The 70,606-nt window shown below is 55.8% G+C and overlaps 1 protein-coding gene across 1 annotated transcript; it reads left to right on the top strand.

The window, feature by feature from the left end:
• Nucleotides 1-11,327: 11,327 nt before the first annotated feature.
• Nucleotides 11,328-62,710, top strand: LOC142488413 (uncharacterized). Its single transcript, XM_075588918.1, has 4 exons — nt 11,328-11,618; nt 54,099-54,576; nt 54,865-54,978; nt 60,589-62,710. The coding sequence occupies exons 2-4, from the start codon at nt 54,558-54,560 to the stop codon at nt 61,848-61,850; spliced, it is 1,395 nt and encodes a 464-aa protein (XP_075445033.1). The 5' UTR covers nt 11,328-11,618; nt 54,099-54,557; the 3' UTR covers nt 61,851-62,710.
• The last annotated feature ends 7,896 nt before the right edge of the window (nt 62,711-70,606 follow it).

Raw genomic sequence — 70,606 nt, 5'->3', positions numbered from 1 at the left:
TTCCACTCCCTCAAACTGTTGTGACAACACTGCCCCTAGCCCTATCTCTGATGCATTGGTTTGCACTACAAAAGGCCTGTTGAAGTGTGGGCTTCTACGGACGGGACCCTCTGATAGACACCTTTTTATGTCCTCAAAGGCTCTCTGACACTCCCCTTGACCATACCACTTGTGTAGGGGCACACATTTTTGTGAGGTCCATTAATGGGGCTGCAACTTCCGAGTAGGTGGGGATGAACCGCCGATAGTACCCTGCTAAACCCAGCAGAGAGCGTACCTGCGTTTTTGTTTGGGGGGTCGGAACTTCTTTCAGGGCAACTACCTTGTCGGCTAGTGGCCTTACTTTTCCACCTCCCACTGCATACCCTAAATATTTGGTTTCTGCCTTACCTAAGGCACATTTCTTAGGGTTGGCTGTGAGCCTTGCCTCTCAGAGATTTGAGGACCGCTTTCAGCCTATTTAGATGGGCCCGCCAGTGTTTACTATAAATTACAATGTCATCTAGGTAGGCTGCGGCATAAGCCCTATGGGGTCTCAGCACTTTATCCATTAGTCTCTGAAATGTGGCTGGGGCTCCATCCAGTCCAAATGGCATTGTCACAAACTGGTATAAACCCATGGGAGTGGCAAAGGCTGTTTTGCACTTGGACTTTTCCTCTAAGGGTATTTGCCAGTATCCTTTTGTTAAGTCCAGCGTGGATATATATTCCGCGTTACCAAGGGTGTCAATTACTTCGTCCACCCTTGGCATCGGATATGCGTCAAACTTGAATACCGCATTGACCTTTCGGAGGTTCACACAAAGTCTTACCTTCCCATCGGGTTTAGGGACCATAACTAGTGGACTACACCACTCACTGCATGATTCCTCAATCACTCCTAAATGTAAAATGTCTTGTACCTCCTTCTCTACCAGGGCCCTACGACTTTCAGGCAACCTATAAGGACGGGAACGTACTTTTACCCCAGGTGCTGTCTCGATCACATGTGAAATTAAATTAGTTTGCCCTGGCAAATCAGAAAAAACATCATTGAATTGTGTAATTATTTCTAACAAGTCCCCTTTTTGTTCAGAGGACAACTGTCTACCCATTGGGATTTTATCATCACCCACGATGTTCTCCTGTGGGGGCTGAGGACCCAAGTCTGTTTCCTCCTCCACCGGGTGGATGAATAGAGACCGCTGCATCTTCCAGGGTTTCAGCAAGTTCACATGGTAAATTTGTTTACCCTTCCTGGACCCTGGTTGAGCGATCTCGTAATCCACATCACCATTTGGCTAGGAGTTTGCTCTCACAACTGGGTAAAAACAACATCACCTGATCTCCTGGGTGAAACACTCTCATACGAGCATTTTGATTATAATGTCTCTCCTGGCTGTCCTGGGCTGATCTTAGATTCTCCCTAGCAAAATGCCCGACCACATCTAGGTGCTTCCTAAGGTCCAATTCATATTGCAGGGTAGTCTTAGAAGGGGACAGCTGTTCCTCCCAGGACTCCTTTAGGAGGTCTAGGATACCCCGGGGTTGGCGTCTATACAGCAGTTCAAATGGAGTGAATCCCGTGGAGGCCTGGGGAACTTCCCGCACTGCAAACAGCAGAAAAGGGAGAAGTTCATCCCAGGCTCTCTTCTCTGAATCTACAAATTTCCTCAGCATCCCTTTTAGAGTTCGGTTAAATCTTTCCACCAATCCGTCAGTCTGTGGATGGTAGACCGATGTCCGAACAGACTTGACCTCTAGTCATTTTAAGACATCCTGCATCAGTTTAGCCATAAAATTTGTACCTTGGTCTGGCAACATAACCTGGGGAAGTCCAACCCGTGAGAACAGCTCCAACAACTTGTTGGCTACTTGGTTCGCTGTTGCTGTTCTCAGGGGGAACGCCTCAGGATATCTTGTTGCATAGTCAACTATTACAAGAATAAACCTTTCGCAGAAGGTTCTAGAGGTCCTACCAAGTCTACCCCAATCCTCTGAAAGGGAACTGACACCAAGGGTAGAGGAACCAAAGGGGCTGTTTTTTGTCCCTTCGGACTAGTGAGCTGGCACTCCGGACCACCTGCTGTCAGGTCCAAACCGTCAAGGAGAGTATCCCCTACCTACCGGACCGAGGACAACTTCCGTTGAGTCACCTGCTTCTACTGTGGCCAGAAGGTTTACATATCGCGGAATTGTCTGAAGAAAATGGAAAGTCAAACTAAGAATTTCCACCCTAACGTGATGATTTGCGGGGTTCACACCGCCGAATCCCCTGTCCTATCGGACGAACCCACTTCCACAGCCTCCGACAACCCTGCTGAGCAAAGCTTCAACGATGGAACCCCACCATTGGACGCTTACAGTCGGGTAGGACCTGCCGCTATCATAGGCGTCGTTATGGAGGGTATATAGTCATCGGCCTTGCTGGATACTGGATCTCAAGTGACCATTGTGTATCAGGCATTTTATGATCAACATCTTAAGCATCTGCCGTTGCAGTCAGCAAACGAGATGAAGCTGCGGGAACTGAGCCACGAGGACTACCCCATTGAAGGCGTGGTGAAGGTTCGGCTAGACATACCCCAGCTGAATACAGGCAAGCATCACCCCATGGAGGTGGAGGCTCTAATGTGTCCTGAGCTTCAAGAACATCCCAACTCCCCTATCATCTTGGGGACCAACACTGACATAGTGCGGACAATAATTTGCATATACTTACAAGAGGCTGGCGAACTACCCCTGTCTGCTCTAGAAATCCACCCTGTGTTACATAAAGAATGTTGCAAGATATCATCCCAAGAGAGGCACGGGATCCTCTACAACATGGAAGCGGGGTTAACCGAGATCCCACCAGGGGCAGTGAAGTGCATGACCGCAACGTGCTGCTATCCGGACTGGGATGAGGCTGATCATCTCTTTTCTCTAGAAAGTGCGCCTGAGTTCGACGCCCACAGAGGCTACAAGCTCGTGGCTGTAGTGCGGGAAAGGACCTCCGAGGTGCCGAGGAGGGTCAAGGTGTTCATCCAGCACATCTCCCCTTACCCCATGACCTTCGATCATGGACAAACATTGGGGCGAATATATCCCATTACTCCTGTTGAGACGACAGCCGTGCAAGCAAATACTGCTACGGTACCAGAACCGCCGGTCGGGCTATGTAACAGGGGAGTAATCCCTGTTCAAGTAATGTGCCTTTAATTTGGCAGTGTGGTGGTTAACTGCTGGTAGTCAATTAATAAACACCACCTGCCTGATTGCTTACAAAAGCCTGTCTGTTGAGACAGGAAGTGACTCCTTAGCTCTGAATGAGAGCTGACCTTTGGAGAGACAGAGGAGTGTTCTTGAGACTCCCAGGAGAGACTGACCAAGAGAACACACATCTCTGGAGCTGACCGGTCTTGAGCTCTGCCCAGCATAGCTGATTGCAAGACACCAAATAAGACTTCTAAACCTGGATGCTGATATTTTCTGTGCACGCACGGGTGCGGTTCCAGGAGAGCAGAGAAGCTTACTCTACAGCAAGAAACAGATAAGACTTTCATAATTAAGAGACTGCTTATATCTGCTTATTTCATGCTATATGTTTTGGGGCTGCGAGACATGCTTGATTAAGGCGGAAAAAGAAAAGCAGTTCTTCACTTACCGTGGAAGGAACAGACACGTCCGCAGATCCTGTGGAGGAAAAGGGTGACCGAGTTGCCCTGCAGCCTAGAGAAAATGGAGAATTCGTCCCGCGGGTAACCGAATATCCAGAGGGCCCAAGGCAGAAGTGGCGTACCCCAAAGAAGTGTCTGTCCGGTGCCAACAGTGAGGAACCCTCAACCAAACATCCCAGGGAAGTGGAGCCGGAACCAGTGAGTGACGATCCCTTGACCAACCCTGAAGATGCCCTGAAAAATGCCAGGCATGACTGTGATCTGCTCTGTGAAGAATTGGAAAGGGAGAGAAAAAATAATGCTGAGCTACAGAAGACTGTGCTCGCAATTTACTCTGCGGCCAAGACCGAATTGGAGGATCTCAAGACTGAGCTAGATACTGCAAAGGCTACTATTTCCGCCATGGATGAAAAGCAGAGCCAATCGGATAAAATGGTGGCTACGCTAAAGCGGAAGTATGAGGAGGCACTGAAGCAGATGACAGTCTTCCAGCAAGAGGTTCACACTCTTTGTATAGAGCTTGATGCCTCACATCATGAGACCAACAGCTGCCGCACAGACCTGGAAGTTTCCAGAAAGGAACTACACAGTCTCACTGAGGCGCTGGACATTGCCAAAGAAACTATTGGTAATCTTGATACAGATCTCAAAGTCTCTCAGAAGGAGCTTCAGGCCCTCAACCTAGAGAAGGAAGTCTCACGCCAGGAGAGTGTCATTCTCAAGCAGCAGAGATGTAGAGGAGCACAGCAGCGTTTCTTGGCAGCATACCAGCTAGTGGATCGCCAAAATGAGGGTAACTCCAAGCAGGGATGAGTATTAAAAGAGTACTTTAATGGTCAGTGCAAAACAAAACAATGGTAGGAGCGCACCTACGCGTTTCGTCCGTAAAGGACTTTCTTGAGAAAGTCCTTTACGGACGAAATGCGTAGGTGCGCTCCTACCATTGTTTTGTTTTGCACTGACCATTAAAGTACTCTTTTAATACTCATCCCTGCTTGGAGTTACCCTCATTTTGGCGATCCACTAGCTGGTATGCTGCCAAGAAACGCTGCTGTGCTCCTCTACATCTCTGCTGCTTGTGTTTACCCTGAGAGGACTGCACGCTGGAACGGATCCACCCATCAAGGACACCACTAAGGGAGGTAAAGGGCCTTGGCCCGTTATTATTTTACCCTCCAGTAATGGACTGATTGAGTTATTTCCCCAGGGTGTAGTACACCATCATTAGGAGACCTATTTTGGGGTACCCGCGTGGGGACCACCAGGCCTCTGGTTTCTCACCCTGGGATGTTATGGATTATACTCTATGTCCCTGAACCTGGATCCATTATGGTATATGGAATTATCAGTACAATTATGAGCTATCTATGGTGATGCACCATAAACACCACTTACCTATCTACGAGTGTCATTCTCAAAGCAGATGTGCGTAAATGGAAGGAGGACTGCAAAGAAGCCCTGAAGAATACAGAGACTGAAAAAAGAGAAAATTCAAGATCAAAAAGAGAAAACTTAAAACTGAAAGAAGAAAATTTTTAGTTGACAGAAGAAGTCAAGGAAAAGTTTGAAGCAGAGCACCGACTGCAGAATCAACTGCAAGGTCTGCGTACACACCTCCAGTATGTTGAGGAGAAGCAGCAAACGCTGCAGGAAGAAAAGCTGCAGGCTGCTAAAGAAATTCAAGTGCTGCAGGAACGTCTGATGACCCAGTATGTCCCCGCAACCCCGGGGTTGGCGGCTATACAGCAGTTCAAATGGAGTGAATCCCGTGGAGGCCTGGGGAACTTCCCGCACTGCAAACAGCAGAAAAGGGAGAAGTTCATCCCAGGCTCTCTTCTCTGAATCTACAAATTTCCTCAGCATCCCTTTTAGAGTTTGGTTAAATCTTTCCACCAATCCGTCAGTCTGTGGATGGTAGACCGATGTCCGAACAGACTTGACCTCTAGTCATTTTAAGACATCCTGCATCAGTTTAGCCATAAAATTTGTACCTTGGTCTGGCAACATAACCTGGGGAAGTCCAACCCGTGAGAACAGCTCCAACAACTTGTTGGCTACTTGGTTCGTGGTGCTGTTCTCAGGGGGAACGCCTCAGGATATCTTGTTGCATAGTCAACTATTACAAGAATAAACCTTTCGCAGAAGGTTCTAGAGGTCCTACCAAGTCTACCCCAATCCTCTGAAAGGGAACTGACACCAAGGGTAGAGGAACCAAAGGGGCTGTTTTTTGTCCCTTCGGACTAGTGAGCTGGCACTCCGGACCACCTGCTGTCAGGTCCAAACCGTCAAGGAGAGTATCCCCTACCTACCGGACCGAGGACAACTTCCGTGGAGTCACCTGCTTCTACTGTGGCCAGAAGGTTTACATATCGCGGAATTGTCTGAAGAAAATGGAAAGTCAAACTAAGAATTTCCACCCTAACGTGATGATTTGCGGGGTTCACACCGCCGAATCCCCTGTCCTATCGGACGAAACCACTTCCACAGCCTCCGACAACCCTGCTGAGCAAAGCTTCAACGATGGAACCCCACCATTGGACGCTTACAGTCGGGTAGGACCTGCCGCTATCATAGGCGTCGTTATGGAGGGTATATAGTCATCGGCCTTGCTGGATACTGGATCTCAAGTGACCATTGTGTATCAGACATTTTATGATCAACATCTTAAGCATCTGCCGTTGCAGTCAGCAAACGAGATGAAGCTGCGGGAACTGAGCCACGAGGACTACCCCATTGAAGGCGTGGTGAAGGTTCGGCTAGACATACCCCAGCTGAATACAGGCAAGCATCACCCCATGGAGGTGGAGGCTCTAATGTGTCCTGAGCTTCAAGAACATCCCAACTCCCCTATCATCTTGGGGACCAACACTAACATAGTGCGGACAATAATTTGCATGTACTTACAAGAGGCTGGCGAACTACCCCTGTCTGCTCTAGAAATCCACCCTGTGTTACATAAAGAATGTTGCAAGATATCATCCCAAGAGAGGCACGGGATCCTCTACAACATCGAAGCGGGGTTAACCGAGATCCCACCAGGGGCAGTGAAGTGCATGACCGCAATGTGCTGCTATCCGGACTGGGATGAGGCTGATCATCTCTTTTCTCTAGAAAGTGCGCCTGAGTTCGACGCCCACAGAGGCTACAAGCTCGTGGCTGAAGTGCGGGAAAGGACCTCCGAGGTGCCGAGGAGGGTCAAGGTGTTCATCCAGCACATCTCCCCTTACCCCATGCCCTTCGATCATGGGCAAACATTGGGGCGAATATATCCCATTACTCCTGTTGAGACGACAGCCGTGCAAGCAAATACTGCTACGGTACCAGAACCGCCGGTCGGGCTATGTAACAGGGGAGTAATCCCTGTTCAAGTAATGTGCCTTTAATTTGGCAGTGTGGCGGTTAACTGCTGGTAGTCAATTAATAAACACCCCCTGCCTGATTGCTGACAAAAGTCTGTCTGTTGAGACAGGAAGTGACTCCTTAGCTCTGAATGAGAGCTGACCTTTGGAGAGACAGAGGAGTGTTCTTGAGACTCCCAGGAGAGACTGACCAAGAGAACACACATCTCTGGAGCTGACCGGTCTTGAGCTCTGCCCAGCATAGCTGATTGCAAGACACCAAATAAGACTTCTAAACCTGGATGCTGATATTTTCTGTGCACGCACGGGTGCGGTTCCAGGAGAGCAGAGAAGCTTACTCTACAGCAAGAAACAGATAAGACTTTCATAATTAAGAGACTGCTTATATCTGCTTATTTCATGCTATATGTTTTGGGGCTGCGAGACATGCTTGATTAAGGCGGAAAAAGAAAAGCAGTTCTTCACTTACCGTGGAAGGAACAGACACGTCCGCAGATCCCGTGGAGGAAAAGGGGGACCGAGTTGCCCTGCAGCCTAGAGAAAATGGAGAATTCGTCCCGCGGGTAACCGAATATCCAGAGGGCCCAAGGCAGAAGTGGCGTACCCCAAAGAAGTGTCTGTCCGGTGCCAACAGTGAGGAACCCTCAACCAAACATCCCAGGGAAGTGGAGCCGGAACCAGTGAGTGACGATCCCTTGACCAACCCTGAAGATGCCCTGAAAAATGCCAGGCATGACTGTGATCTGCTCTGTGAAGAATTGGAAAGGGAGAGAAAAAATAATGCTGAGCTACAGAAGACTGTGCTCGCAATTTACTCTGCGGCCAAGACCGAATTGGAGGATCTCAAGACTGAGCTAGATACTGCAAAGGCTACTATTTCCGCCATGGATGAAAAGCAGAGCCAATCGGATAAAATGGTGGCTACGCTAAAGCGGAAGTATGAGGAGGCACTGAAGCAGATGACAGTCTTCCAGCAAGAGGTTCACACTCTTTGTATAGAGCTTGATGCCTCACATCATGAGACCAACAGCTGCCGCACAGACCTGGAAGTTTCCAGAAAGGAACTACACAGTCTCACTGAGGAGCTGGACATTGCCAAAGAAACTATTGGTAATCTTGATACAGATCTCAAAGTCTCTCAGAAGGAGCTTCAGACCCTCAACCTAGAGAAGGAAGTCTCACGCCAGGAGAGTGTCATTCTCAAAGCAGATGTGCGTAAATGGAAGGAGGACTGCAAAGAAGCCCTGAAGAATACAGAGACTGAAAAAAGCTGCAGGAGGACTGCAAAGAAGCCCTGAAGAATACAGAGACTGAAAAAAGAGAAAATTCAAGATTAAAAAGAGAAAACTTAAAACTGAAAGAAGAAAATTTTCAGTTGACAGAAGAAGTCAAGGAAAAGTTTGAAGCAGAGCACCGACTGCAGAATCAACTGCAAGGTCTGCGTACACACGTCCAGTATGTTGAGAAGCAGCAAACGCTGCAGGAAGAAAAGCTGCAGGCTGCTAAAGAAATTCAAGTGCTGCAGGAACGTCTGATGACCCAGTATGTCCCCGCAAAGCAGCATGAGAAACTGAAGGCTACCCTGAGCATCCCCAAAGCAACGCTAAAAGCCAAGCTTAGAACCCAGGTGACGCGGCACAAAAGGGAGCATAAGAAGGTCCAGAAACTGAAACAAGTAACTGTGGCCCAAGCAAAAAAGTTCATAGTGCTCCACAATGCAATAAAAATGTGGAGGCAGGCTCAGAGAAAGCAAAGCATGCAGATAAATTCCCTGAGAAGAGACTTGCAAGACGCACTCAAAAAACAGGGATCTCTCGCGGATGAGATTACAGTCCTACAAGGACAAGTATTGACCCTGACTAAGCGTCAGTATCCCACAGCCTCAACAACCCATGAAGACAAGGGTACAGTGAGAGCTGGGAATACCGCTCATCTGAAAAACAAGGCTGCAAAATTTGAACCACCTAAACAAGCACTAGCAAAACCTTCAGCCACCCAGCAGGCAACAAAAGAAGGCACACGTGCTGAATTAAAACCAGAAGAATCCTTAGCTGATGAAGCTGAAAAGATGGGACATTCTCTGGAAGTGGGTGTGGAATTGCAACTTAATCTAAAAGGGGCGGTTTTTAAACGCTCTGCAACTGCTGCCATACAGTATGCCTACAATAAGACGAGCACCCGACGCGAGGGAAATCTCATGACCGCGCACATAGAAAAAAGACTATACTTGGAGAAAGTCCTCCTCGAGCGACTGAGGGGTGCTGATCTCAAACACCTTCAGGAGGAGACACGAATAAACTGGAGAAAGGGCTCCAATCCCAAAAGGACTGAGGGTTCTCTGCCTCCATCCACTCTCATTCAAGTCACTGAGATATCTAGAATGAGAGTGGAAGGATAGGCTTTGGCCGTGGCAAGCCCGAGCTTCCCACAAACAGGGGAGGTATGTAACAGGGGAGTAATCCCTGTTCAAGTAATGTGCCTTTAATCTGGCAATGTGGTGGTTAACTGCTGGTAGTCAATTAATAAACACCACCTGCCTGATTACTTACAAAAGCCTGTCTGTTGAAACAGGAAGTGACTCCTTAGCTCTGAATGAGAGCTGACCTTTGGAGAGACAGAGGAGTGTTCTTGAGACTCCCAGGAGAGACTGACCAAGAGAACACACATCTCTGGAGCTGACCGGTCTTGAGCTCTGCCCAGCATAGCTGATTGCAAGACACCAAATAAGACTTCTAAACCTGGATGCCGATATTTTCTGTGCACGCACGGGTGCGGTTCCAGGAGAGCAGAGAAGTTTACTCTACAACAAGAAACAGATAAGACTTTCATAATTAAGAGACTGCTTATATCTGCTTATTTCATGCTATATGTTTTGGGGCTGCGAGACATGCTTGATTTAGGGAGTTGTGAATTAATTGCATGGTATTTTCACTAGAAATACTCCAAAGTGAATAGAAGCTTTGTCCCCCCCACTGTGTTTGGAGATTTCCTGATGAAAAGGAAAAGGCACAATAAAGCCTATTATAATTTCACCTTATAAAGTCTCCGATTGTGTACCTCTGTGAACATCCGTCTACAGGCTAACATTCGACTTTGGGGGCTCTACCCTGACAGCCGAGTGGAGGGAACAATTGATGGTCCAAGTGAAGTATTCGCCCCTAGCGAAATGGATGTGGGCTGCAGCAGAAATGCCAACACACCATCTGGCTAAGTGATACCACTCCTTTCCGGGAACAGTCCCATCGCATAGCACCCCAGGACGTGGAAGACGTGAGATACGTTCTACAAGAGATGCCGAAGGCAGAAGGTACTCCCCACAGGAACATCCGTTTGAAGTAATGACACAGAGAAGAGGAACTGTTCACCTTTTATTTGGCGGGGTAGGACCCGATTCCATCTCTTGCAAGAGAGATACTTCTTAAATGACCGTCATATAATATCTTCCTTCGTATCTTGCATCACCGTCATTCCCTGACTAGGCCCCTAAAGGGCTTGAGGCCCTTGAGGCTAGTCGCCAACCCCTTCCCCCTGATGGGGTAAAGCAGAACACCGCCTCACTCACTGGGGAGCAGGGGTGGGGTGGGGTGGGGTGATCTCCCATGGTAGAACTTATTACCTCTCCCCCCAGTAAGGTCACGCACCAGGCAGGAGGTATATAATAACAGGAACGGTTTATTATCTCTTCTGTACAGTACAGTCACAAGGCAGGCTTCTGCCTGATGCAGTCTTACCGCCATCACTGAAGGATGTCCCTGGACAACCACTACGGGTAAAGAGCCCCTGCAGATGTCCTAGCTCTTCCCTGCCTCCCTGGCAGAGGTATGGTTCACACTCACCTCTCCCCTGGAGGGAAGAGGACTAGGGAATGCCCAATAATCAGCCTCTCTAATGTGTGACCTGCCTTCCTCAAGTGGGGGAAGGCACTCCTGAATTTAGGGTGGTCCTGCCCTTAAGTACAGCCAGGAGGAGGGAACCAGGTCTGGCTCATGATTGGTCATTCCGAGGGCTGATGTCACCGCCACCCGCTGTCACTCAAGTGCAGCTCCTCGGAGGGGGAAACCCCCATATCAACTACTAGCAGCCTGATTCTACCAGGGTTTACTGCCAGCCCAAAGGCAGAATAGTAGCCATCAGGTGACCTGGCTACAAGTGTAACACCTTAGGAAGCAGCAGCAGCATGTGGGGATAACTTATTGTATCACACAGACCCACAAAGTGTTAAACACATGATATGTGTGAGGATACAGCGATCTATACGTGCCGCCCCCTGGCTGTGATCCTCTCTGGTGTGTGCTGCTGCTGGGGAAGGAGCTAATGACCGAGCAGCAGCAGCAGGTGGACTACAACTCCCAGAAGCCCCTGCTGCTGACACAGGGAGACATGACAGGACAGCCAATGAGGGGACAGGAGAGGAAAGCTTGAGGTGAGTGAGGCAGGGAGGGGAAGAGAGAGAGGAGCATGAGGAGAGAGCAGCCCTGTGTGTGAGAGCTGCTGCTGCTGCTCCCTGATCCCCAGGTCCTGCTGCTGAGGGGTATAACTCAGGGGGTGTGACTAGGTAACAGGCTCCCCCCCGAGTGGCAGCACTGGGAGCGGAGCAGCAGTCTGCCAGACTAAAGGAGATGTGAGTAACCAGAGAGGGATCTTCATTACAGGCCCGGGGGGGACCCAAGTGTGTGTGCCACAGAGACAGGCTGCTGCAGTATAACGCTGAGTATAAGGGCTGCAGCGTGTGTGCCACAGAGACGGGCTGCTGCAGTATAACGCTGAGTATAAGGGCTGCAGCGTGTGTGCCACAGAGACAGGCTGCTGCAGTATAACGCTGAGTATAAGAGCTGCAGCGTGTGTGCCACAGAGACAGGCTGCTGCAGTATAACGCTGAGTATAAGGGCTGCAGCGCGTGTGCCACAGAGACAGGCTGCTGCAGTATAACGCTGAGTATAAGGGCTGCAGCGTGTGTGCCACAGAGACGGGCTGCTGCAGTATAACGCTGAGTATAAGGGCTGCAGCGTGTGTGTCACAGAGACAGGCTGCTGCAGTATAACGCTGTGTATAAGGGCTGCAGCGTGTGTGCCACATAGACAGGCTGCTGCAGTATAACGCTGAGTATTAGAGCTGCAGCGTGTGTGCCACAGAGACAGGCTGCTGCAGTATAACGCTGTGTATAAGGGCTGCAGCGTGAGTGCCACAGAGACAGGCTGCTGCAGTATAACGCTGAGTATAAGAGCTGCAGCGTGTGTGCCACAGAGACAGGCTGCTGCAGTATAACGCTGAGTATAAGGGCTGCAGCGTGTGCCACAGAGACAGGCTGCTGCAGTATAACGCTGAGTATAAGAGCTGCAGCGTGTGTGCCACAGAGACAGGCTGCTGCAGTATAACGCTGAGTATAAGGGCTGCAGCGTGTGTGCCACAGAGACAGGCTGCTGCAGTATAACGCTGAGTATAAGAGCTGCAGCGTGTGTGCCACAGAGACAGGCTGCTGCAGTATAACGCTGAGTATAAGGGCTGCAGCGTGTGTGCCACAGAGACGGGCTGCTGCAGTATAACGCTGAGTATAAGGGCTGCAGCGTGTGTGCCACAGAGACAGGCTGCTGCAGTATAACGCTGAGTATAAGGGCTGCAGCGTGTGTGCCACAGAGACGGGCTGCTGCAGTATAACGCTGAGTATAAGAGCTGCAGCGTGTGTGCCACAGAGACAGGCTGCTGCAGTATAACGCTGAGTATAAGAGCTGCAGCGTGTGTGCCACAGAGACAGGCTGCTGCAGTATAACGCTGAGTATAAGGGCTGCAGCGCGTGTGCCACAGAGACAGGCTGCTGCAGTATAACGCTGAGTATAAGGGCTGCAGCGTGTGTGCCACAGAGACGGGCTGCTGCAGTATAACGCTGAGTATAAGAGCTGCAGCGTGTGTGCCACAGAGACAGGCTGCTGCAGTATAACGCTGAGTATAAGGGCTGCAGCGTGTGTGCCACAGAGACAGGCTGCTGCAGTATAACGCTGAGTATAAGGGCTGCAGCGTGTGTGCCACAGAGACAGGCTGCTGCAGTATAACGCTGAGTATAAGGGCTGCAGCGTGTGTGCCACAGAGACAGGCTGCTGCAGTATAACGCTGAGTATAAGAGCTGCAGCGTGTGTGCCACAGAGACAGGCTGCTGCAGTATAACGCTGAGTATAAGGGCTGCAGCGTGTGTGCCACAGAGACAGGCTGCTGCAGTATAACGCTGAGTATAAGGGCTGCAGCGTGTGTGCCACAGAGACAGGCTGCTGCAGTATAACGCTGAGTATAAGGGCTGCAGCGTGTGTGCCACAGAGACAGGCTGCTGCAGTATAACGCCGTGTATAAGAGCTGCAGCGTGTGTGCCACAGAGACAGGCTGCTGCAGTATAACGCCGAGTATAAGGGCTGCAGCGTGTGTGCCACAGAGACAGGCTGCTGCAGTATAACGCCGAGTATAAGGGCTGCAGCGTGTGTGCCACAGAGACAGGCTGCTGCAGTATAACTCTGAGTATAAGAGCTGCAGCGTATGTGCCACAGAGACAGGCTGCTGCAGTATAACTCTGAGTATAAGAGCTGCAGCGTGTGTGCCACAGAGACAGGCTGCTGCAGTATAACGCTGAGTATAAGGGCTGCAGCGTGTGCGCCACAGAGACAGGCTGCTGCAGTATAACGCTGAGTATAAGGGCTGCAGCGTGTGCGCCACAGAGACAGGCTGCTGCAGTATAACGCTGAGTATAAGGGCTGCAGCGTGTGCGCCACAGAGACAGGCTGCTGCAGTATAACGCTGAGTATAAGGGCTGCAGCGTGTGCGCCACAGAGACAGGCTGCTGCAGTATAACGCTGAGTATAAGGGCTGCAGCGTGTGCGCCACAGAGACAGGCTGCTGCAGTATAACGCTGAGTATAAGAGCTGCAGCGTGTGTGCCACAGAGACAGGCTGCTGCAGTATAACGCTGAGTATAAGGGCTGCAGCGTGTGTGCCACAGAGACAGGCTGCTGCAGTATAACGCTGAGTATAAGAGCTGCAGCGTGTGTGCCACAGAGACAGGCTGCTGCAGTATAACGCTGAGTATAAGGGCTGCAGCGTGTGCGCCACAGAGACAGGCTGCTGCAGTATAACGCTGAGTATAAGGGCTGCAGCGTGTGCGCCACAGAGACAGGCTGCTGCAGTATAACGCTGAGTATAAGGGCTGCAGCGTGTGCGCCACAGAGACAGGCTGCTGCAGTATAACGCTGAGTATAAGGGCTGCAGCGTGTGCGCCACAGAGACAGGCTGCTGCAGTATAACGCTGAGTATAAGAGCTGCAGCGTGTGTGCCACAGAGACAGGCTGCTGCAGTATAACGCTGCGTATAAGGGCTGCAGCGTGTGTGCCACAGAGACAGGCTGCTGCAGTATAACGCTGAGTATAAGGGCTGCAGCGTGTGTGCCACAGAGACAGGCTGCTGCAGTATAACGCTGAGTATAAGAGCTGCAGCGTGTGTGCCACAGAGACGGGCTGCTGCAGTATAACGCTGAGTATAAGGGCTGCAGCGTGTGTGCCGCAGAGACAGGCTGCTGCAGTATAACGCTGAGTATAAGGGCTGCAGCGTGTGTGCCACAGAGACAGGCTGCTGCAGTATAACGCTGAGTATAAGAGCTGCAGCGCGTGTGCCACAGAGACAGGCTGCTGCAGTATAACGCTGAGTATAAGAGCTGCAGCGTGTGTGCCACAGAGACAGGCTGCTGCAGTATTACGCTGAGTATAAGGGCTGCAGCGTGTGTGCCACAGAGACAGGCTGCTGCAGTATAACGCTGAGTATAAGAGCTGCAGCATGTATGCGGGCCCCTCCTGTACACACGGGCCCCTTATGACACGTGGGGACTATGAGACGCATTGGCACACGGCTGTGCAGCGCATTACCAGTATTGTGACTGTATGTATATTGGCATCGCACAGAGGGGCACAGGGTGTATATATAGCTGGGGGTATAGGGGTTATTACCAGTATTGTGATTGCATGTATATGGGCCTCGCACAGAGGGGCACAGGGTGTGTATATATAGCTGGGGGTATAGGGGTTATTACCAGTATTGTGACTGAATGTATATGGGCCTCGCACAGAGGGGCACAGGGTGTATATATAGCTGGGGGGGGGGAATCCAGGTCACTCCCACAGGGAAGGACTGAGCGATCACAGGGGCTCCCCCCACCCTCCATAGGAAGTACACACACAGTGAGGGGGGGATAAAGTGCACATCTCAGGCACTGAGGGGGGGACACACTGAGGAATAGGCTCTGCAGCCTCTAAGTCCCTTTTCCTGTGCCCCCCTCACATTGCCCACCCCCTGCTGCACAGAGATCTTCAGCCTGTGTTATTGGGTAAGTGCTTTCCTCCTCCTCCCTTCCCCTCCCTTGTGTGACCTGTGCACATTATCCCAGTGCTGTTCTGAGCTTCCTTACACACAGGAGCCTGAGAGGCTGAGCCTCTGATAGTGAGGGGGAGCCTCTGGCACTGGGGGGGTTACTCCTCCTGTATCACAGGGACTGGGAGATAATGGGGGTTATTTTACATTGGGAATTAACATTAGGAATCAGTGAGGATAAGATTGGGAAAGTTATTAAATAGAGTTAGAAAGTAATTAGTAATGGGTAATAGTAACAAATAGAGGAAAAGTGACAGAGCACTACAGCAAGTATCCCAAAGTGAATAAACAGGAGAGTGCGTATCCCATAAAAAATTATTGTTTAATCGTCATGGAGACAAAAAAGGCCCAAAAAGCCCCACCAACGTTTCACGCTTCACAGAGCGCTTTATCAAGGTATACATATCCAACTTTATTAACACATTTATAGGAACACACTGAGGTAATTAACCAATACACATAGCACAAATGCAGTCCGCCCTAGGTGATTAATAGATTGGTTTTTTTTTTCTGATTAGCTCACTTTGTTATCATATATTTTTATTCAATATACATTTTTTTATTGTTTTGTGTATGTTTTTTACAACGTTTCACAGCAGCTGGCCGGGCGCGGTGACACCCCACATAGCAGTGACCCGGGGACACAGCAGCTGGCCGGGCGCGGTGACACCCCACATAGCAGTGACCCGGGGACACAGCAGCTGGCCCAGGCGCGGTGACACCCCACATAGCAGTGACCCGGGGACACAGCAGCTGGCGCGGTGACACCCCACATAGCAGTGACCCGGGGACACAGCAGCTGGCGCGGTGACACCCCACATAGCAGTGACCCGGGGACACAGCAGCTGGCGCGGTGACACCCCACATAGCAGTGACCCGGGGACACAGCAGCTGGCGCGGTGACACCCCACATAGCAGTGACCCGGGGACACAGCAGCTGGCGCGGTGACACCCCACATAGCAGTGACCCGGGGACACAGCAGCTGGCCCGGGCGCGGTGACACCCCACATAGCAGTGACCCGGGGACACAGCAGCTGGCCCGGGCGCGGTGACACCCCACATAGCAGTGACCCGGGGACACAGCAGCTGGCCCGGGCGCGGTGACACCCCACATAGCAGTGACCCGGGGACACAGCAGCTGGCCCGGGCGCGGTGGCACCCCACATAGCAGTGACCCGGGGACACAGCAGCTGGCCGGGCGCGGTGACACCCCACATAGCAGTGACCCGGGGACACAGCAGCTGGCCCGGGCGCGGTGACACCCCACATAGCAGTGACCCGGGGACACAGCAGCTGGCCCGGGCGCGGTGACACCCCACATAGCAGTGACCCGGGGACACAGCAGCTGGCCCGGGCGCGGTGACACCCCACATAGCAGTGACCCGGGGGCACAGCAGCTGGCGCGGGCGCGGTGACACCCCACATAGCAGTGACCCGGGGACGCAGGAGCTGGCCGGGCGCGGTGACACCCCACATAGCAGTGACCCGGGGACACAGCAGCTGGCCGGGCGCGGTGGCACCCACATAGCAGTGACCCGGGGACACAGCAGCTGGCGCGGGCGCGGTGACACCCCACATAGCAGTGACCCGGGGACACAGCAGCTGGCGCGGGCGCGGTGACACCCCACATAGCAGTGACCCGGGGACACAGCAGCTGGCCGGGCGCGGTGACACCCCACATAGCAGTGACCCGGGGACACAGGCGCTGGCCGGGCGCGGTGACACCCCACATAGCAGTGACCCGGGGACACAGCAGCTGGCCCGGGCGCGGTGACACCCCACATAGCAGTGACCCGGGGACACAGCAGCTGGCCCGGGCGCGGTGACACCCCACATAGCAGTGACCCGGGGACACAGCAGCTGGCGCAGGCGTGGTGACACCCCACATAGCAGTGACCCGGGGACACAGCAGCTGGCCGGGCGCGGTGACACCCCACATAGCAGTGACCCGGGGACACAGCAGCTGGCCGGGCGCGGTGACACCCCACATAGCAGTGACCCGGGGACACAGCAGCTGGCCCGGGCGCGGTGACACCCCACATAGTGACCCGGGGACACAGCAGCTGGCCCGGGCGCGGTGACACCCCACATAGCAGTGACCCGGGGACACAGCAGCTGGCCGGGCGCGGTGACACCCCACATAGCAGTGACCCGGGGACACAGCAGCTGGCCGGGCGCGGTGACACCCCACATAGCAGTGACCCGGGGACACAGCAGCTGGCCGGGCGCGGCGACACCCCACATAGCAGTGACCCGGGGACACAGCAGCTGGCGCGGTGACACCCCACATAGCAGTGACCCGGGGACACAGCAGCTGGCCGGGCGCGGTGACACCCCACATAGCAGTGACCCGGGGACACAGCAGCTGGCCCGGGCGCGGTGACACCCCACATAGCAGTGACCCGGGGACACAGCAGCTGGCCCGGGCGCGGTGACACCCCACATAGCAGTGACCCGGGGGCACAGCAGCTGGCCCGGGCGCGGTGACACCCCACATAGCAGTGACCCGGGGACACAGCAGCTGGCCGGGCGCGGTGACACCCCACATAGCAGTGACCCGGGGACACAGCAGCTGGCCGGGCGCGGTGGCACCCCACATAGCAGTGACCCGGGGACGCAGCAGCGGGCCGGGCGCGGTGACACCCCACATAGCAGTGACCCGGGGGCACAGCAGCTGGCCCGGGCGCGGTGACACCCCACATAGCAGTGACCCGGGGACACAGGCGCTGGCCGGGCGCGGTGACACCCCACATAGCAGTGACCCGGGGACACAGCAGCTGGCCGGGCGCGGTGACACCCCACATAGCAGTGACCCGGGGACACAGCAGCTGGCCGGGCGCGGTGACACCCCACATAGCAGTGACCCGGGGACACAGCAGCTGGCCGGGCGCGGTGACACCCCACATAGTGACCCGGGGACACAGCAGCTGGCCGGGTGCGGTGACACCCCACATAGCAGTGACCCGGGGACACAGCAGCAGGCCCGGGCGCGGTGACACCCCACATAGCAGTGACCCGGGGACACAGCAGCTGGCCCGGGCGCGGTGACACCCCACATAGCAGTGACCCGGGGACACAGCAGCTGGCCGGGCGCGGTGACACCCCACATAGCAGTGACCCGGGGACACAGCAGCTGGCCGGGCGCGGCCGCACCCCACATAGCAGTGACCCGGGGACACAGCAGCTGGCGCGGTGACACCCCACATAGCAGTGACCCGGGGGCACAGCAGCTGGCCGGGCGCGGTGACACCCCACATAGCAGTGACCCGGGGACGCAGGAGCTGGCCCGGGCGCGGTGACACCCCACATAGCAGTGACCCGGGGGCACAGCAGCTGGCCGGGCGCGGTGACACCCCACATAGCAGTGACCCGGGGACACAGCAGCTGGCCCGGGCGCGGTGACACCCCACATAGCAGTGACCCGGGGACACAGCAGCTGGCCCGGGCGCGGTGACACCCACATAGCAGTGACCCGGGGGCACAGCAGCTGGCCCGGGCGCGGTGACACCCCACATAGCAGTGACCCGGGGACACAGCAGCTGGCCCGGGCGCGGTGACACCCCACATAGCAGTGACCCGGGGACACAGCAGCTGGCGCAGGCGCGGTGACACCCCACATAGCAGTGACCCGGGGACACAGGCGCTGGCCCGGGCGCGGTGACACCCACATAGCAGTGACCCGGGGACACAGCAGCTGGCCGGGCGCGGTGGCACCCCACATAGCAGTGACCCGGGGACACAGCAGCTGGCCGGGCGCGGTGACACCCCACATAGCAGTGACCCGGGGACGCAGCAGCTGGCCCGGGCGCGGTGACACCCCACATAGCAGTGACCCGGGGACGCAGCAGCTGGCCGGGCGCGGTGACACCCCGCATAGCAGTGACCCGGGGACACAGCAGCTGGCCCGGGCGCGGTGACACCCCACATAGCAGTGACCCGGGGACACAGCAGCTGGCCCGGGCGCGGTGACACCCCACATAGCAGTGACCCAGGGACACAGCAGCTGGCCCGGGCGCGGTGACACCCCACATAGCAGTGACCCGGGGACACAGGAGCTGGCCGGGCGCGGTGACACCCCACATAGCAGTGACCCGGGGACACAGCAGCTGGCCGGGCGCGGTGACACCCCACATAGCAGTGACCCGGGGACACAGCAGCTGGCCGGGCGCGGTGACACCCCACATAGCAGTGACCCGGGGACACAGCAGCTGGCCGGGCGCGGTGACACCCCACATAGTGACCCGGGGACACAGCAGCTGGCCGGGTGCGGTGACACCCCACATAGCAGTGACCCGGGGACACAGCAGCAGGCCCGGGCGCGGTGACACCCCACATAGCAGTGACCCGGGGGCACAGCAGCTGGCCGGGCGCGGTGACACCCCACATAGCAGTGACCCGGGGACACAGCAGCTGGCCCGGGCGCGGTGACACCCCACATAGCAGTGACCCGGGGACACAGCAGCTGGCCCGGGCGCGGTGACACCCCACATAGCAGTGACCCGGGGACACAGCAGCTGGCCCGGGCGCGGTGACACCCACATAGCAGTGACCCGGGGGCACAGCAGCTGGCCCGGGCGCGGTGACACCCCACATAGCAGTGACCCGGGGACACAGCAGCTGGCCCGGGCGCGGTGACACCCCACATAGCAGTGACCCGGGGACACAGCAGCTGGCGCAGGCGCGGTGACACCCCACATAGCAGTGACCCGGGGACACAGGCGCTGGCCCGGGCGCGGTGACACCCACATAGCAGTGACCCGGGGACACAGCAGCTGGCCGGGCGCGGTGGCACCCCACATAGCAGTGACCCGGGGACACAGCAGCTGGCCGGGCGCGGTGACACCCCACATAGCAGTGACCCGGGGACGCAGCAGCTGGCCCGGGCGCGGTGACACCCCACATAGCAGTGACCCGGGGACACAGCAGCTGGCCGGGCGCGGTGACACCCCACATAGCAGTGACCCGGGGACGCAGCAGCTGGCCGGGCGCGGTGGCACCCCGCATAGCAGTGACCCGGGGACACAGCAGCTGGCCCGGGCGCGGTGACACCCCACATAGCAGTGACCCGGGGACACAGCAGCTGGCCCGGGCGCGGTGACACCCCACATAGCAGTGACCCAGGGACACAGCAGCTGGCCCGGGCGCGGTGACACCCCACATAGCAGTGACCCGGGGACACAGGAGCTGGCCGGGCGCGGTGACACCCCACATAGCAGTGACCCGGGGACACAGCAGCTGGCCGGGCGCGGTGACACCCCACATAGCAGTGACCCGGGGACACAGCAGCTGGCCGGGCGCGGTGACACCCCACATAGCAGTGACCCGGGGACACAGCAGCTGGCCGGGCGCGGTGACACCCCACATAGTGACCCGGGGACACAGCAGCTGGCCGGGTGCGGTGACACCCCACATAGCAGTGACCCGGGGACACAGCAGCAGGCCCGGGCGCGGTGACACCCCACATAGCAGTGACCCGGGGGCACAGCAGCTGGCCGGGCGCGGTGACACCCCACATAGCAGTGACCCGGGGACACAGCAGCTGGCCCGGGCGCGGTGACACCCCACATAGCAGTGACCCGGGGACACAGCAGCTGGCCCGGGCGCGGTGACACCCCACATAGCAGTGACCCGGGGACACAGCAGCTGGCCCGGGCGCGGTGACACCCACATAGCAGTGACCCGGGGACACAGCAGCTGGCGCGGGCGCGGTGACACCCCACATAGCAGTGACCCGGGGACACAGCAGCTGGCCGGGCGCGGTGACACCCCACATAGCAGTGACCCGGGGACACAGGCGCTGGCCGGGCGCGGTGACACCCCACATAGCAGTGACCCGGGGACACAGCAGCTGGCCCGGGCGCGGTGACACCCCACATAGCAGTGACCCGGGGACACAGCAGCTGGCCCGGGCGCGGTGACACCCCACATAGCAGTGACCCGGGGACACAGCAGCTGGCGCAGGCGTGGTGACACCCCACATAGCAGTGACCCGGGGACACAGCAGCTGGCCGGGCGCGGTGACACCCCACATAGCAGTGACCCGGGGACACAGCAGCTGGCCGGGCGCGGTGACACCCCACATAGCAGTGACCCGGGGACACAGCAGCTGGCCCGGGCGCGGTGACACCCCACATAGTGACCCGGGGACACAGCAGCTGGCCCGGGCGCGGTGACACCCCACATAGCAGTGACCCGGGGACACAGCAGCTGGCCGGGCGCGGTGACACCCCACATAGCAGTGACCCGGGGACACAGCAGCTGGCCGGGCGCGGTGACACCCCACATAGCAGTGACCCGGGGACACAGCAGCTGGCCGGGCGCGGCGACACCCCACATAGCAGTGACCCGGGGACACAGCAGCTGGCGCGGTGACACCCCACATAGCAGTGACCCGGGGACACAGCAGCTGGCCGGGCGCGGTGACACCCCACATAGCAGTGACCCGGGGACACAGCAGCTGGCCCGGGCGCGGTGACACCCCACATAGCAGTGACCCGGGGACACAGCAGCTGGCCCGGGCGCGGTGACACCCCACATAGCAGTGACCCGGGGGCACAGCAGCTGGCCCGGGCGCGGTGACACCCCACATAGCAGTGACCCGGGGACACAGCAGCTGGCCGGGCGCGGTGACACCCCACATAGCAGTGACCCGGGGACACAGCAGCTGGCCGGGCGCGGTGGCACCCCACATAGCAGTGACCCGGGGACGCAGCAGCGGGCCGGGCGCGGTGACACCCCACATAGCAGTGACCCGGGGGCACAGCAGCTGGCCCGGGCGCGGTGACACCCCACATAGCAGTGACCCGGGGACACAGGCGCTGGCCGGGCGCGGTGACACCCCACATAGCAGTGACCCGGGGACACAGCAGCTGGCCGGGCGCGGTGACACCCCACATAGCAGTGACCCGGGGACACAGCAGCTGGCCGGGCGCGGTGACACCCCACATAGCAGTGACCCGGGGACACAGCAGCTGGCCGGGCGCGGTGACACCCCACATAGTGACCCGGGGACACAGCAGCTGGCCGGGTGCGGTGACACCCCACATAGCAGTGACCCGGGGACACAGCAGCAGGCCCGGGCGCGGTGACACCCCACATAGCAGTGACCCGGGGACACAGCAGCTGGCCCGGGCGCGGTGACACCCCACATAGCAGTGACCCGGGGACACAGCAGCTGGCCGGGCGCGGTGACACCCCACATAGCAGTGACCCGGGGACACAGCAGCTGGCCGGGCGCGGCCGCACCCCACATAGCAGTGACCCGGGGACACAGCAGCTGGCGCGGGTGACACCCCACATAGCAGTGACCCGGGGGCACAGCAGCTGGCCGGGCGCGGTGACACCCCACATAGCAGTGACCCGGGGACGCAGGAGCTGGCCCGGGCGCGGTGACACCCCACATAGCAGTGACCCGGGGGCACAGCAGCTGGCCGGGCGCGGTGACACCCCACATAGCAGTGACCCGGGGACACAGCAGCTGGCCCGGGCGCGGTGACACCCCACATAGCAGTGACCCGGGGACACAGCAGCTGGCCCGGGCGCGGTGACACCCACATAGCAGTGACCCGGGGGCACAGCAGCTGGCCCGGGCGCGGTGACACCCCACATAGCAGTGACCCGGGGACACAGCAGCTGGCCCGGGCGCGGTGACACCCCACATAGCAGTGACCCGGGGACACAGCAGCTGGCGCAGGCGCGGTGACACCCCACATAGCAGTGACCCGGGGACACAGGCGCTGGCCCGGGCGCGGTGACACCCACATAGCAGTGACCCGGGGACACAGCAGCTGGCCGGGCGCGGTGGCACCCCACATAGCAGTGACCCGGGGACACAGCAGCTGGCCGGGCGCGGTGACACCCCACATAGCAGTGACCCGGGGACGCAGCAGCTGGCCCGGGCGCGGTGACACCCCACATAGCAGTGACCCGGGGACGCAGCAGCTGGCCGGGCGCGGTGACACCCCGCATAGCAGTGACCCGGGGACACAGCAGCTGGCCCGGGCGCGGTGACACCCCACATAGCAGTGACCCGGGGACACAGCAGCTGGCCCGGGCGCGGTGACACCCCACATAGCAGTGACCCAGGGACACAGCAGCTGGCCCGGGCGCGGTGACACCCCACATAGCAGTGACCCGGGGACACAGGAGCTGGCCGGGCGCGGTGACACCCCACATAGCAGTGACCCGGGGACACAGCAGCTGGCCGGGCGCGGTGACACCCCACATAGCAGTGACCCGGGGACACAGCAGCTGGCCGGGCGCGGTGACACCCCACATAGCAGTGACCCGGGGACACAGCAGCTGGCCGGGCGCGGTGACACCCCACATAGTGACCCGGGGACACAGCAGCTGGCCGGGTGCGGTGACACCCCACATAGCAGTGACCCGGGGACACAGCAGCAGGCCCGGGCGCGGTGACACCCCACATAGCAGTGACCCGGGGGCACAGCAGCTGGCCGGGCGCGGTGACACCCCACATAGCAGTGACCCGGGGACACAGCAGCTGGCCCGGGCGCGGTGACACCCCACATAGCAGTGACCCGGGGACACAGCAGCTGGCCCGGGCGCGGTGACACCCCACATAGCAGTGACCCGGGGACACAGCAGCTGGCCCGGGCGCGGTGACACCCACATAGCAGTGACCCGGGGGCACAGCAGCTGGCCCGGGCGCGGTGACACCCCACATAGCAGTGACCCGGGGACACAGCAGCTGGCCCGGGCGCGGTGACACCCCACATAGCAGTGACCCGGGGACACAGCAGCTGGCGCAGGCGCGGTGACACCCCACATAGCAGTGACCCGGGGACACAGGCGCTGGCCCGGGCGCGGTGACACCCACATAGCAGTGACCCGGGGACACAGCAGCTGGCCGGGCGCGGTGGCACCCCACATAGCAGTGACCCGGGGACACAGCAGCTGGCCGGGCGCGGTGACACCCCACATAGCAGTGACCCGGGGACGCAGCAGCTGGCCCGGGCGCGGTGACACCCCACATAGCAGTGACCCGGGGACACAGCAGCTGGCCGGGCGCGGTGACACCCCACATAGCAGTGACCCGGGGACGCAGCAGCTGGCCGGGCGCGGTGGCACCCCGCATAGCAGTGACCCGGGGACACAGCAGCTGGCCCGGGCGCGGTGACACCCCACATAGCAGTGACCCGGGGACACAGCAGCTGGCCCGGGCGCGGTGACACCCCACATAGCAGTGACCCAGGGACACAGCAGCTGGCCCGGGCGCGGTGACACCCCACATAGCAGTGACCCGGGGACACAGGAGCTGGCCGGGCGCGGTGACACCCCACATAGCAGTGACCCGGGGACACAGCAGCTGGCCGGGCGCGGTGACACCCCACATAGCAGTGACCCGGGGACACAGCAGCTGGCCGGGCGCGGTGACACCCCACATAGCAGTGACCCGGGGACACAGCAGCTGGCCGGGCGCGGTGACACCCCACATAGTGACCCGGGGACACAGCAGCTGGCCGGGTGCGGTGACACCCCACATAGCAGTGACCCGGGGACACAGCAGCAGGCCCGGGCGCGGTGACACCCCACATAGCAGTGACCCGGGGACACAGCAGCTGGCCCGGGCGCGGTGACACCCCACATAGCAGTGACCCGGGGACACAGCAGCTGGCCGGGCGCGGTGACACCCCACATAGCAGTGACCCGGGGACACAGCAGCTGGCCGGGCGCGGCCGCACCCCACATAGCAGTGACCCGGGGACACAGCAGCTGGCGCGGTGACACCCCACATAGCAGTGACCCGGGGGCACAGCAGCTGGCCGGGCGCGGTGACACCCCACATAGCAGTGACTCGGGGACGCAGGAGCTGGCCGGGCGCGGTGACACCCCACATAGCAGTGACCCGGGGACACAGCAGCTGGCCCGGGCGCGGTGACACCCCACATAGCAGTGACCCGGGGACACAGCAGCTGGCCCGGGCGCGGTGACACCCACATAGCAGTGACCCGGGGGCACAGCAGCTGGCCCGGGCGCGGTGACACCCCACATAGCAGTGACCCGGGGACACAGCAGCTGGCCCGGGCGCGGTGACACCCCACATAGCAGTGACCCGGGGACACAGCAGCTGGCCCGGGCGCGGTGACACCCCACATAGCAGTGACCCGGGGACACAGCAGCTGGCGCAGGCGCGGTGACACCCCACATAGCAGTGACCCGGGGACACAGGCGCTGGCCCGGGCGCGGTGACACCCACATAGCAGTGACCCGGGGACACAGCAGCTGGCCGGGCGCGGTGGCACCCCACATAGCAGTGACCCGGGGACACAGCAGCTGGCCGGGCGCGGTGACACCCCACATAGCAGTGACCCGGGGACGCAGCAGCTGGCCCGGGCGCGGTGACACCCCACATAGCAGTGACCCGGGGACACAGCAGCTGGCCGGGCGCGGTGACACCCCGCATAGCAGTGACCCGGGGACACAGCAGCTGGCCCGGGCGCGGTGACACCCCACATAGCAGTGACCCGGGGACACAGCAGCTGGCCCGGGCGCGGTGACACCCCACATAGCAGTGACCCAGGGACACAGCAGCTGGCCCGGGCGCGGTGACACCCCACATAGCAGTGACCCAGGGACACAGCAGCTGGCCGGGCGCGGTGACACCCCACATAGCAGTGACCCGGGGACACAGGAGCTGGCCCGGGCGCGGTGACACCCCACATAGCAGTGACCCGGGGACACAGCAGCTGGCCCGGGCGCGGTGACACCCCACATAGCAGTGACCCGGGGACGCAGCAGCTGGCCGGGCGCGGTGACACCCCACATAGTGACCCGGGGACACAGCAGCTGGCCGGGCGCGGTGACACCCCACATAGTGACCCGGGGACACAGCAGCTGGCCGGGCGCGGTGACACCCCACATAGTGACCCGGGGACACAGCAGCTGGCCCGGGCGCGGTGACACCCCACATAGCAGTGACCCGGGGACACAGCAGCTGGCCGGGCGCGGTGACACCCCACATAGCAGTGACCCGGGGACACAGCAGCTGGCCCGGGCGCGGCCGCACCCCACATAGCAGTGACCCGGGGACACAGCAGCTGGCCCGGGCGCGGTGACACCCCACATAGCAGTGACCCGGGGACACAGCAGCTGGCCCGGGCGCGGCCGCACCCCACATAGCAGTGACCCGGGGACACAGCAGCTGGCCCGGGCGCGGTGACACCCCACATAGCAGTGACCCGGGGACACAGCAGCTGGCCCGGGCGCGGTGACACCCCACATAGCAGTGACCCGGGGACACAGCAGCTGGCCCGGGCGCGGTGACACCCCACATAGCAGTGACCCGGGGACACAGCAGCTGGCCCGGGCGCGGTGACACCCCACATAGCAGTGACCCGGGGACACAGCAGCTGGCGCAGGCGCGGTGACACCCCACATAGCAGTGACCCGGGGACACAGCAGCTGGCCCGGGCGCGGTGACACCCCGCATAGCAGTGACCCGGGGACACAGCAGCTGGCCGGGCGCGGTGACACCCCACATAGCAGTGACCCGGGGACACAGCAGCAGGCCGGGCGCGGTGACACCCCACATAGCAGTGACCCGGGGACACAGCAGCAGGCCCGGGCGCGGTGACACCCCACATAGCAGTGACCCGGGGACACAGCAGCTGGCCGGGCGCGGTGACACCCCACATAGCAGTGACCCGGGGACACAGCAGCTGGCCGGGCGCGGTGACACCCCACATAGCAGTGACCCGGGGACACAGCAGCTGGCCGGGCGCGGTGACACCCCACATAGCAGTGACCCGGGGACACAGCAGCGGGCCCGGGCGCGGTGACACCCCATATAGCAGTGACCCAGGGGCACAGCAGCTGGCCGGGCGCGGTGACACCCCACATAGCAGTGACCCGGGGACACAGCAGCTGGCCCGGGCGCGGTGACACCCCACATAGCAGTGACCCGGGGACACAGCAGCTGGCCCGGGCGCGGTGACACCCCACATAGCAGTGACCCGGGGACACAGCAGCTGGCCCGGGCGCGGTGACACCCCACATAGCAGTGACCCGGGGACACAGCAGCTGGCCGGGCGCGGTGACACCCCACATAGCAGTGACCCGGGGACACAGCAGCAGGCCCGGGCGCGGTGACACCCCACATAGCAGTGACCCGGGGGCACAGCAGCTGGCCCGGGCGCGGTGACACCCCACATAGCAGTGACCCGGGGACACAGCAGCTGGCCCGGGCGCGGTGACACCCCACATAGCAGTGACCCGGGGACACAGCAGCTGGCCGGGCGCGGTGACACCCCGCATAGCAGTGACCCGGGGACACAGCAGCTGGCCCGGGCGCGGTGACACCCCACATAGCAGTGACCCGGGGACACAGCAGCTGGCCGGGCGCGGTGACACCCCACATAGCAGTGACCCGGACACAGCAGCTGGCCGGGCGCGGTGACACCCCACATAGCAGTGACCCGGGGACACAGCAGCTGGCCGGGCGCGGTGACACCCCACATAGCAGTGACCCGGGGACACAGCAGCTGGCCGGGCGCGGTGACACCCCACATAGCAGTGACCCGGGGACACAGCAGCTGGCCGGGCGCGGTGACACCCCACATAGCAGTGACCCGGGGGCACAGCAGCTGGCCGGGCGCGGTGACACCCCACATAGTGACCCGGGGACACAGCAGCGGGCCGGGCGCGGTGACACCCCACATAGCAGTGACCCGGGGGCACAGCAGCTGGCCCGGGCGCGGTGACACCCCACATAGCAGTGACCCGGGGACACAGCAGCTGGCCGGGCGCGGTGACACCCCACATAGCAGTGACCCGGGGGCACAGCAGCTGGCCGGGCGCGGTGACACCCCACATAGTGACCCGGGGACACAGCAGCTGGCCGGGCGCGGTGACACCCCACATAGCAGTGACCCGGGGACACAGCAGCTGGCCGGGCGCGGTGACACCCCACATAGCAGTGACCCGGGGGCACAGCAGCTGGCCCGGGCGCGGTGACACCCCACATAGCAGTGACCCGGGGGCACAGCAGCTGGCCCGGGCGCGGTGACACCCCACATAGCAGTGACCCGGGGACACAGCAGCTGGCCGGGCGCGGTGACACCCCACATAGCAGTGACCCGGGGACACAGCAGCTGGCCCGGGCGCGGCCACACCCCACATAGCAGTGACCCGGGGACGCAGCAGCTGGCCCGGGCGCGGTGACACCCCACATAGCAGTGACCCGGGGACACAACAGCTGGCCGGGCGCGGTGACATCCCACATAGCAGTGACCCGGGGACGCAGGAGCTGGCCGGGCGCGGTGACACCCCACATAGCAGTGACCCGGGGACACAGCAGCTGGCCCGGGCGCGGTGACACCCCACATAGCAGTGACCCGGGGACACAGCAGCTGGCCGGGCGCGGTGACACCCCAGATAGCAGTGACCCGGGGACGCAGGAGCTGGCCGGGCGCGGTGACACCCCACATAGCAGTGACCCGGGGACGCAGGAGCTGACCGGGCGCGGTGACACCCCACATAGTGACCCGGGGACACAGCAGCTGGCCGGGCGCGGTGACACCCCACATAGCAGTGACCCGGGGACACAGCAGCTGGCCCGGGCGCGGTGACACCCCAGATAGCAGTGACCCGGGGACGCAGGAGCTGGCCGGGCGCGGTGACACCCCACATAGTGACCCGGGGACACAGCAGCTGGCCGGGCGCGGTGACACCCCACATAGCAGTGACCCGGGGACGCAGGAGCTGGCCCGGGCGCGGTGACACCCCACATAGCAGTGACCCGGGGGCACAGCATCTGGCCGGGCGCGGTGACACCCCACATAGCAGTGACCCGGGGACACAGCAGCTGGCCCGGGCGCGGTGACACCCCACATAGTGACCCGGGGACACAGCAGCTGGCCCGGGCGCGGTGGCACCCCACATAGCAGTGACCCGGGGACACAGCAGCTGGCCGGGCGCGGTGACACCCCACATAGCAGTGACCCGGGGACACAGCAGCTGGCCCGGGCGCGGTGACACCCCACATAGTGACCCGGGGACACAGCAGCTGGCCGGGCGCGGTGACACCCCACATAGCAGTGACCCGGGGACACAGCAGCTGGCGCAGTGACACCCCACATAGCAGTGACCCGGGGACACAGCAGCTGGCCCGGGCGCGGTGATACCCCACATAGCAGTGACCCGGGGACACAGGAGCTGGCCCGGGCGTGGTGGCACCCCACATAGCAGTGACCCGGGGACAAAGCAGCTGGCCGGGCGCGGTGACACCCCACATAGCAGTGACCCGGGGACACAGCAGCTGGCCCGGGCGCGGTGACACCCCACATAGCAGTGACCCGGGGACACAGCAGCTGGCCGGGCGCGGTGACACCCCACAAAGCAGTGACCCGGGGACGCAGCAGCTGGCCCGGGCGCGGTGACACCCCACATAGCAGTGACCCGGGGACACAGCAGCTGGCCCGGGCGCGGTGACACCCCACATAGCAGTGACCCGGGGACGCAGGAGCTGGCCGGGCGCGGTGACACCCCACATAGCAGTGACTCGGGGACGCAGGAGCTGACCGGGCGCGGTGACACCCCACATAGTGACCCGGGGACACAGCAGCTGGCCGGGCGCGGTGACACCCCACATAGCAGTGACCCGGGGACACAGCAGCTGGCCCGGGCGCGGTGACACCCCAGATAGCAGTGACCCGGGGACGCAGGAGCTGGCCGGGCGCGGTGACACCCCACATAGTGACCCGGGGACACAGCAGCTGGCCGGGCGCGGTGACACCCCACATAGCAGTGACCCGGGGACGCAGGAGCTGGCCCGGGCGCGGTGACACCCCACATAGCAGTGACCCGGGGGCACAGCATCTGGCCGGGCGCGGTGACACCCCACATAGCAGTGACCCGGGGACACAGCAGCTGGCCCGGGCGCGGTGACACCCCACATAGTGACCCGGGGACACAGCAGCTGGCCCGGGCGCGGTGGCACCCCACATAGCAGTGACCCGGGGACACAGCAGCTGGCCGGGCGCGGTGACACCCCACATAGCAGTGACCCGGGGACACAGCAGCTGGCCCGGGCGCGGTGACACCCCACATAGCAGTGACCCGGGGACACAGCAGCTGGCGCAGTGACACCCCACATAGCAGTGACCCGGGGACACAGCAGCTGGCCCGGGCGCGGTGATACCCCACATAGCAGTGACCCGGGGACACAGCAGCTGGCCGGGCGCGGTGACACCCCACATAGCAGTGACCCGGGGACACAGCAGCTGGCCCGGGCGCGGTGACACCCCACATAGCAGTGACCCAGGGACACAGCAGCTGGCGCGGTGACACCCCACATAGCAGTGACCCGGGGACACAGCAGCTGGCCCGGGCGCGGTGACACCCCACATAGCAGTGACCCGGGGACACAGGCGCTGGCCCGGGCGCGGTGACACCCCACATAGCAGTGACCCGGGGACACAGCAGCTGGCCCGGGCGCGGTGACACCCCACATAGCAGTGACCCGGGGACACAGCAGCTGGCCCGGGCGCGGTGACACCCCACATAGCAGTGACCCGGGGACACAGCAGCTGGCCCGGGCGCGGTGACACCCCACATAGCAGTGACCCGGGGACGCAGCAGCTGGCCCGGGCGCGGTGACACCCCACATAGCAGTGACCCGGGGACACAGCAGCTGGCCGGGCGCGGTGACACCCCACATAGCAGTGACCCGGGGACGCAGCAGCTGGCCCGGGCGCGGTGACACCCCACATAGCAGTGACCCGGGGACACAGCAGCTGGCCGGGCGCGGTGACACCCCACATAGCAGTGACCCGGGGGCACAGCAGCTGGCCGGGCGCGGTGACACCCCACATAGCAGTGACCCGGGGACACAGCAGCTGGCCCGGGCGCGGTGACACCCCACATAGCAGTGACCCGGGGACACAGCAGCTGGCCCGGGCGCGGTGACACCCCACATAGTGACCCGGGGACACAGCAGCTGGCCCGGGCGCGGTGACACCCCACATAGCAGTGACCCGGGGACGCAGCAGCTGGCCCGGGCGCGGTGACACCCCACATAGCAGTGACCCGGGGGCACAGCAGCTGGCGCAGGCGCGGTGACACCCCACATAGCAGTGACCCGGGGACGCAGCAGCTGGCCCGGGCGCGGTGACACCCCACATAGCAGTGACCCGGGGGCACAGCAGCTGGCGCAGGCGCGGTGACACCCCACATAGCAGTGACCCGGGGACACAGCAGCTGGCCCGGGCGCGGTGACACCCCACATAGCAGTGACCCGGGGACACAGGAGCTGGCCGGGCGCGGTGACACCCCACATAGCAGTGACCCGGGGGCACAGCAGCTGGCGCAGGCGCGGTGACACCCCACATAGCAGTGACCCGGGGACACAGCAGCTGGCCCGGGCGCGGTGACACCCCACATAGCAGTGACCCGGGGACACAGCAGCTGGCCGGGCGCGGTGACACCCCACATAGCAGTGACCCGGGGACACAGCAGCTGGCCCGGGCGCGGTGACACCCCACATAGCAGTGACCCGGGGACACAGCAGCTGGCCGGGCGCGGTGACACCCCACATAGCAGTGACCCGGGGACACAGCAGCAGGCCGGGCGCGGTGACACCCCACATAGCAGTGACCCGGGGACACAGCAGCTGGCCCGGGCGCGGTGGCACCCCACATAGCAGTGACCCGGGGACACAGCAGCTGGCCGGGCGCGGTGACACCCCACATAGCAGTGACCCGGGGACACAGCAGCGGGCGCGGGCGTGGCAGCACCCCACATAGCAGTGACCCGGGGGCACAGCAGCTGGCCGGGCGCGGTGACACCCCACATAGCAGTGACCCGGGGGCACAGCAGCTGGCCCGGGCGCGGTGACACCCCACATAGCAGTGACCCGGGGACACAGCAGCTGGCCCGGGCGCGGTGACACCCCACATAGCAGTGACCCGGGGACACAGCAGCTGGCCCGGGCGCGGTGACACCCCACATAGCAGTGACCCGGGGACACAGCAGCTGGCCGGGCGTGGTGACACCCCACATAGCAGTGACCCGGGGACACAGCAGCGGGCCCGGGCGCGGTGACACCCCACATAGCAGTGACCCGGGGACACAGCAGCTGGCCGGGCGCGGTGACACCCCACATAGCAGTGACCCGGGGACACAGCAGCTGGCCCGGGCGCGGTGACACCCCACATAGCAGTGACCCGGGGACACAGCAGCTGGCCGGGCGCGGTGACACCCCACATAGCAGTGACCCGGGGACACAGCAGCTGGCCCGGGCGCGGTGACACCCCACATAGCAGTGACCCGGGGACACAGCAGCGGGCCCGGGCGTGGTGACACCCCACATAGCAGTGACCCGGGGACACAGCAGCTGGCCCGGGCGCGGTGACACCCCACATAGCAGTGACCCGGGGACACAGCAGCTGGCCCGGGCGTGGCGGCACCCCACATAGCAGTGACCCGGGGACACAGGAGCTGGCCGGGCGCGGTGACACCCCACATAGCAGTGACCCGGGGGCACAGCAGCTGGCCCGGGCGCGGTGACACCCCACATAGCAGTGACCCGGGGACACAGGAGCTGGCCGGGCGCGGTGACACCCCACATAGCAGTGACCCGGGGACACAGCAGCGGGCCCAGGCGCGGTGACACCCCACATAGCAGTGACCCGGGGGCACAGCAGCCAGCGGATCACTGCTCTTTCCTCTCCCTGCTTCTTCCGTCTGACAGGAGAGGTAGGAAGAATCAGTGCGAGAGCCGGCTCCCTTAAAGATACTGTGTGTGAGGGTGAGGGGGGAGAGCTACACGTGTGTGTGTGTGTCTAACCACAAACAGGACGGCACCGCAATGCTGAGGTGGGGATGTTGGTACACACCGACCTACAACTGTGTCCGGAGTGCAGGTCGTGTAGCCGGGTCAGGGTAGGAGAGGTCAGAAAGGTCGTGATGCTCGCCGTGGTCTAGGATTGGAGAAGTCGGATGGTCGTTGTGCGTAGCCGGGGTCCAGGGGTCAGAGGAGGCAGAAGTCCGGGTACAAGCTGAGGTCAAAGGTACAAGAGAGCAAGACAGAGTGCACAGAGCGGCAGCAGGATGCGTGAGGCAAGCGCTACGTACATAAACAAAGTTTATGCTTAGCCAATCAGGGCTGGCTGAGCATATAAGGAACAGGTAGCCAATGGGAGAACCCCTCCAGGCTGTGAGCAATGAATACTTAGAAGTAGACTGTGTACTGATAGGCAGGGGCGGAGTGTTTCGCAGGTGTGGCGTAGTTGATTGTATTAACCCCTCACGTGTCCCTGGTAATGCGGCGTCGGTGCGTGGTGTGCACAGGCACTTCCTCTGCGTCACGTGAGGGCGGAGCCTAGGTCTGGTCCTGGTAGGGATAATGCGGCGCTTGCGAGGAGCGTCACCCCGAGATGTCACGGGGCGTGGCCTAAGCCCGATCCGTGAGTTGTCCCCCAGGCTGGCAGCGCGACTCCTGTGCACACCTTCAGAGTGAGGTGCATCACCCAACACGTCACGGGGCGGGGCCGAAGTCCAATCCTCACAGTTCCCCCCCCCCCCCCCTCTTCAGGGGCGACCTCCTGGTGTCCCAGCGATGGCTTGGAGGGAAACCTTTGGTGAAAGGTCAGGACGAGCCTAGGAGCAAGTAGTTGGTTCCTGGGGATCAATGAAGGCTCCTCAGGGCCGAATCCCCTCCATTGGACTAGGTATTGAATTTTTCCCCTGGATATCCTGCTGGTCTTCAACCAGGAGAGGCGCAGGAGGAAACGTCGAAGCAGGGAACTGGGAATCCTGGATGAAGGGTTTGAGTAAAGAGGTGGGGAACACTCAAGGAATCCTCATAGTTGGTGGCAATCGTAGCCAGAAGGCCACCGGATTTAATTTCTCGATGACGGGAAATGGGCCAATATACCTAGGTGCCAATTTTGCTGTGGGAACCTTCAGTTGAATATTTTTAGTGGACAGCCACGTGTGTGTGTGTGTGTGGGGGGGGGGGGGGGGCAGGTGTGGGGGGGGCGTGTGGCGGGGGGCGTGTGTGTGTGCGAGGGGGGGGCGTGTGTGTGTGAGGGGGGCGTGTGTGTGTGAGAGGGCGTGTGTGTGAGGGGGGGCATGTGTGTGTGAGGGGGAGCGTGTGTGTGTGTGTGAGGGGGGGCATGTGTGTAAGGGGGGGCGTGTGTGTGTGAGGAGCGTGTGTGTGAGGGGGGCGTGTGTGTGTGAGGGGGGGCTTGTGTGTGAGGGTGTGTGTGTGTGTGAGGGGGGTGTGTGTGGGGGGGGGGCATGTGTGTGTGTGTGGGGGGGGGGCATGTGTGTGTGTGTGAGGGGGGAGCGTGTGTGTGTGAGGGGGGGGCGTGCATGTGTGTGAGGGTCGTGCGTGTGTGTGAGGCGGGGCGTGCGTGTGTGTGAGGGGGGGCGTGCCTGTGTGTGAGGGGGGCGTGCGTGTGTGTAGCGTGTCTGTGTGTGTGAGGGGTGCGTGCGTGTGCGTGTGTGTGAGGGGGGCTTGTGTGTAGGGGGCGTGTGTGAGGGGTGGGTGTGTGTGTGTGAGGGGTGTGTGTGTGTGTGTGTGTGTGAGGGGTGGGTGTGTGTGAAGGGTGGGTGTGTGTGTGAGGGGTGGGTGTGTGAGAGAGGGGTGGGTGGGGGTGTGAGGGGTGGGTGTGTGTGTGTGAGGGGTGGGTGTGTGTGAGGGGTGGATGGGTGTGTGAGGGGTGGATGGGTGTGTGTGTGGTGGTGGGGGTGTGTGTGTGTGTGTGAGGGGTGTGTGTGTGTGTGTGTGTGTGAGGGGTGTGTGTGTGAGGGGTGTGTGTGTGAGGGGTGTGTGTGTGTGTGAGGGGGCGTGTGTGTGTGAGGGGTGGGTATGTGTGTGTGAGGGGTGTGTGTGTGTGTGTGAGGGGTGGGTATGTGTGTGAGGGGTGTGTGTGTGTCTGTGTGTGAGGGGTGGGTGTGTGTGTGAGGGGTGGGTGGGCGTGTGTGAGGGGTGTGTGTGAGGGTGAGTGTGTGTGAGGGGTGAGTGTGTGTGAGGAGTGAGTGTGGGGTGTGTGTGAGGGGTGAGTGTGTGTGAGTTTGTGAGTGTGTGTGAGGGGTGAGTTTGTGAGTGTGTGTGAGGGGTGAGTGTGTGTGAAGGGTGAGTGTGTGAGGGGTGAGTGTGTGAGTGTGTGTGAGGGGTGAGTGTGTGAGTGTGTGTGAGGGGTGAGTGTGTGTGTGTGTGAGGGGGGTGTGTGTGTGTGTGTGTGTGTGTGTGTGTGTGTGTGTGTGTGTGTGTGTGTGTGTGTGTGTGTGAGGGGTGAGTGTGTGTGTGTGGGGGGGTGAGTGTGTGTGTGGGGGGGTGAGTGTGTGTGTGAGGGGTGAGTGTGTGTGTGAGGGGTGAGTGTGTGTGTGAGGGGTGAGTGTGTGAGGGGTGAGTGTGTGAGGGGTGAGTGTGTGAGGGGTGAGTGTTAGGGGTGAGTGTTAGGGGTGAGTGATGAGTGTGTGTGTGTGTGTGTGTGTGTGTGTGTGTGTGTGTGTGTGTGTGTGTGTGTGTGTGTGTGTGTGTGTGTGATGAGTGTGTGTGTGTGTGTGAGGGGTGAGTGTGTGAGGGGTGAGTGTGTGAGGGGTGAGTGTGTGAGGGGTGAGTGTGTGAGGGGTGAGTGTGTGTGAGGGGTGAGTGTGTGTGAGGGGTGAGTGTGTGTGAGGGGTGAGTGTGTGAGGGGTGAGTGTGTGAGGGGTGAGTGTGTGAGTGCGTGTGAGGGGTGAGTGCGTGTGAGGGGTGAGTGTGTGAGTGTGTGAGGGGTGAGTGTGTGAGATGTGAATTGTGAGTGTTTGAGGGGTGAGTGTGTGAGTGTGTGTGTGAGGGGTGAGTGTGTGAGGGGTGAGTGTGTGAGGGGTGAGTGTGTGAGGGGTGAATGTGTGAGTGTGAGGGGTGAGTGTGTGTGTGTGTGAGGAGTGAGTGTGTGAGGGGTGAGTGTGAGGGGTGAGTGTGTGAGTTTGTGTGAGGGGTGAGTGTGTGAGTGTGTGTGAGGGGTGAGTGTGCGTGTGTGAGGGGTGAGTGTGTGTGTGAGGGGTGAGTGAGTGTGTGAGGGGTGAGTGTGTGAGGGGTGAGTGTGTGAGTGTGTGAGGGGTGAGTGTGAGTGTGTGTGTGTGTGTGTGTCAGAAGTGAGTGTGTGGGTGAGGGGTGAGTGTGGGTGAGGGGTGCGTGTGTGTGTGAAGGGTGAGTGTGTGAGTGTGTGAGGGGTTAGTGTGTGAGTGTGTGGAGTGTGTGAGTGTGTGTAATGGGTGAGTGTGTGAGCGTGTGAGTGTGTGTGAGGGGTGAGTGTGTGTGTGTGGGGGGTGAGTGTGTGTGTGGGGGGGTGAGTGTGTGTGTGAGGGGTGAGTGTGTGTGTGAGGGGTGAGTGTGTGTGTGAGGGGTGAGTGTGTGTGTGAGGGGTGAGTGTGTGTGTGAGGGGTGAGTGTGTGTGTGAGGGGTGAGTGTGTGTGTGAGGGGTGAGTGTGTGTGTGAGGGGTGAGTGTGTGTGAGGGGTGAGTGTGTGAGGGGTGAGTGTTAGGGGTGAGTGTTAGGGGTGAGTGTTAGGGGTGAGTGTTAGGGGTGAGTGATGAGTGTGTGTGTGTGTGTGTGTGTGTGTGTGTGTGTGTGTGTGTGTGTGTGTGTGTGTGTGTGTGTGTGTGTGTGTGAGGGGTGAGTGTGTGAGGGGTGAGTGTGTGAGGGGTGAGTGTGTGAGGGGTGAGTGTGTGAGGGGTGAGTGTGTGAGGGGTGAGTGTGTGAGGGGTGAGTGTGTGAGGGGTGAGTGTGTGTGAGGGGTGAGTGTGTGTGAGGGGTGAGTGTGTGTGAGGGGTGAGTGTGTGTGAGGGGTGAGTGTGTGTGAGGGGTGAGTGTGTGAGGGGTGAGTGTGTGAGGGGTGAGTGTGTGAGGGGTGAGTGTGTGAGGGGTGAGTGTGTGAGTGCGTGTGAGGGGTGAGTGCGTGTGAGGGGTGAGTGTGTGAGTGTGTGAGGGGTGAGTGTGTGAGGGGTGAGTGTGTGAGATGTGAATTGTGAGTGTTTGAGGGGTGAGTGTGTGTGAGGGGTGAGTGTGTGAGGGGTGAGTGTGTGAGTGTGTGTGTGAGGGGTGAGTGTGTGAGGGGTGAGTGTGTGAGGGGTGAATGTGTGAGTGTGAGGGGTGAGTGTGTGTGTGTGTGTGTGTGAGGAGTGAGTGTGTGAGGGGTGAGTGTGAGGGGTGAGTGTGTGAGTTTGTGTGAGGGGTGAGTGTGTGAGTGTGTGTGAGGGGTGAGTGTGTGTGTGTGAGGGGTGAGTGTGTGTGTGAGGGGTGAGTGAGTGTGTGAGGGGTGAGTGTGTGAGCGTGTGAGGGGTGAGTGTGAGTGTGTGTGTGTGTGTGTGTGTCAGAAGTGAGTGTGTGGGTGAGGGGTGAGTGTGGGTGAGGGGTGCGTGTGTGTGTGAAGGGTGAGTGTGTGAGTGTGTGAGGGGTTAGTGTGTGAGTGTGGAGTGTGTGAGTGTGTGTAATGGGTGAGTGTGTGAGCGTGTGAGTGTGTGTGAGGGGTGAGTGTGTGTGAGGGGTGAGTGTGTGTGAGGGGTGAGTGTGTGTGAGGGGTGAGTGTGTGTGAGGGGTGAGTGTGTGAGGGGTGAGTGTGTGTGAGGGGTGAGTGTGTGTGAGGGGTGAGTGTGTGAGTGTGTGTGAGGGGTGAGTGTGTGTGTGTATGAGGGGTGAGTGTGTGAGCGTGTGAGTGTGTGTGAGGGGTGAGTGTGTGTGAGGGGTGAGTGTGTGTGAGGGGTGAGTGTGTGTGAGGGGTGAGTGTGTGAGGGGTGAGTGTGTGTGAGGGGTGAGTGTGTGTGAGGGGTGAGTGTGTGAGGGGTGAGTGTGTGAGTGTGTGTGAGGGGTGAGTGTGTGAGGGGTGAATGTGTGAGTGTGAGGGGTGAGTGTGTGAGGGGTGAGTGTGTGAGTGTGTGAGGGGTGAGTGTGTGTGAGGGGTGAGTGTGTGTGTGAGGGGTGAGTGTGTGTGTGAGGGGTGAGTGTGTGAGGGGTGAGTGTGTGAGGGGTGTGTGTGAGGGGTGAGTGTGTCAGGAGTGAGTGTGTGGGTGAGGGGTGAGTGTGTGGGTGAGGGGTGAGTGTGTGGGTGAGGGGTGAGTGTGTGTGTGAAGGGTGAGTGTGTGTGTGAGGGGTGAGTGTGTGAGTGAGTGTGTGAGGGGTGAGTGTGAGTGTGTGAGGGGTTCGTGTGGGAGTGTGTGGAGTGTGTGGAGTGTGTGAGTGTGTGTAATGGGTGAGTGTGTGAGGGGTGAGTGTGTGTGAGGGGTGAGTGTGTGTGAGGGGTGAGTGTGAGTGTGTGTATGAGGGGTGAGTGTGTGTGTGAGGGGTGAGTGTGTGTGTGAGGGGTGAGTGTGTGAGTGTGTGTGAGGGGTGAGTGTGTGAGGGGTGAGTGTGTGAGGGGTGAATGTGTGAGTGTGAGGGGTGAGTGTGTGTGTGTGTGTGTGTGTGTGAGGAGTGAGTGTGTGAGGGGTGAGTGTGAGGGGTGAGTGTGTGAGTTTGTGTGAGGGGTGAGTGTGTGAGTGTGTGTGAGGGGTGAGTGTGTGTGTGTGAGGGGTGAGTGTGTGTGTGAGGGGTGAGTGAGTGTGTGAGGGGTGAGTGTGTGAGCGTGTGAGGGGTGAGTGTGAGTGTGTGTGTGTGTGTGTGTCAGAAGTGAGTGTGTGGGTGAGGGGTGAGTGTGGGTGAGGGGTGCGTGTGTGTGTGAAGGGTGAGTGTGTGAGTGTGTGAGGGGTTAGTGTGTGAGTGTGGAGTGTGTGAGTGTGTGTAATGGGTGAGTGTGTGAGCGTGTGAGTGTGTGTGAGGGGTGAGTGTGTGTGAGGGGTGAGTGTGTGTGAGGGGTGAGTGTGTGTGAGGGGTGAGTGTGTGAGGGGTGAGTGTGTGTGAGGGGTGAGTGTGTGTGAGGGGTGAGTGTGTGAGTGTGTGTGAGGGGTGAGTGTGTGTGTGTATGAGGGGTGAGTGTGTGAGCGTGTGAGTGTGTGTGAGGGGTGAGTGTGTGTGAGGGGTGAGTGTGTGTGAGGGGTGAGTGTGTGTGAGGGGTGAGTGTGTGAGGGGTGAGTGTGTGTGAGGGGTGAGTGTGTGTGAGGGGTGAGTGTGTGAGGGGTGAGTGTGTGAGTGTGTGTGAGGGGTGAGTGTGTGAGGGGTGAATGTGTGAGTGTGAGGGGTGAGTGTGTGAGGGGTGAGTGTGTGAGTGTGTGAGGGGTGAGTGTGTGTGAGGGGTGAGTGTGTGTGTGAGGGGTGAGTGTGTGTGTGAGGGGTGAGTGTGTGAGGGGTGAGTGTGTGAGGGGTGTGTGTGAGGGGTGAGTGTGTCAGGAGTGAGTGTGTGGGTGAGGGGTGAGTGTGTGGGTGAGGGGTGAGTGTGTGGGTGAGGGGTGAGTGTGTGTGTGAAGGGTGAGTGTGTGTGTGAGGGGTGAGTGTGTGAGTGAGTGTGTGAGGGGTGAGTGTGTGAGTGTGTGAGGGGTTCGTGTGGGAGTGTGTGGAGTGTGTGGAGTGTGTGAGTGTGTGTAATGGGTGAGTGTGTGAGGGGTGAGTGTGTGTGAGGGGTGAGTGTGTGTGAGGGGTGAGTGTGAGTGTGTGTATGAGGGGTGAGTGTGTGTGTGAGGGGTGAGTGTGTGTGTGAGGGGTGAGTGTGTGAGTGTGTGTGAGGGGTGAGTGTATGTGTGAGGGGTGTGTGAGTGTGTGTGTGAGGGTGAGTGTGTGTGAGGGGTGAGTGTGTGTGTGAGGGGTGAGTGTGTGTGAGGGGTGAGTGTGTGTGTGAGGGGTGAGTGTGTGTGTGTGAGCAGTGAGTGTGTGTGAGTGTGTGTGAGGGGTGTGTGAGTGTGTGTGAGGGGTAAGTGTGTGTGAGGGGTGAGTGTTTGAGTGTGTGTGAGGGGTGAGTGTGTGTGAGGGGTGAGTGTGTGAGTGTGTGTGGGGTGGGTGAGTGTGTGTGGGGTGGGTGAGTGTGTGTGTGTGGGGTGGGTGAGTGTGTGTGTGTGGGGTGGGTGAGTGTGTGTTTGTGGGGGGGGGGTGGGTGAGTGTGTGGGGTGGGTGGGTGTGTGTGTGGGGTGGGTGAGTGGGTGTGTGTGTGGGGTGGGTGGGTGAGTGTGTGTTTGTGGGGGGGGGTGGGTGAGTGTGTGGGGTGGGTGGGTGGGTGAGTGTGTGGGGTGGGTGTGTGTGGGGGTGGGTGAGTGTGTGGGGGTGGGGTGGGTGAGTGTGTGTGTGTGGGGTGGGTGAGTGTGTGTGGGGTGGGTGAGTGTGTGTGGGGTGGGAGAGTGTGTGTGTGGGGTGGGAGAGTGTGTGTGTGGGGTGGGTGAGTGTGTGTGTGGGGTGGGTGAGTGTGTGTGTGTGTGGGGTGGGTGAGTGTGTGTGTGTATGTGGTGGAGTGTGGGTGTGTGTGAGGGGTGAGTGTGTGTGTGAGGGTTTAGTATGTGAGGGGTGAGTATGTGAGGGGTGAGTATGTGAGGGGTGAGTATGTGAGGGGTGAGTGTGTGAGGGGTGAGTATGTGAGGGGTGAGTATGTGAGGGGTGAGTGTGTGAGGGGTGAGTGTGTGAGGGGTGAGTGTGTGAGGGGTGAGTGTGTGAGGGGTGAGTGTGTGAGGGGTGAGTGTGTGAGGGGTGAGTGTGTGAGTGCGTGTGAGGGGTGAGTGTGTGAGTGTGTGAGGGGTGAGTGTGTGAGGGGTGAATTGTGAGTGTTTGAGGGGTGTGTGTGTGAGGGGTGAGTGTGTGAGGGGTGAGTGTGTGAGTGTGTGTGAGGGGTGAGTGTGTGAGGGGTGAATGTGTGAGTGTGAGTGGTGTGTGTGTGTGTGTGTGTGTGTGTGTGTGTGTGAGGAGTGAGTGTGTGAGGGGTGAGTGTGAGGGGTGAGTGTGTGAGTTTGTGTGAGGGGTGAGTGTGTGAGTGTGTGTGAGGGGTGAGTGTGTGTGTGTGAGGGGTGAGTGTGTGTGTGAGGGGTGAGTGTGTGTGTGAGGGGTGAGTGTGTGAGGGGTGAATGTGTGAGTGTGAGGGGTGAGTGTGTGTGTGTGTGTGTGTGTGTGAGGAGTGAGTGTGTGAGGGGTGAGTGTGAGGGGTGAGTGTGTGAGTGTGTGTGAGGGGTGAGTGTGTGAGTGTGTGTGAGGGGTGAGTGTGTGAGTGTGTGTGAGGGGTGAGTGTGTGTGTGAGGGGTGAGTGAGTGTGTGAGGGGTGAGTGTGTGAGGGGTGAGTGTGTGAGGGGTGAGTGTGAGTGTGTGTGTGTGTGTCAGAAGTGAGTGTGTGGGTGAGGGGTGAGTGTGGGTGAGGGGTGCATGTGTGTGTGAAGGGTGAGTGTGTGAGTGTGTGAGGGGTTAGTGTGTGAGTGTGTGGAGTGTGTGAGTGTGTGTAATGGGTGAGTGTGTGAGCGTGTGAGGGTGTGTGAGGGGTGAGTGTGTGTGAGGGGTGAGTGTGTGTGAGGGGTGAGTGTGTGTGAGGGGTGAGTGTGTGTGAGGGGTGAGTGTGTGAGGGGTGAGTGTGTGTGAGGGGTGAGTGTGTGAGTGTGTGTGAGGGGTGAGTGTGTGTGTGTGTGTGTGTGTGTGTGAGGGGTGAGTGTGTGAGAGGTGAGTGTGTGAGAGGTGAGTGTGTGAGAGGTGAGTGTGTGAGGGGTGAGTGTGTGAGGGGTGAGTGTGTGTGAGGGGTGAGTGTGTGTGAGGGTTGAGTATGTGAGGGGTGAGTGTGTGAGGGGTGAGTGTGTGAGGGGTGAGTGTGTGAGGGGTGAGTGTGTGAGTGCGTGTGAGGGGTGAGTGTGTGAGTGTGTGAGGGGTGAGTGTGTGAGGGGTGAATTGTGAGTGTTTGAGGGGTGTGTGTGTGAGGGGTGAGTGTGTGAGGGGTGAGTGTGTGAGTGTGTGTGAGGGGTGAGTGTGTGAGGGGTGAATGTGTGAGTGTGAGTGGTGAGTGTGTGTGTGTGTGTGTGTGTGTGTGTGAGGAGTGAGTGTGTGAGGGTGAGTGTGAGGGGTGAGTGTGTGAGTTTGTGTGAGGGGTGAGTGTGTGAGTGTGTGTGAGGGGTGAGTGTGTGTGTGTGAGGGGTGAGTGTGTGTGTGAGGGGTGAGTGTGTGTGTGAGGGGTGAGTGTGTGAGGGGTGAATGTGTGAGTGTGAGGGGTGAGTGTGTGTGTGTGTGTGTGTGTGTGTGTGTGTGAGGAGTGAGTGTGTGAGGGGTGAGTGTGAGGGGTGAGTGTGTGAGTGTGTGTGAGGGGTGAGTGTGTGAGTGTGTGTGAGGGGTGAGTGTGTGAGTGTGTGTGAGGGGTGAGTGTGTGTGTGAGGGGTGAGTGAGTGTGTGAGGGGTGAGTGTGTGAGGGGTGAGTGTGAGTGTGTGTGTGTGTGTGTGTGTCAGAAGTGAGTGTGTGGGTGAGGGGTGAGTGTGGGTGAGGGGTGCGTGTGTGAAGGGTGAGTGTGTGAGTGTGTGAGGGGTTAGTGTGTGAGTGTGTGGAGTGTGTGAGTGTGTGTAATGGGTGAGTGTGTGAGCGTGTGAGGGTGTGTGAGGGGTGAGTGTGTGTGAGGGGTGAGTGTGTGTGAGGGGTGAGTGTGTGTGAGGGGTGAGTGTGTGTGAGGGGTGAGTGTGTGTGAGGGGTGAGTGTGTGAGTGTGTGTGAGGGGTGAGTGTGTGTGTGTGTGTGTGTGTGTGTGTGAGGGGTGAGTGTGTGAGAGGTGAGTGTGTGAGAGGTGAGTGTGTGAGAGGTGAGTGTGTGAGGGGTGAGTGTGTGAGGGGTGAGTGTGTGTGAGGGGTGAGTGTGTGTGAGGGTTGAGTATGTGAGGGGTGAGTGTGTGAGGGGTGAGTGTGTGAGGGGTGAGTGTGTGAGGGGTGAGTGTGTGAGGGGTGAGTGTGTGAGGGGTGAGTGTGTGAGGGGTGAGTGTGTGTGAGGGGTGAGTGTGTGAGGGGTGAGTGTGAGTGTGGGTGTGTTTGAGGGGTGTGTGTGTGAGGGGTGAGTTGTGAGTGTGTGAGGGGTGAGTGTGTGTGAGGGTGAGTGTGTGAATGTGTGTGAGGGGTGAGTGTGTGAGGGGTGAGTGTGTGAGTGTGTGTGAGGGGTGAGTGTGTGAGGGGTGAATGTGTGAGGGGTGAGTGTGTGAGGGGTGAGTGTGTGAGTGTGTGAGGGGTGAGTGTGTGTGAGGGGTGAGTGTGTGTGTGAGGGGTGAGTGTGTGTGTGAGGGGTGAGTGTGTGTGTGAGGGGTGAGTGTGTGTGTGAGGGGTGAGTGTGTGTGTGAGGGGTGAGTGTGTGTGTGAGGGGTGAGTGTGTGTGTGAGGGGTGAGTGTGTGTGTGAGGGGTGAGTGTGTGAGGGGTGAGTGTGTGAGGGGTGTGTGTGAGGGGTGAGTGTGTCAGGAGTGAGTGTGTGGGTGAGGGGTGAGTGTGTGGGTGAGGGGTGAGTGTGTGGGTGAGGGGTGAGTGTGTGGGTGAGGGGTGAGTGTGTGTGTGAAGGGTGAGTGTGTGTGTGAGGGGTGAGTGTGTGAGTGAGTGTGTGAGGGGTTAGTGTGGGAGTGTGTGGAGTGTGTGGAGTGTGTGAGTGTGTGTAATGGGTGAGTGTGTGTGAGGGGTGTGTGTGAGGGGTGAGTGTGAGTGTGTGTATGAGGGGTGAGTGTGTGTGTATGAGGGGTGAGTGTGTGTGAGGGGTGAGTGTGTGTGTGTGAGGGGTGAGTGTGTGAGTGTGTGTGAGGGGTGAGTGTATGTGTGAGGGGTGAGTGTATGTGTGAGGGGTGAGTGTGTGTGTGAGGGGTGAGTGTGTGTGAGGGGTGAGTGTGTGTGAGGGGTGAGTGTGTGTGAGGGGTGAGTGTGTGTGTGAGGGGTGAGTGTGTGTGTGTGAGCAGTGAGTGTGTGTGAGTGTGTGTGAGGGGTGTGTGAGTGTGTGTGAGGGGTAAGTGTGTGTGAGGGGTGAGTGTTTGAGTGTGTGTGAGGGGTGAGTGTGTGTGAGGGGTGAGTGTGTGTGAGGGGTGAGTGTGTGAGTGTGTGTGGGGTGGGTGAGTGTGTGAGGGGTGAGTGTGTGAGTGTGTGTGAGGGGTGAGTGTGTGAGGGGTGAATGTGTGAGGGGTGAGTGTGTGAGGGGTGAGTGTGTGTGTGAGGGGTGAGTGTGTGTGTGAGGGGTGAGTGTGTGTGTGAGGGGTGAGTGTGTGTGTGAGGGGTGAGTGTGTGAGGGGTGAGTGTGTGAGGGGTGTGTGTGAGGGGTGAGTGTGTCAGGAGTGAGTGTGTGGGTGAGGGGTGAGTGTGTGGGTGAGGGGTGAGTGTGTGGGTGAGGGGTGAGTGTGTGGGTGAGGGGTGAGTGTGTGTGTGAAGGGTGAGTGTGTGTGTGAGGGGTGAGTGTGTGAGTGAGTGTGTGAGGGGTGAGTGTGGGAGTGTGTGGAGTGTGTGAGTGTGTGTAATGGGTGAGTGTGTGTGAGGGGTGAGTGTGTGAGTGTGTGTGAGGGGTGAGTGTGAGTGTGTGTATGAGGGGTGAGTGTGTGTATGAGGGGTGAGTGTGTGTGTGAGGGGTGAGTGTGTGTGAGGGGTGAGTGTGTGTGTGTGAGGGGTGAGTGTGTGAGTGTGTGTGAGGGGTGAGTGTATGTGTGAGGGGTGAGTGTGTGTGAGGGGTGAGTGTGTGTGTGAGGGGTGAGTGTGTGTGTGTGAGCAGTGAGTGTGTGTGAGTGTGTGTGAGGGGTGTGTGAGTGTGTGTGAGGGGTAAGTGTGTGTGAGGGGTGAGTGTTTGAGTGTGTGTGAGGGGTGAGTGTGTGTGAGGGGTGAGTGTGTGTGAGGGGTGAGTGTGTGAGTGTGTGTGGGGTGGGTGAGTGTGTGTGGGGTGGGTGAGTGTGTGTGTGGGGTGGGTGAGTGTGTGTGTGTGGGGTGGGTGGGTGAGTGTGTGTTTGTGGGGGGGGGTGGGTGAGTGTGTGGGGTGGGTGGGTGAGTGTGTGTATGTGGTGGAGTGTGGGTGTGTGTGAGGGGTGAGTGTGTGTGTGAGGGTTTAGTATGTGAGGGGTGAGTATGTGAGGGGTGAGTGTGTGAGGGGTGAGTATGTGAGGGGTGAGTATGTGAGGGGTGAGTGTGTGAGGGGTGAGTGTGTGAGGGGTGAGTGTGTGAGGGGTGAGTGTGTGAGGGGTGAGTGTGTGAGGGGTGAGTGTGTGAGTGCGTGTGAGGGGTGAGTGTGTGAGTGTGTGAGGGGTGAGTGTGTGAGGGGTGAATTGTGAGTGTTTGAGGGGTGTGTGTGTGAGGGGTGAGTGTGTGAGGGGTGAGTGTGTGAGTGTGTGTGAGGGGTGAGTGTGTGAGGGGTGAATGTGTGAGTGTGAGTGGTGAGTGTGTGTGTGTGTGTGTGTGTGAGGAGTGAGTGTGTGAGGGGTGAGTGTGAGGGGTGAGTGTGTGAGTTTGTGTGAGGGGTGAGTGTGTGAGTGTGTGTGAGGGGTGAGTGTGTGTGTGTGAGGGGTGAGTGTGTGTGTGAGGGGTGAGTGTGTGTGTGAGGGGTGAATGTGTGAGTGTGAGGGGTGAGTGTGTGTGTGTGTGTGTGTGTGTGTGTGTGAGGAGTGAGTGTGTGAGGGGTGAGTGTGAGGGGTGAGTGTGTGAGTGTGTGTGAGGGGTGAGTGTGTGAGTGTGTGTGAGGGGTGAGTGTGTGAGTGTGTGTGAGGGGTGAGTGTATGTGTGAGGGGTGAGTGTGTGTGAGGGGTGAGTGTGTGTGTGAGGGGTGAGTGTGTGTGAGGGGTGAGTGTGTGTGAGGGGTGAGTGTGTGTGTGAGGGGTGAGTGTGTGTGTGTGAGCAGTGAGTGTGTGTGAGTGTGTGTGAGGGGTGTGTGAGTGTGTGTGAGGGGTAAGTGTGTGTGAGGGGTGAGTGTTTGAGTGTGTGTGAGGGGTGAGTGTGTGTGAGGGGTGAGTGTGTGTGAGGGGTGAGTGTGTGAGTGTGTGTGGGGTGGGTGAGTGTGTGTGGGGTGGGTGAGTGTGTGTGTGGGGTGGGTGAGTGTGTGTGTGTGGGGTGGGTGGGTGAGTGTGTGTTTGTGGGGGGGGGGTGGGTGAGTGTGTGGGGTGGGTGGGTGAGTGTGTGTATGTGGTGGAGTGTGGGTGTGTGTGAGGGGTGAGTGTGTGTGAGGGTTTAGTATGTGAGGGGTGAGTATGTGAGGGGTGAGTGTGTGAGGGGTGAGTATGTGAGGGGTGAGTATGTGAGGGGTGAGTGTGTGAGGGGTGAGTGTGTGAGGGGTGAGTGTGTGAGGGGTGAGTGTGTGAGGGGTGAGTGTGTGAGTGCGTGTGAGGGGTGAGTGTGTGAGTGTGTGAGGGGTGAGTGTGTGAGGGGTGAATTGTGAGTGTTTGAGGGGTGTGTGTGTGAGGGGTGAGTGTGTGAGTGTGTGTGAGGGGTGAGTGTGTGAGGGGTGAATGTGTGAGTGGTGAGTGTGTGTGTGTGTGTGTGTGTGAGGAGTGAGTGTGTGAGGGGTGAGTGTGAGGGGTGAGTGTGTGAGTTTGTGTGAGGGGTGAGTGTGTGAGTGTGTGTGAGGGGTGAGTGTGTGTGTGTGAGGGGTGAGTGTGTGTGTGAGGGGTGAGTGTGTGTGTGAGGGGTGAGTGTGTGAGGGGTGAATGTGTGAGTGTGAGGGGTGAGTGTGTGTGTGTGTGTGTGTGTGTGTGTGAGGAGTGAGTGTGTGAGGGGTGAGTGTGAGGGGTGAGTGTGTGAGTGTGTGTGAGGGGTGAGTGTGTGAGTGTGTGTGAGGGGTGAGTGTGTGAGTGTGTGTGAGGGGTGAGTGTGTGTGTGAGGGGTGAGTGAGTGTGTGAGGGGTGAGTGTGTGAGGGGTGAGTGTGTGAGTGTGTGAGGGGTGAGTGTGTGTGTGTGTGTGTGTGTCAGAAGTGAGTGTGTGGGTGAGGGGTGAGTGTGGGTGAGGGGTGCGTGTGTGTGTGAAGGGTGAGTGTGTGAGTGTGTGAGGGGTTAGTGTGTGAGTGTGTGGAGTGTGTGAGTGTGTGTAATGGGTGAGTGTGTGAGCGTGTGAGGGTGTGTGAGGGGTGAGTGTGTGTGAGGGGTGAGTGTGTGTGAGGGGTGAGTGTGTGAGGGGTGAGTGTGTGTGAGGGGTGAGTGTGTGAGTGTGTGTGAGGGGTGAGTGTGTGTGTGTGTGTGTGTGTGTGTGTGTGAGGGGTGAGTGTGTGAGAGGTGAGTGTGTGAGGGGTGAGTGTGTGAGGGGTGAGTGTGTGTGAGGGGTGAGTGTGTGTGAGGGTTGAGTATGTGAGGGGTGAGTGTGTGAGGGGTGAGTGTGTGAGGGGTGAGTGTGTGAGGGGTGAGTGTGTGAGGGGTGAGTGTGTGTGAGGGGTGAGTGTGTGAGGGGTGAGTGTGAGTGTGGGTGTGTTTGAGGGGTGTGTGTGTGAGGGGTGAGTTGTGAGTGTGTGAGGGGTGAGTGTGTGTGAGGGTGAGTGTGTGAATGTGTGTGAGGGGTGAGTGTGTGAGGGGTGAGTGTGTGAGTGTGTGTGAGGGGTGAATGTGTGAGGGGTGAGTGTGTGAGGGGTGAGTGTGTGAGTGTGTGAGGGGTGAGTGTGTGTGAGGGGTGAGTGTGTGTGTGAGGGGTGAGTGTGTGTGTGAGGGGTGAGTGTGTGTGTGAGGGGTGAGTGTGTGTGTGAGGGGTGAGTGTGTGAGGGGTGAGTGTGTGAGGGGTGTGTGTGAGGGGTGAGTGTGTCAGGAGTGAGTGTGTGGGTGAGGGGTGAGTGTGTGGGTGAGGGGTGAGTGTGTGGGTGAGGGGTGAGTGTGTGGGTGAGGGGTGAGTGTGTGTGTGAAGGGTGAGTGTGTGTGTGAGGGGTGAGTGTGTGAGTGAGTGTGTGAGGGGTTAGTGTGGGAGTGTGTGGAGTGTGTGGAGTGTGTGAGTGTGTGTAATGGGTGAGTGTGTGTGAGGGGTGTGTGTGTGAGGGGTGAGTGTGAGTGTGTGTATGAGGGGTGAGTGTGTGTATGAGGGGTGAGTGTGTGTGAGGGGTGAGTGTGTGTGTGTGAGGGGTGAGTGTGTGAGTGTGTGTGAGGGGTGAGTGTATGTGTGAGGGGTGAGTGTGTGTGAGGGGTGAGTGTGTGTGTGAGGGGTGAGTGTGTGTGAGGGGTGAGTGTGTGTGAGGGGTGAGTGTGTGTGTGAGGGGTGAGTGTGTGTGTGTGAGCAGTGAGTGTGTGTGAGTGTGTGTGAGGGGTGTGTGAGTGTGTGTGAGGGGTAAGTGTGTGTGAGGGGTGAGTGTTTGAGTGTGTGTGAGGGGTGAGTGTGTGTGAGGGGTGAGTGTGTGTGAGGGGTGAGTGTGTGAGTGTGTGTGGGAGGGGTGAGTGTGTGAGGGGTGAATGTGTGAGGGGTGAGTGTGTGAGGGGTGAGTGTGTGTGTGAGGGGTGAGTGTGTGTGTGAGGGGTGAGTGTGTGTGTGAGGGGTGAGTGTGTGTGTGAGGGGTGAGTGTGTGTGTGAGGGGTGAGTGTGTGAGGGGTGAGTGTGTCAGGAGTGAGTGTGTGGGTGAGGGGTGAGTGTGTGGGTGAGGGGTGAGTGTGTGGGTGAGGGGTGAGTGTGTGGGTGAGGGGTGAGTGTGTGGGTGAGGGGTGAGTGTGTGTGTGAAGGGTGAGTGTGTGTGTGAGGGGTGAGTGTGTGAGTGAGTGTGTGAGGGGTGAGTGTGGGAGTGTGTGGAGTGTGTGAGTGTGTGTAATGGGTGAGTGTGTGTGAGGGGTGAGTGTGTGAGTGTGTGTGAGGGGTGAGTGTGAGTGTGTGTATGAGGGGTGAGTGTGTGTATGAGGGGTGAGTGTGTGTGTGAGGGGTGAGTGTGTGTGTGAGGGGTGAGTGTGTGTGTGAGGGGTGAGTGTGTGTGAGGGGTGAGTGTGTGTGTGTGAGGGGTGAGTGTGTGAGTGTGTGTGAGGGGTGAGTGTGTGTGTGAGGGGTGAGTGTGTGTGAGGGGTGAGTGTGTGTGAGGGGTGAGTGTGTGTGAGGGGTGAGTGTGTGTGTGAGGGATGAGTGTGTGTGTGTGAGCAGTGAGTGTGTGTGAGTGTGTGTGAGGGGTGTGTGAGTGTGTGTGAGGGGTAAGTGTGTTTGAGGGGTGAGTGTTTGAGTGTGTGTGAGGGGTGAGTGTGTGTGAGGGGTGAGTGTGTGAGTGTGTGTGGGGTGGGTGAGTGTGTGTGGGGTGGGTGAGTGTGTGTGTGGGGTGGGTGAGTGTGTGTGTGTGGGGTGGGTGGGTGAGTGTGTGTTTGTGGGGGGGGGGGTGAGTGTGTGGGGTGGGTGGGTGAGTGTGTGGGGTGGGTGTGTGTGTGGGGGTGGGTGAGTGTGTGTGTGTGGGGTGGGTGAGTGTGTGTGTGTGGGGTGGGTGAGTGTGTGTGGGGTTGGAGAGTATGTGTGGGGTGGGAGAGTGTGTGTGTGGGGTGGGTGAGTGTGTGTGTGTGTGGGGTGGGTGAGTGTGTGTGTGTGTGGTGGAGTGTGGGTGTGTGTGTGAGGGTTGAGTATGTGAGGGGTGAGTATGTGAGGGGTGAGTGTGTGAGGGGTGAGTGTGTGAGGGGTGAGTGTGTGAGGGGTGAGTATGTGAGGGGTGAGTGTGTGAGGGGTGAGTGTGTGAGGGGTGAGTGTGTGTGAGGGGTGAGTGTGTGTGAGGGGTGAGTGTGTGAGTGCGTGTGAGGGGTGAGTGTGTGAGGGGTGAGTGTGAGTGTGTGTGAGGGGTGTGTGTTTGAGGGGTGTGTGAGGGGTGAGTTGTGAGTGTGTGAGGGGTGAGTGTGTGTGAGGGGTGAGTGTGTGAATGTGTGTGAGGGGTGAGTGTGTGAGGGGTGAGTGTGTGTGAGGGGTGAGTGTGTGAGTGTGAGGGGTGAGTGTGTGTGTGTGAGGGGTGAGTGTGTGTGTGAGGAGTGTGTGTGAGGGGTGAGTGTGAGGGGTGAGTGTGTGTGTGAGGGGTGAGTGTGTGTGTGAGGGGTGAGTGTGTGTGTGAGGGGTGAGTGTGTATGTGAGGGGTGAGTGTGTGTGTGAGGGGTGAGTGTGTGTGAGGGGTGAGTGTGTGAGGGGTGAGTGTGTGAGGGGTGAGTGTGTGAGGGGTGAGTGTGTGAGGGGTGAGTGTGTGAGGGGTGAGTATGTGAGGGGTGAGTGTGTGAGGGGTGAGTGTGTGAGGGGTGAGTGTGTGAGGGGTGAGTGTGTGAGGGGTGAGTGTGTGTGAGGGGTGAGTGTGTGTGAGGGGTGAGTGTGTGAGTGCGTGTGAGGGGTGAGTGTGTGAGTGTGTGTGAGGGGTGAGTGTGAGTGTGTGTGAGGGGTGTGTGTTTGAGGGGTGTGTGAGGGGTGAGTTGTGAGTGTGTGAGGGGTGAGTGTGTGTGAGGGGTGAGTGTGTGAATGTGTGTGAGGGGTGAGTGTGTGAGGGGTGAGTGTGTGTGTGTGTGAGGGGTGAGTGTGTGAGTGTGAGGGGTGAGTGTGTGTGTGTGAGGGGTGAGTGTGTGTGTGAGGAGTGTGTGTGAGGGGTGAGTGTGAGGGGTGAGTGTGAGGGGTGAGTGTGTGTGTGAGGGGTGAGTGTGTGTGTGAGGGGTGAGTGTGTGTGTGAGGGGTGAGTGTGTGTGTGAGGGGTGAGTGTGTATGTGAGGGGTGAGTGTGTATGTGAGGGGTGAGTGTGTGTGTGAGGGGTGAGTGTGTGTGAGGGGTGAGTGTGTGAGGGGTGAGTGTGTGAGGGGTGAGTGTGTGAGGGGTGAGTGTGTGAGGGGTGAGTGTGTGTGTGTCAGGAGTGAGTGTGTGGGTGAGGGGTGAGTGTGTGGGTGAGGGGTGAGTGTGTGGGTGAGGGGTGAGTGTGTGTGTGAAGGGTGAGTGTGTGAGTGTGTGTGTGAGGGGTGAGTGTGTGGGTGAGTGTGTGAGTGTGTGAGGGGTTAGTGTGGGAGTGTGTGGAGTGTGTGTGAGGGGTGAGTGTGTGTGAGGGGTGAGTGTGTGTGAGGGGTGAGTGTGTGTGAGGGGTGAGTGTGTGTGAGGTGTGAGTGTGTGTGAGGGGTGAGTGTGTGTATGAGGGGTGAGTGTGTGTATGAGGGGTGAGTGTGTGTGAGGGGTGAGTGTGTGTGTGTGAGTGAGGGATGAGTGTGTGTGTGAGGGGTGTGTGAGTGTGTGTGTGAGGGTGAGTGTGTGTGAGGGGTGAGTGTGTGTGTGAGGGGTGAGTGTGTGTGTGTGAGCAGTGAGTGTGTGTGAGGGCTGAGTGTGTGAGTGTGTGTGAGGGGTGAGTGTGTGAGTGTGTGTGAGGGGTAAGTGTGTGTGAGGGGTGAGTGTTTGAGTGTGTGTGAGGGGTGAGTGTATGTGAGGGGTGAGTGTGTGTGAGGGTGAGTGTGTGTGAGGGGTGAGTGTGTGAGTGTGTGTGGGGTGGGTGAGTGTGTGTGGGGTGGGTGAGTGTGTGTGGGGTGGGTGGGTGAGTGTGTGTGGGGTGGGTGAGTGTGTGTGTGTGGGGTGGGTGAGTGGGTGAGTGTTTGTGGGGGGGGTGGGTGAGTGTGTGGGGTGGGTGAGTGTGTGGGGTGGGTGAGTGTGTGGGGTGGGTGTGTGTGTGTGGGGTGGGTGAGTGTGTGTGGGGTGAGTGTGTGTGGGGTGGGTGAGTGTGTGTGTGTGGGGTGGGTGAGTGTGTGTGTGTTTGTGTGGGGGGTGGGTGAGTGTTTGTGGGGGGGTGGGTGAGTGTGTGGGGTGGGTGAGTGTGTGGGGTGGGTGAGTGTGTGTGTGTGGGGTGGGTGAGTGTGTGTGTGTTTGTGGGGGGGGTGGGTGAGTGTTTGTGGGGGGGGTGGGTGAGTGTGTGGGGTGGGTGAGTGTGTGGGGTGGGTGTGTGTGTGTGGGGGTGGGTGAGTGTGGGGGTGGGTGAGTGTGTGTGTGTGGGGTGGGTGAGTGTGTGTGGGGTGGGTGAGTGTGTGTGGGGTGGGAGAGTGTGTGGGGTGGGTGAGTGTGTGTGGGGTGGGTGAGTGTGTGTGTGTGGTGGAGTGTGGGTGGGGGTGTGGGGGTGTGTGTGGGTGGGTGTGGGGTGGGTGGTGTTGGTGTGTGTGAGGGGTGGGTGTATGGGTGTGTGTGAGGGGTAAGTGGGTGGGTGTGTGTGAGGGGTGGGTGTTTGTGTGAGGGGTGGGTGTGTGTGTGAGGGGTGGGTGGGTGTGTGTGAGGGGTGTGTGTGTGTGTGAGGGGTGGGTGTGTGTGAGGGGTGTGGGTGTGTGTGTGTGTGGTGTGTGTGAAGGGTGTGTGTGTGGTGTGTGTGTGTGTGGGGTGGGGTGTGGGTGGGTGTGTGTGGTGGGGGTGGGGTGGGGGTGTGTGAGGGGTGGGTGGGTGTGTGTGAGGGGTGTGTGGGTGTGTGAGGGGTGGGGGTGCGCGTGTGGGAACAGGGTTCCAGATACTAGAAAATTCTTTATTGGTGCGGCATGCTGAAGGAGGCAAAATAAAACTCAAATAAATAATTTTCAAGTTTCACGACCCAGATTCCTCCTCTGACTCCTCCTCCTCTCCTCTTACTCCTCCTCTCCTCTGACTCCTCTCCTCTGACTCCTCCTCTCCTCTGACTCCTCCTCCTTTTTGGCTGTGTGCTGCTCCTTTGTTTTGTCATTGGTTCATATACTGCAATTTCAGCGTGAACGCTGTACCTGAACCAGTAACTTCCTTGTACATTTGTGCGGTAAGCCCACTTGTCTGTATCGAGTGTACATAGTTTTTCGAAATTCGTTAGCGGGGGAAAGGGTGTATGTTTATTATAAAAGGCCCGAAACTGAAGGTATCTGAAGACTTCAGAATGGGGCATCCTTTTTTTCTTTCCGGATTTGATCAAACGTCTTTACTATATTATCCTTTCCTAAATCTTTGAGTCTAAGAAGTCCTTTATGTATCCATATTGTAAAATACTTTCCGTTCAGACCGGGAGCGAAATGGTAGTCCGGTGACTTCCATTCATGCCAGACGAGGTTACTTGAGTCTAACCCCTCCGCCCAAATGGCTTTAACACCTTGGCAATCTCTGTGGTTTTTAACTCCGGGACCCGAGCAGACTCAGTGGCGCCAGGCTTGGTAGCCACAGGGTCTCTTGGAACCACGGACTTGGAAATCCCCAGCTCATATACAGTGCATAAACATATACTGTACCATTGTACGCAATGTCAGAAATAAAAATATTTCACAATTTTGTTTGTCCTTCTTTTCTTAGCTGTGACTGAAAAGACACGCACGTTCAGTTTCAGCGCTCCTAGACCTTCCTATAAGAAAATGTGTCAAAAGTTAAACCAAATAATGCTTAGGTTCAATCTCAGAGTTACTTTTCTAAACACATACTGTAGGAATTTGGACTTAGACATAAAATCAGCCTTGCAACCTTATCGATGGTTGAAGCACCTCAGAACCTCTATACTTGGTTCTGGTGATCTGGGCATAATCTGGGGGACTCCCATTAACCTAGGGACCCCTGACTGTACCCGGGATACACATCCATATGCCCTCATTTATCTTTCTGATCTGTGCTGAATCAGGGAAATCTGGCGATGAATCGCGCTACTGCTTTCCCGGGAGGATCTTGCCCGGAGGTCTGTGTCTACATGTCTCAGGGAATCTGACTTTTATCCCGGATACATTTTTGGGCTGGCCAGCAACTCTGAACACTTTCACAGCAAAACTCACCCGGAAACTCATAGCCTGAGAATCTCCACTGGTTGGCACTCCTGGAATGGAAAAACACACAAAAATTATTTTTTGCAGTACAATGCATGTCATGACTGGGTTCAAGAGCTGACACTCTAATCTCGCCAATATGGCTCAGAGGTAACCAGCCGGGCATAAGACCTTTATTTATGGCCTGGTTACCCCCTCACCGTCACATCAAAGCTCCTACTAAATGCTGTATATTTGTCCAATAAAACAGATCATTCCAATTCTGTTTTTTCTCTTATACAGGCACATTCTGTCATCCAACAAATATAGATCAACGAACCTCCGGTCAGCACCTCCAGAGGAACACTGCCCACTGCCAGCACCTCCAGAGGAACACTGCCCACCCCCAGCACCTCCAGATGAACACTGCCCACCTCCAGAGCAGCACTGCCCACTTCCGACACCTCCAGAGCAGCACTGCCCACTGCCAGCACCTCCAGAGCAGCACTGCCCTCTGCCAGCACCTCCAGAGCAGCACTGCCCACTGCCAGTACCTCCAGAGCAGCACTGCCCACTGCCAGCACCTCCAGAGCAGCACTGCCCACTGCCAGCACCTCCAGAGCAGCACTGCCCACTGCCAGCACCTCCAGAGCAGAACTGCCCACTGCCAGCACCTCCAGAGCAGCACTGCCCACTGCCAGCACCTCCAGAGCAGCACTGCCCACTGCCAGCACCTCAAGAGCCGCACTGCCCACTGCCAGCATGGATCCACGCTTGTTAAGTGAGTAGAGGAGATATTTTGGTGTCTTTGAAATCTGCAAGGAGGGAATATCTGATTATTTGGCAGTTATGCGAGTCAAACACCCAAACTAATCTTGTTTTCTTATAGAACCACCAGCAGGTAAGAAGATAATATATCTTCAACTCTAATTAATTTTCTGCTTGAATGACTTGTAATACATTTCTTTACAAGAGGTATTATATTATACCAATATCAGAGGAGATGAAATCACAAGAAGAGCCCCCACTCCCAGCTTTACATGATGGATTTTCCTTTTCTTATTGCCAGGTTTCCAAGTGGTTGTACCGGAGATGTTAAAGATTAAATCAGAGAAAGTAGAGGCGAACGCTGAGGAACATCTAACCCCAATAAAGAGTGAAACTGTTCGATTTCCTGTCTCTGGTGAGTACCTTTTCCTCTTTGTCTGCATAGAGGGATGTTATCTTGTTACACAGTCTTGGTTTGGGATGGGAAGGGAGCGATCAGGTCAGGAACACATCATGTGAATAAAAAACATAAAAACAATAATTGTGCAGTATGTTAGTGCAGTGAGGACTGGATGCAAATCTTGGCTCTTTAAGATTTCCTACTTACAGCAAAGCTGAAAATATAGCGCAGTGGTCTGACTCAGTCAGGAAGTGTGGAGATGGTAGACAATTCTCTTGTTATATAATGGCCCAGATAGATTCTCATATAAGGGAACTGGTTCAGCAGTGTTGGTACTCAAATCCCAATGTAGTTCATGCAATGAAAAAGCAAAAACAGCCCAATGGTCTAGGTTGCAAAACAAATGGTTTATCTCAGGTAAAGAAATAGGAGATGTACTCACAATAAGTACAAATGAATTGTACACATATTGGTTTCTTTTCGGTAATACAATGCTCATTCAGGCAGTAGAACTTCTCAGGCTCCTCCTGTATCCCCAGCCTCGCTGCCGGCGGTGGCGTCTAACGTCACTTCCGACTCGCGGATGACCGCATCCGGTGGAACTGGATGGCGACGCGCTGGGAGAGGGTCTGTTTTGGAACTCTGGCGTCCGGCGTCTTCTTCTATAAGCAGCTGCAGCAACTATGTCGGCTCTACGCGTCGGCTGCAGCAACTATGTCGGCTCTACGCCTTTCGCTGTTGAACATACAGCTTCCTGTTGAACATACAGGCTCTACGCGTCAGCTGCACCAACTATGTCGGCTCGACGCGTTTCGCTGTTTAACATACAGCTTCCTCAGGACCATTATGCTCCTGAGGAAGCTGTATGTTCAACAGCGAAACGCGTAGAAACGAACAGCGAAACGCGTCTGCAGCCTTTGATACTGTGGACGACCCTCTTCTCCTTCCCATTCTCCAATCCTCTTGGTATCCATGACAGAGCTCTATCCTGGATTTCTTCTAACCTCGCATCGTACTTTGTGTCTCATTTTCCAACACCTCCTCCTCAGTCGATCTCTTTTGGGCATATCCCATGTTCTCTTTTTTACGCTGTAGGTGACCTTATCACATATCTTGGGTTCAAATATCACCTCTATACTGATGACACAAATTTACCTTTAAACCCCTGACCTTGCACCTGCTGTACAGACCAGTCTCCGAATGTCTCTGCACTATGATCCTGGACGGCTGTAATTTATATGGCAAAAGATATTGGATATTTTCATCAATCTCGCACTTAAGAGGTTAACGTTGGTTACAAATGTCCTTAAAAATACAATAAATGCTTTTATGGCCTGTTAAATCCTTGACCAGGCCTAGTTTATAGGACTGATAGAATCTAAAGATACGAACATCTGTCAGAGATGGGAATAAAATATGACCTTCCTGATACTAGGAATAAACTAAACGGCTTAAAGGCCCCTTCAAAGACATTCTTTGGAGGGTTCTGCAAGGTTCAGGGGGCGTGGCTAAGAAGGTTTTCAACAAAAGATTATATTGAATGTAAGATATCATTGGCCTAACACCTATTTGCAAGAATAACAAATACAGATGTGTAACCGTTGCAAACAGTTGATATTTAGGAGGTAGCAAGGGAAGGATATCTAATTGTCACTCAAACTTAAGAGCAAATCAGTCACAGTTGGTATTGTTACATTCAGCAAACTCGCCTGATCCTATTGATATGACTCGCGTGTGTCTAAGTATTATGGCCACAAAGTTATATTCCATCAAATTTAAACATCGCAAGAAAGGTTTATTTTGTCTTTCAAGTCGTAAATAACATGAGGGCTGATTGATGAAAACGAGTGGGGTTTGTGTGTGTTTCAATGCAGAAAGTCTGGGCGTAAAAGTTGACATGTTTGAATAGAAAATTAGAATTCAACAGAGGTGTGTTTTGGGATCACACACGTTAATTCTCAACTTTTCTATGCCAGTGACCTCTCGGGGATGGGCCTATGACCTATTGTTATGTACTGTACTGTATAGTGATTTCTGCTGATGTCTTATCCTATTTAAAAAAAATACTGGTCTGCATTTATTATAACTGTCTGTTCTTGTAATAATCTTTCTGTAATCCAAGCACTGTATTTTATATATATTTAAGCTGAACTTTAATAAGTAATGTTTTGGACTCTGATTTAACTATTGCACGCTTGGTAGAGCGTAAATTACTTTTTCGGACACATTTTGCTACAACAGAGTTGTGTGTGGGAAGTGAATATTTTTCTTAATAAACAGGGACCATGAGAACTTGGCAAGAAGATATATATTGTTTCTGCGTTTATCTTTTGGTGGGAAATCTCTTTGTTGTATGCAATGATCATGGATTGGAGCAATTGAATCTTGACTGTTCCTATTTTTAGAACAAGATTCTAAGATCTTGATCAGACGAGTTCAGGTCAGAAGCTTTCTTTAAAACCAGAGACAGAACATTCACCTCCTGCACACGCGGGAAGCTTGTTTATTTAAATGTAACAGTTTATGGATATTGATCCGCGTTACCCTACCTAAGCTTCCCTTGGTGTGTATGTTTACCCTGGATCGCGCCTTACAACTCTATCGCGGGATCCTCCAGCCCTAAGTAGTCATTGAGTTACTCACCTGATAGACAGGCATGTCCTCGAGCATATCAGCGCTGATATAACCAAGATCAGTGCTGATATAGGGGACTATGCGATCATCAGTTAGACCGGCTCCCCACCATTTTACATTGGGTATATAATTGCTCTATATTCTGAGAGAGGGGGGGTGGGGTGTTTTGGGGCTATACAGACCTCATCCTACTATTAACCCCGTGTACCCTACTCCAATATCAGTTGCAATTGTTGGCAATTCCAAAGTGCATCTATCTGTTACCTGCTGAGTAGCTTCTCAGTATATTCTAGCTGTTATGTGCATATAATAGCCCTACTAGTCAGCGCTGACACCAGATGTACCAACGCAAACACTGTGGAATTTGCTTTTATACTAGCCTCCTCGTTTTGCGCACTATATCACCCTGTTATGTCAAGGGTGATCACCTATGTGCGCAGAGTGTGTACGTGTGGCTCCTAAGACAACATTCTGCACGGGCTGCTAGGTGTAATGCACGAACACCCTTTAATTAACAGATATTACCGATACCTTACTGACAGTAGGGAGGGAGTGCCTATTTGGTTCACAATACCTCCAAGGTGTTCTGGTAATTTCATTAGATGCCTTAGCTATGCCGACATTTATATACCTTACCTGAGTGTCTGCCCATTAGTCTGCACTTAATTTTATATGTAACGGTATTTCTGGCCCGGCCTGACCCACCCAATCTCACATTGGCCCCTGTGGTCTAACCGGACCCCATTACAGTGTGAATATGCCTGATGGTGCACCTGCTGGCTACAGGACTCCTGAGTCTCCCGCATGATGGTGTGTGGGGAGGACCCGTCAGACAGGCAGCTGAGGTAGTGTGCTGAGTCTCACCTAGTTCCAGTGCAGCGCCTCCACCTCACCAGGGTCCCTGCGTCCGCAAGGGGATGATCCTGGCGAGGAACTCCTCCGTGGTGCTCCTCTCTGTACACTCATTCCAGATAGATACACGAGAGGGTTTCTGGCTGAACTCATCTTTATTGACACGGCAGGGCAGCTGCCCTCCACAAGGAGTATCTTCAGCCGCTCATCTCGCCAGTGCTCCCTTTTGATAGGTATATCACCTAGATCAGGGATTCACTATTCCCGCAGGAATCACTGTCCTGTGCCAGGTCCCTGGACACAGCCTCCCATGGAGTTACTATAACATAACTGACAGAACTCTTCCAGCAACTCAGGTAGAACTTTCCAGCAACTCCACAGCAACTAACTACTAACTTTAGAACACAGTGCTGTGCCTTATGTAAGCTTCTGAGGCTGACACACCTCTGACATCACTAACCATGGAGTCAGAGCATGTGACCAGTCCCAGCCATACACAGAGCACCCCACCAGGGTGTGAGGGAAAACCTCCATGATTACTGCTGGCATGCCCACACTTACCAGGCCTTACTGCCAGCAGGAGAGATGACTGTAGGCATTTTACATGACCGCTACATATAGTATGGGCAATATATGTCTTTACTAGAGGCTTAGCTCTGACAGCACTGGTGAAACTATGCAGCAACAAGTGCAATCTCAATCTGGGGCAGATATCATATAGGTCTAACCTATCCCATTATATGCCAAGGAATATACATCATTAGTGTATCCATTTAGTGTGCACTTCACGCCTAGATACACTCACATAGAGACTGTCCTTTTGGTGGGCTCGCTTAGGCTCCTTTCCTATATTTTAGGTAGCTATAACTTATAGCATCTGATCCCGAGTATCTATTAGGGATCTTACCACATCTACCCACCTTGACTTGGGTGGGTTATCAAGGATACAGTAACGTGCTGTTCAAATATAGTATTTAATTACGTTTTAACACCCTATTTTTTATTCATAGTTATTAATAAAGTATTTTAAATTTACAATTATACATTTGTTGTGATTGAGTGCTGAAAGACTGGGTTCTTTTTCTCCCATATGATACAATCACGTCTCCATCCAGTCAGCACCTCACTGTGGTTAACACTAGCTGTGCGTGTTTTCTTTACGTGTAGCACCATGAGACCTTGGCAAGAAGATATATATTGTTTCTGCGTTTATCTTTTGGTGGGAAATCTCTTTGTTGTATGCAATGATCATGGATTGGAGCAATTGAATCTTGACTGTTCCTATTTTTAGAACAAGATTCTAAGATCTTGATCAGACGAGTTCAGGTCAGAAGCTTTCTTTAAAACCAGAGACAGAACATAAAACACAGACAGAGCTCAGTGCTACATCCAAAGACACTAATACACGGTACTGTATGTATGTATGTGTATGTATATATATGTGTATATAGATATATATATATATACACAAACAAACAAAGGGTAAAACATAAAAGTTAATTTAATAAAAAATAGAGGCGATGGAATCAAGCTCACAAACGATCAGATAAAACAAGTATATATCTATATCACCACCACGGGAACTGCACGGCTATGCCTCCACAGCAAATATGTTAAAACCACTCAGAGCCACTAGTCTCCCACATCAGACCTCGTGGATGATGGTATAGGTGTTAACACTGACACGGAAGTCCTTCGTTATAAGTCCCTCCAATCCGGATAGGTTCTCATCTGAACCAACACTAGGGCTCTGTGCAGCAAGGATGGAGGTTCGCCAATCCTTCCGTCCTCCAATGATGACGTAGTGTCGGCGCTGCAGTCCTGACGCGTTTCAATGTTAATAATTATTTGGAGGATGTACATGTACCCTTAAATAATGAATACAGTAATAAATACAAGTTATATATGTATCAAAATTATTTCACTGTGAGAGCTGCTACAAATTTCACATCTACAGGGACCACCACCAAAGTCATTAGGGGGCACTGGATGTCTATGGGCCACAATTTTAAAACCCTGGTAAAGAGAACATTTAGTTAATTTAGTATTGGTAAAGTAAATTCTTCAGTGTTTTTGGATTTGTAATTTGATTTACAGATTGAAAACATTTGTTCTGTCTTTTTTGTTTACTTCTGTTAGAGATCGGCCTGAATGAGGAACAGAACTTGAGCTCTGATACATCCAGAAGCTGTCTGACTCCTCGCAGCCCAGAAGTGCCAAAAAACAATGATTCCTGTCACATTTTGGGCACGTACAAGGAACCAGTGCCACATGATGGTGACTTTACAGACCTTGTACAGCACACAGCAGAGTCGGACTCTAAATATGGGTCCAGCAAAAGGTATGCAAGAGATTTAAGAAGCTGTGGTTCTCAGCCTTTTGCTTGTTGTGAGTGTGGCAAAAGCTTCTCACTGGACAGGGACCTGCTCACACACCTTTGTGTCCCCACAAGAGAGCAAACCTTTACATGTACAGATAGTGGGAGCAATTTCTCACTGAAGGGGAAACGTCTTCCACACCAGATGATCCAGACAGCAGTGACTCCTTTTACTTGTTCAGTGTGTGGAAAATGGTTAAGTTCTAAGAGGAACCTCCTTAATCACCAGTGGATTCATACAGGGGAGAAACCAGTCACATGTACAGAGTGTATGAAACAATTCACTTCCAAGAGCATCCTCCTCAAACATCAGATGATTCATACAGGGGAGAAACCATTCACATGTGCAGAGTGTGGGAAACAATTCACAGTTAAGAGCAACCTGCTCACGCACCAGAGAATTCATACAGGAGAGAAACCATTCACATGTGCAGAGTGTATGAAACAATTCAGTATTGAGAGCAACCTCCTCAAACACCAGATGATTCATACAGGGGAGAAACCATTCACATGTGCGGAGTGCGGGAAAAAATTCCGTGTTAAGAGCAGCTTTCTATCACACCAGAGGATTCATACAGGAGAAAAACCATTCACATGTACAGAGTGTGGGAAACAATTCACAGTTAAGAGCAACCTCCTCACGCACCAGAGAATTCATACAGGAGCAAAACCATTCACATGTACAGAGTGTGGGAAACCATTCACTATTGTGAGCAACCTCCTCAGACACCAGATGATTCATACAGGGGAGAAACCATTCACATGTACAGAGTGTTGGAAACAATTCACAGTTAAGAGCAGTCTCCTCATACACCAGAGGATTCATACAGGAGAGAAACAATTCACATGTACAGAATGTGGGAAACAATTCAATATTAAGAACAACCTCCTCAGACACCAGATGAGTCATACAGGGGAGAAACCATTCACATGTTCAGTGTGTGGGAAAAGCTATTCTAAAAAGAGCCAACTCCTCACACACCACATGATTCATACACAGGAGAAAACATTTCCATGTACATAGTGTGGAGAAAGCTTTTCATAGATTGTCACCCTCGTTACACACGAGGATTCATACATTTGATTGTTCAGAGTAGGGTTGGGCAATATACCGGTAGCATAGTAATACTGCAGTAATAAAAATGGGCGGTAACACAATACTTACCCATGCTTATCGTGGCATTCTGTCAGCAGCTGCAGAGTGGGGATGGGGACTCTGTGTCAGACAGAGGACAGAGTGTGGGCCTGGTAGAGACAGTGGAGTGGGAGCGGGTCTGGAAGCTAGCTCCATGACTTTCACATGCTGCAGGTATAAGGAATCCTCCTGCTGGTAATCTCACCCCTCCCTATTAGGCTGCGGCCCGCTGGCACAGACCGCGCTCATGCTTGAGTGGTGACGTCACCAACTCTCCAAGCATGAGCGCGGGCGTCCTGCGAATTTTGCGAGCGCGCGCAGGGGGGTTGCATGGGGGCCTATTGAGCGCGCCTCGAACACGCCTTTTTTTTCCCCTCAAGTGCCAAGCTTGGGAGAGCGTGGGTGCCTGCGCACGAGCGCGCACCTCGTGAGTGGGGACGTGAGAATTCACTTTGCACCAAGTGAACTCCGCAAGCGCCACCCGCTCAGCACTAGCGCGGACGCAGCCTACACCACTTCCCCTCTGCCATGCCTCTTAACCCTGCCCTTCCACCATGACTCAATCACTTCCTCTCCTCCCTCACATTTCTCTCGGCTCTCATTCATGCCTCTTGACCCCCTCCACCCCATTAACCCACGTCTCCCCATGTCCTATTTATATGTACAGGAGAAGGGGTGGGGGATGTAATTGTAAATGGTGAAGAATATGCCTTCGTGTGGGTGTAGTTTTAGTATAAATTAATTTTCATTAAAATATTCTAAAATGTATTTGCTTTTTTACATTTTATTAAGAATGAAATGTATTTGTATAAGAAATGTTTTGCAATAAATGACTTTGAACATTTTGGCAACTTTTTGCTTTTTGTTTTCTTTTGGGTTTTAATATATTCCTGAATATTGTTATATATAAATTACTTAATACTGTAATGGTGGGAAGTGTTTTTGTTATTGTCTAACCTAGTTCACCCAAGTATTTACAGTGGAGAAACCATTTGCTTGTTCAGTGTGGGTAACAGTTCAGTGTCAAGGACAACCTCTTCAGAAACCAACAAATTCATGCAGTGAGAGGCCTTTCACATGGACAGAGTATAGGAAGAACTTTTCTTGGTTGAATGGACAATACCACCAGATATGTGCCAAATATCCTAATTGTCCACACCCCCTCCAACATCTATCCGAGGCCCCCGGGAACATCTGCTTTAATCTTTTGGGGGTGTAGGACCAGTATAGCAAAATGTTATATATAGTCTCTTTTGTTACTGTACATATGGAGGTTTTACCCGGATTGTCACAAATATCTTCCCAGTCCACCCTTGTTATTTCAGTCTTGAAATACAGAGCCTACTGGTCCATAAATGTATGGTTTGGGGTATCTTTTTTTAAGAGTTGATGATATCAAACCTCTTTTTGGTATTTTTTTGGTTTTACATATATCTTCAAATCGTGTATATCCAGGAAATTCCTTATCATGGAGGCCCTGACACACAAAATGTCAGACCTGCATATACCTAAACCGCTCAATTTGGGGTAGACCATACTTTCTCATCAATTCCTCAAGACGTTAGTTTGTCCTTTTCTAATAAATCTCCTACCTCCAGAATTCCTCTGTCTCCAAATTTCAAAACCCTGGATTACCGAATAGGGCGGGAGCCTAGAAGGGGGCGACATAACCTTCTATTTCTTTTTTTGTCATCTGCCAAATTTTCAAAGTAAATCCAACTACTGTCGGCTCCAACTGTCTTCCGGGCTACGTCCCAGAAATTGACCATAATAAAGAAGACCGTCCAACTGGGCTTTTTAGCGAACTCTCCAGGTCCACCCAGGCATACACTCCTCTCGGAGAGTGCCAGTAACCCATTTATTTCATATGGGAGGCTAAATAATATTTTAGAATATTTGCAACGACCATACCACCTCCTTCTTTGTATGAAAGCGTGAATAAAAAATACAAGTTGAGGGTTAAATTGCAGAATGACAAATGAGTTTATTTGCTTACAGCTGCACACAGGAAACAGCTTATAAACAAAAAGCTCTCTGACAGGTATATGGCCTTCAAGACATATTTATACCCCAATACTAAAGCTCATGTCCACTTTATGAGGTGGCTTGTGCGTCATTACATATGCATATAAGAAACACACTAAACAATTACCCCTGCTACAGCCAAAGTATATGTTAGGTGTTGGTGCTTAAAGGGGCTGATTAATTGTAAGACCAGAGAGAAAAAGGACCCCTGTATAGCACTCTGTCACCTTGTGAGATGATGATAAATTTAAAACATGATTTTATTTTTTCAACCAAAATGTTTTTATTGAGAGTGCGGTACAGTCATATAGAAATCTACATAAACAACAAAACAGGTAGCACTAACCGCAATGTGTGTGGTGTAGTAACTATTACCTTATATATTAATTAAAACTATACATAAGGGGCTGCCTAGGACACAAAGCCTGACCCCCTGGTCAGGAAAACAGTATGGACAGGGAATAGTTCCGTGGGCGCCTATAAAATTTTACCACTATAAAGGATATACGAAAACCAAGCCTGTTGGTTGTGAAGATTGTTGATCCTCACGGTGGGCTTGAAAACAAAGAGAAAGCACAACACATAGCGTAATACTGTTGAAACATTAAACAAACAACATATAAGACAACATATAACAGCTGAATACTGAAATGGTATTTTTAGGACAATAAAATCATTTAATAACAATTAATATTTACTATAATGCACAATTTGCATGGACATATAGATTTAAGCAATTAAAAATCTGAATAGGTGGTTCAACTGCTCCGTAGCACCAATGTTGATGATAGCAATGCCTATTCACCAGATGGAATAGGTTTGCAGGCAGTGGATATTTTAGAGAGTATCCCCTCTCATCTGTGTGCTGCTCTCTGCTTAGCTGGCGTCTCTGTCGGCTCGTGGGTGCAGCTCATCAGCAGGGACTCCTGCAGCTCCAGGAAGCACGTCTGAGCAGATGGAACTCAGCTGCAGCTGATTCAGCACGATGTCAGCCACGGACCACCGTGAGCTAGTCTATCTGCTGCTCTCTGCTAGCTGGCGTCTCTATCCGCTCGTGGACGCAACTTGTCAGCAGGTACTCCTGCAGGGCGCCAAGCAGGGCGCTTGAATAATGGGAAACCGCAACAGCTGGTTCAACTCGTCGGCGGCTATAAGAGATGGTTAGCTGGCAGCTCACGTTGATTCACCGATGTACGGGGGGTACTACACCAATGTGTGCGGGGCTTGAACCTCCACCCAGGGTTGGCTTGGCGCCCTGCAGGAGTACCTGCTGACAAGTTGCGTCCACGAGCGGATAGAGACGCCAGCTAGCAGTGAGCAGCAGATAGACGAGCTCACGGTGGTCCGTGGCTGACATCGTGCTGAATCAGCTGCAGCTGAGTTCCATCTGCTCAGACGTGCTTCCTGGAGCTGCAGGAGTCCCTGCTGATGAGCTGCACCCACGAGCTGACAGAGACGCCAGCTAAGCAGAGAGCAGCACACAGATGAGAGGGGATACTCTCTAAAATATCCACTGCCTGCAAACCTATTCCATCTGGTGAGTAGGCATTGCTATCATCAACATTGGTGCTACGGAGCAGTTGAACCACCTATTCAGATTTTTAATTGCTTAAATCTATATGTCCATGCAAATTGTGCATTATAGTAAATATTAATTGTTATTAAATGATTTTATTGTCCTAAAAATACCATTTCAGTATTCAGCTGTTATATGTTGTCTTATATGTTGTTTGTTTAATGTTTCAACGGTATTACGCTATGTGTTGTGCTTTCTCTTTGTTTTCAAGCCCACCGTGAGGATCAACAATCTTCACAACCAACAGGCTTGGTTTTCGTATATCCTTTATAGTGGTAAAATTTTATAGGCGCCCACGGAACTATTCCCTGTCCATATAGAAATCTAACAACACATTGTCATAGTATTAAGTAACCACATTAACTCAACTTTAGTAGAAGAATAACCAAACATAACATACCGGGCAGACGAACTGACGAACAAGACCACAGACACACACACTGACAGGGAAAGAGGGGGGGGGGGGGGTGAGCTTGCAGTCCTGGGGAGCTTCAGTTCTCCGCTTGGCTCCGCTATTTTTAAACGTCAGGGCAGGATCCCCTGAAGTGACCCTTGCCGTATCAAAATGGTTTGCTCTCTGGCGGCCCTGTCAGTCTTGGCTCTATCTCCCACCAATCCCACCCCATCAGAGGAGAGTGCATTTACAACTATCAGAGCAGAATATTGGAGGCATCTACCCTGTGGATATCCGTTTGGGCCAGCCAAAGAAAATTTGTGCCGGTGTCGTTAACCAGACTCGTTAACTGTTCCATCCGGCAAACGAACCAAATTCTATTCCTGATTTTGGGGATGTTGGGTAATTCGGGTTGCTTCCACAGTGCTGCGATTTTGCACCTCAGGGCTGTTGCAAAATGTGCAATTAATTTGTGCTCTGATCTGTTTAACCCCAGGGTGCGCCTGCCCAGCAGAAACAACCAGGGGTCCAAAGGGATCGCGAAACTGAGAATTCTCTGCAGCCAATTCCGAATGTCCTCCCAAACGGGGGCCACCTTGGTGCAACTCCACAGCATGTGCAGCAAGTCTGCCTGCTCCCCACATTGTTTTGGGCACAATGGGGGGTAACCTTTGACAAACCTAGACAAACATTTCGGGGTCAGGTACCATCTCATCAGGACCTTATACGCATTCTCCTTTAAGGTGGTGCATATGGAACTCTTGGATGCTGCTAATATAATGGAGTCCCAGTCTTTGTCTTCTACCGTCTCCCTAAGTCCGCCTCCCATCTGGTCCTGTAACTAAGTTTCTTTTCGTCGTCCTCTGCAGGGCAGACCTCCTCCCGGTATATACCAGAGATAAGTCCCTTTGTGTCTGTCCCTCTGAAACAGAGCTGCTCAAAATTAGTTCGCCGCGGCGTTTTGAGAATTTAATGTAGAACGCTCTTAACTGGAGGTATCGAAAGAATTCTGAATTTGGCATCTCTTTTTCCGATTTAATTTGTTCAAAAGATTTTATGGAAATCCGACCCTCCAAGTGCAGAAGTCTGGTGAGACCTTTCTGCTTCCAAATTATAAACTCCTTATGCTGCAGGCCCGGAGCGAAGTCAGGGTTTCCCAAAATCGGGGTCATCAAGGAATGTTGCCTCGTAAGGGCGTATTTGTATCTGCTCTTCTCCCAAACCGCCAACGAGCTGCCCATCGCGGACAGCGGCTCACTTACGGTCTTATAAACCTGTTTTGGTAGCCAAATTAAGTCCTGCAATGCCACCGGGGCACAGCATTCCTTTTCCAGTTCTACCCAACGCCACTGGGTAATTTGAGATAATTGGGCCGCTCTGAAATACGATAACAAGCAAGGTACCGCTAACCCTCCTCTAGGCGTGAGCCTAATAAGCGTACTCGTCTTAATGTGTGGTGTTTTATTACCCCAGACGAACTTCACCATAAGCGGACTGCAGCTGGAGGATGTCATCCCTGACTACTTAAATCGGGAGGGTCTGGAACAGGTACAGGATTCTGGGGAGGAGATTCATTTTTATACTCTGGATCCTACCGATCCAGGATATTCCGTATCCTGACCATCGCCTGAGATCCTCCTTCAGGGTCCGTATTAGTCTGGGGTAATTTTCCTTGTATAGTGCGCTATAGTGTTTTGTAATATTAACCCCTAGGTACTTGATAAAGGAGGCTTGCCATTTAAAGTTAAAGTTTATAGCAATTAATGTTTCAGTAACCTTCGGCAGGTTGATATTTAGGGCTTCTGACTTTGATTGATTGATTTTAAAACCAGATAGCTTATTAAATTCCCCCAACAGACTGAAGACATTTGGTAGAGAGGTGAGGGGCTGTGATATTGTTAATATCACGTCATCAGCATACAGGGCCACTTTATGTGACTGTTCACCGAAATGGATACCTGCTATATTTGGGCTGAGGCGGATATGTGCCGCCAGGGGCTCAATGCAAAATGCAAAAAGGAGAGGGGACAGGGGGCAGCCCTGTCTGGTGCCACTCTTTATCAGGAATTCCCCCGATGGGAAGCCCTGGTGCCTGACCTTCGCCGTCAGTCCCTGGTACAGAGCCAGAATTGCGCCCATCATTCTCCCTCCCCCCCCCCCAAACCAAACTCCCCAAGCGTCTCTCTCAAGTAGGGCCAATCAATTCTATCGAATGCTTTCTCGGCGTCTAGACTAACCACCATGGACGGGATATTTTTTTCTGAGCCAAATCAATTAAATCTATTATTTGTCTGGTGTTGTTTGCCGCCTGTCTTCCACATATGAACCCTACTTGATCTGGGTGGACCAGCTTCGGCATCACCTGGTTAAGTCGGTTAGCCAACAATTTGGAAAAGATTTTTGTGTTCGAATTAATCAAAGATATGGGTCTATAGCTTTTACAATCAGCGGGGTCCTTTCCTGCTTTAGGGATCACTGAGGTAGACGCCTGGAGCATCAGGCCCGGGATGGGGGCACCCTCCAGAAAAGAATTGCAAAGCTTTAATAGATGAGGAGCCAGTAGCTTGCGAATTTTTTTATAATATAGATTAGAAAAGCCATCTGGGCCAGGGGCTTTGGATGGTTTCAGTGATTTCATTACCTCCATCAGCTCCTCCAAGGTGAAATCTGCCTGCAGTGCTTCCCTCTCCCCTCTAGACAATCTAGGTAACCAAGCCTCCTTGAGGAATATCTTCAGCTGTGTGCGAGTATCCTTATTCTGGGTAACCTTTGTCCCATCGTATAAGGTCTCATAGTATGTTTTGAATTCCTCTACTATTAATTTGGGGTCAGAAGTGAGGTCTCCCCCCCTTGTCCGAATTGCCTGAATATGAACATTTTGGTTTCTATCTCTAAATTTATTGGCAAGTAGGGGTGCACAGGGGAGTAATCCCTGTTCAAGTAATGTGCCTTTAATCTAGCAGTGTGGTGGTTAACTGCTGGTAGTCAATTAATAAACACCACCTGCCTGATTTAGATTGCTTACAAAAGCCTGTCTGTTGAGACAGGAAGTGACTCCTTAGCTTAGCTCTGAATGAGAGCTGACCTTTGGAGAGACAGAGCAGTGTTCTTGAGTCTCCCAGGAGAGACTGACCAAGAGAACACACATCTCTGGAGCTGACCGGTCTTGAGCTCTGCCCAGCAAAGCTGATTGCAAGACACCAAATAAGACTTCTAAACCTGGATGCTGATTTTCTGTGCATGCACGGGTGCGGTTCCAGGAGAGCAGAGAAGCTTACTCTACAGCAGCTAACGGATAAAACTTTCATTATTAAGAGACTGCTTATATTTGCTTACTTCATGCTATATGTTTTGGGGCTGCGAGACATGCTTTACTAAGGAAGATGTGAATTAGTTGCATAGGATTTCACTAGAAATACTCCCAAGTGAATAGAAGCTTTGTTCCCCCCCCCCCCTGTGTTTGGATGATTTCCTGATGGAAAGGAAAAGGCACAATAAAGCCTATTATAATTTCACCTTATAAATTGTGTACCTCTGTGAACGTCCGTCTACATATGGTGTCCGAAGTGGGACAAGAGGTGTCTTTGAAGTTAAAAAGGACCGGAGATTTTTATGTGAAATTTTTTGTTATGCTTTTTGCCTATAAACAAGTCTGAGCAACTAAAAAAAAAAAACCTCATGCAGCAGAGATCAGAGTTAAAGGGAAACTTACACTGCACTGAAACTTACAAAACCACAGATGGACTCTTTGCCCCAATCCCAAGAGGAGAGAGACTGCTGAAGCTGCTAAACCTTTATTTGCCTATCACAAAGTTTAATATGGTCATTGAAATAGGGGTTTTGCCTTCCAGCCATAGTCAGGGTTCAAGAAGTGAGTCAGCCCTTAAAAAGGGATAGTGAATACAGATGGTGACCCACGAGTGGTACTGATTTTGCAAATAAAGGTTGCCACACCGCATAGGACTACCAGCTGTGAATAGAGTATATGCAGAAAAGTGTGAAAATTGATACAAGACTGTGCTGAAGCAGGGGAATTTTTAGCAAACAAATGCTGAGTGTAAAATTGCCCTATAGGGGAAAATGGGATTTCTGAACTGTGAAAAAGGTTTTTCAAAGCCAATTGCTGAGTGTTGAGTCACCCTGCCGGGAATAAAGTAAATAAAGAAGGGAAAAAGCGCACAAGCAAAAACGGAGCAGGAAGGACCCAAAAACAAAAAATGAATTAAAAGGGCACTTTATAGGCGCATGCGCGACGGCTGAAGTGCATGAACGTGTGAGCCATTAGCTCCGTTCTCAGCCGGCGGCAATTTTAAATAAAAAAGCAGCAAAACAGCACAAAAAAGCCCCAATTCATATCCCCAAACTGCCTCAAAGTCCCAGGATGCCGAGAACGACCCGCTCAAAGAGTACATCAACAGTGCTGACCGATTGTTTCACTAAGGGAGATCCAGCGCGGGCCCCCAGCCAGGAGGGAATGGCGCCAAGTGATTCCGAATCAGAAGAGGAGGAAGATGTCGGCCAGGACACCAGCAGAGACAATCAAATTATGAGACGCAGAGACATGCGAGAGTTCTGCCTAGACATCAAAAAGTGCTTTCAGTCTGAAGTGGCAGCCCTGAGAGCTGATATCTGCGGTATAGGAGAGCGCAC

The sequence above is a fragment of the Ascaphus truei genome, chromosome 2, assembly GCF_040206685.1.
Source record: "Ascaphus truei isolate aAscTru1 chromosome 2, aAscTru1.hap1, whole genome shotgun sequence".
NCBI lineage: Eukaryota > Metazoa > Chordata > Amphibia > Anura > Ascaphidae > Ascaphus > Ascaphus truei.
This window is presented reverse-complemented; position numbering and strand designations above follow the sequence as displayed.

What these genes read in the sequence shown, in the direction of transcription:
- LOC142488413 (XM_075588918.1), top strand. An exon ending in TGTTCGATTTCCTGTCTCTG is followed by an intron (nt 54,979 to 60,588) that starts GTGAGTACCTTT and finishes TACTTCTGTTAG; the next exon opens with AGATCGGCCTGAATGAGGAA.